We start from the raw sequence: 72,089 nt of genomic DNA on the forward strand, positions 1-72,089 counted from the left end.
TGAACAGAGGCTCCATTAGAGACCTCGGCCTTAATGACAAGTTGGATTTTAGTGTCTTTCTATAACAAAAGTACTTGTTTGTCTAAAGGAATTATTATTAGTGCAAAGATGTGTTGGTTTTAATATTTCAATGGTTTTAGGTGCACGCCCTTCTGCTGACGTGAATGCAGGTGTGGATATAACCTGTGACGCGACACCAGAGGGCGGAGTCTGACGAAGCGGGCTGAGTTCCCGTGAAACAGCTGTAACTACACCTCGTGTTCCCCGGCGTACCTGCCGACTGTCTGTCCTGTGTTCTCCGTTGACGTTCCAAGGAATAAAGATATTTGTCATTTACAAATCTGTTTAACTTTTTGGCACCAGTTGATAAAAAAAAAAAAAAATAAATAAAAGATTTCCAGGGGAGTACCCCTTTAAGGGGTTAAAGGAGACAAAGAAATACTGGTCCAGATTTATCAATCCGTCTAAAACCAAAATTTTCTATTTTTGCCCTTAGTAGCCAATCACAGCTCAGCTTTTAAATCTTAACGAGCTGTGGTAATATGAAAGCTGGACTGTGATTGGTTGCTAAGGGCAAAACTAGACTGTTTTGTCTTTAGACAGAATTCTAAATCTTGGCCAGTGTATAAAATTTAGCCTTCAATATAGTACAATATATTGCTTCTCAACATCAGTGTATTTACCATGTAGGAAGGATTCACATTACTTAATTTCTTAGCGGAGTTTCGCTTAAAATTTCCACTCAGAAATTCCATTTCAACATCCGAGTCCCATTGCTAGAGATGAGCGAACTTTTGAAAAATTCGATATGGCCGATTCGCCGAATTGTTTGAAAAAATTTGGTTCGATCCGAATTTATTTGCGGCAAATCTACAGGGTGGGCCATTTATATGGATACACCTAAATAAAATGGGAATGGTTGGTGATATTAACTTCCTGTTTGTGGCACATTAGTATATGTGAGGGGGAAACTTTTCAAGATGGGTGTTGACCATGGTGGCCATTTTGAAGTTGGCCATTTTGAATCCAACTTTTGTTTTTTCAATAGGTAGAGGGTCATGTGGCACACCAAACTTATTGGGAATTTCACAAGAAAAACAATGATGGTTTTAACGTAACTTTATTCTTTCATGAGTTATTTACAAGTTTCTGACCACTTATAAAATGTGTTCAATGTGCTGCCCATTGTGTTGGATTGTCAATGCAACCCTTTTCTCCCACTCTTCACACACTGATAGCAACACCGCAGGAGAAATGCTAGCACAGGCTTCCAGTATCCGTAGTTTCAGGTGCTGCACATCTCGTATCTTCACAGCATAGACAATTGCCTTCAGATGACCCCAAAGATAAAAGTCTAAAGGGGTCAGATCGGGAGACCTTGGGGGCCATTCAACTGGCCCACGATGACCAATCCACTTTCCAGGAAACTGTTCATCTAGGAATGCTCGGACCTGACACCCATAATGTGGTGATGCACCATCTTGCTGGAAAAACTCAGGGAACGTGCCAGCTTCAGTGCATAAAGAGGGAAACACATCATCATGTAGCAATTTCGCATATCCAGTGGCCTTGAGGTTTCCATTGATGAAGAATGGCCCCACTATCTTTGTACCCCATAAACCACACCATACCATACATTTTTGTGTTCCAACAGTCTTAGAGGGATCTATCCAATGTGGGTTAGTGTCAGACCAACAGCGGTGGTTTTGTTTTGTTTTTAACTTCACCATTCACATAAAAGTTTGCCTCATCATTGAACAAAATCTTCTGCGTTAGCTGAGGGTCCTGTTCCTATTTTTGTTTTGCCCATTCTGCAAATTCAGTGTGCCGATCTGGGTCATCCTCGTTGAGATGCTGAAGTAGCTGGAGTTTGTAAGGGTGCCATTTGTGAGTAGCTAATATCCGCAGAAGGGATATTTGACTAATTCCACTCTCCAGTGACATGCGGCGAGTGCTCTGCTGTGGGCTCTTGCTGAATGAAGCTAAGACAGCCACTGATGTTTCTTCATTAGTGACAGATTTCATGCGTTCCACATTTTGGCAAATCCAACACTGAACCAGTTTCACGAAACTTAGTTGAGTCGGTAGGCCAATAGGTACACAGGATGCTTTTTATTTCATTCGTACATAAAAAGTACAACTGGACAACGCGTTTTGGCGTGCTCTCACGCCTTCCTCAGGTCCACAATATAAACTGTAAAAATGTATAAGTATACACTTGGTATAAAAACAAGAGTATAAACGTGAATATCTGTACAATAGCCAATAGCAATGCTGAGATAAAAAATATACCATTGCAGGAGACCTTTTGTTATAAAGTGTTGGCTGGAATAAAATTGTCACAAAGTAGCCAGTAGAGAGATAAATATGCATAGTGGTATTGAGATAGAGATATATATATATATATATATATATATATATATATATATATATATAAATGTATCTTAGAGCAGGTAATTGCTTTGTACTTAGGTTATACTAAAGGCAGTTGTGATACCACTGCCCCCACTATACCTCCAGGCTGGGAATTACTATGTACTTAATGGTATAGTAAAGGCAGTATGGGTGGGACATAAAGATTGTGGGACAAGCTCTTCAGGGGGCTATGGTCTATATTGAAGGGGTAGAAGAAGGTAAGGGTAGCTTATGGGGTAAAGTAAAACCCATAGCTCCCTAAGACTTACTTTTGTGGCGTCCTGTGAATGGGTACCTGTGTCCTGGCGGCAACCTGAATGGATCGGCGTGCCGATGTTTTATCGGCACGCCGAAGTGCAATTACTTCCGGACATGCGCAATGGGGTGCACATGCCGGGAGCGCAGTGCTGTACATGCGTGGCATGGTGCGCCTGCGCATAGTATTGTTTACATGCGCGGCGTGGTGTGCCTGCACATGGAAGTGTTTCCACGTGTGCTTGGGTTAGATGTTGTTTACATGCGCGGCATGGTGCGCCAGCGCATAGCGGAGTTTACATGTGTCACGGGGAGCATATGCTTGTGTATACAAATGTGGAAAAAGAGGCTGCCTATGCTGCAACAGCATTACACATGGTAGAAAAACCTTCACCTCCCACAATATAGCCATGGAGTTTAACATCAAACGTAATATGCACTGTGGATCCTCCTATGTAATATATCTGATTGAATGTCGGTGCGGCCTCCACTATATTGATGGTATTGATGGTAGATAGTTGTAACAAGATTAATAGGTGATAGGGGAAATAAGGTGGGAAGTGGCAAATTGGGCAACATGGACAATGTTTGGATACGGGATAAAGGGGAAAAAACTATGGGAAAATGTTAAGATATGTGGACAGTAATCAATTTTTTGTGAAAAAGTGGTGGAGTGTACATAAAAAAAGAGGTATATATAACCATAAAAAATCATAAAATGTTCACAGATCAATGCATTCATTGAGTCTGTCTGGTACCAAACATTTCAATTTATATATCCAGATGGCTTCTCGCTTATTTAAAGCGGCTTGTCTATTATCTTGGTCCTTATTCCTGAATATGCTCAATTGGGGTGATGCTGATATATGAAAAGTCCTTGTTATGTTCCTCTAAAAGGTGTCGAGAGACACTGTGTTTCAAATAGCCGACAGTGCAATTGTGCCTATGTCCGTTCAATCTCTTCCTCAGTGTCTGGGCCGCCCTGCCAATATAGTGGAGGCCGCACCCACATTCAATCAGATATATTACATAGGAGGATCCACAGTGCATATTACTTTTGATGTTAAACTCCATGGCTATATTGTGGGAGGTGAAGGTTTTTCTACCATGTGTAATGCTGTTGCAGCATAGGCAGCCTCTTTTTCCACATTTGTAAACTCCTGGGGGGAGGGTGGAGGTATTTGCTGTTCTTGTTTTCCTCAAACGGCTTAGAGCTAAAATGTCTTTTGGCTTCTGAAAATCATCCCAGGTTTTTTTGGGATAAGTTTTTTGAGCACGGGATCCAAAAGCAATAGTCCCCAATGCCTTTACAGAGTGTTTCTGATGGAGTGGTGGTCCTGATTGTATGTAGTGATGAAGTTGTAAGAATATGTGGGATTGGTAATTTTTTCGACAGGTGAGTTAGTTGGCAGTAGACTGGTTTGTTCTACTGCTAAATTAGCAGTGGAGGCTTTTTTGAGGATGCTGGAGTTTTTTTTGTTGTTGGAATCTCTGTTGTAGTGTTTTTGATTGTTTTTGTAGTCCCCATTGTTAGTACAGTTCCTTTGGATCCTTCTGTACTGACTGAATGGGATATTTCTCAACCATTTTTTATGATGTGCACTCTGAAAGTCTAAAAAACTATTGGGATGCACTATTTTGAAATGTGTGGAGGTTATGATTTTCCCTAGGTTGTGACTGACAAGAAGGTCCAAAAAGGCTACTGATGTGGAGTCTAAGGTGAGTGAAAATTCCAATCCCCATGAGTTGTTGTTGAGATGGTGGACGAAGAGACGTGCTGTATTGATGTCCCCTTTCCAGATTAGGAACAGATCTTCAATGTACCTTTTATAGTACTTGATGTGAGGTGTGAAGAAGGCGGAGTTGAATATAAATTCTGTTTCGAATCCCCCCATAAATAAGTTAGCGTTGCTTGGGGCTACTCGAGTCCCCATAGCTGTCCCTTTCTTCTCATAGTAAACTGAGTCATTGTAGGTAAAGGCATTGTGTGTGAGGATAAATTCCACAACTCTCAATAGAAAGGAAATCTGTTCATCTTTAAATTTTTTGTAGCACGTAGATAGTGGGCTGTAGTGTTAAGGCCCAGATGGTGTGCAATGTTGGAATATAGGCTGGTCACGTCCAGAGTGAGAAAGAGGTAGTCTTGTTCCCATTTAAGATAGAGTAGATCTTTGATGAGGCTCGGAGAATCTTTCAAATAGGAAGGAAGCGTTGTAACAATCTCCTGGAGGTAGAGATCGATGAAATGTGATAACTGACTGGTGAGGGATCCTGTACCAGATATAATTGATCGCCCGGGTGGTTTTATCGTGCATTTATGAATTTTGGGTAGGTGGTAAAAAAAAATGCTGTTTGCAGTGAATTGGTAGTGAGAAATTGTTTTTCTTTTTTTATTGAGGATCCCCTCCATGTATGCTGAGTTGATGAGTTCCATGTATTCTTTGCTGTATGATGGAGAAGGGTCATTCGGTAGCAGATCGTAGTATGAGATGTCGAACAGGATACGGAGTGCTTCGTGCTGGTAGTCTGTCCGATCCTGTATGACAATCCCTCCGCCCTTATCTGCTCCCCTAATGACAATGCTCAAGTTTTCTTTGAGTGATCTCAATGCTTTTTTCTCGTTGGTTTTGAGGTTAGATTTCTTTTTCTTGCAGGTATGGTCGGTGTTAGTGAGCTGGAAGAAATCCTCCATGACCGCAGTGTAAAAGGTGTGGAGTTGGTGGCCTTTATGGTGATGGGGGTAGAAAGTACTTTTCGGTCTCACTTCCTGGTGTAGGTAGTCTGAAGGTAGTGTACCTGGTGGGGTTTCTGTGGTCTCATTATTTTTTTGTTTTTCTAGTTTGAAGCGCCTTTTCAGGGTGAGTTTTCTAGTAAATGTATTGAGATCCTGGAACAGGTTGAAATCGCCTGCCTTTTGTGTGGAGCAGAAAGATAACCCTTTTTTGAGGAGTGAGTCCTCATCTTCCGTTAGTTGATGAGATGACAGATTGAAGATTTTGATGGATTCTGTTTGTTCTTTTTCCTGTGGTTCATGTGATCTTGCGTTTCGTTTGTGGATACCTCTTCCTCCTCTGCAACCTCTGGTCTTTCTTTTCTTTTTTAGGGTGTTTTGTTGATGTGTACCTGCTGTTGTGGACATAAAGTACTTGGTGATTTTGTTCATCCGGGGGGTGTGTGGAACCTCTAGTAGTGAGGGGCTTCGGTATTGGGGAGTGGGGAACTCTTAAAAAGAAACATGGGAGATGCTGCACAGTGGTGAGTCGTGTGTACTGGGGAGTTCATCCACTGATTCTTCTTTATTCTCAATGGTAGATGATGGGATTATGGTGGTTTCTACGTGGCAGAAGGGGTCAGAAGGTGAGTTGCATAAATCAACAAAATCCTTTTGTATATAGGAGCAGATGGGAGAGTTGTATATGTTGAAGAGGTCTTAATGAATACGGGCACAGGTGGGAGTGTCGAGGTATGTTGAGAAGCAGGGGCAAGCCTGTGGTATCGGGCCCGGGGTTCCTGGGATGTTGGGTGGCTCATCCGGGTGTGGTATGGAGGTGGAGGGTGTGGGAGTGGTGTAACCTTGTGCATTGGGAATGGATGGGTCTGGAATGGCTCTTGGATCCTTGGTGTTATTGCTCTTGGGTGTGGTATGAGGATTCAAAGTTCTTTTGGAGTTAACAAAGGTCCTGCTGGTATGAGGTCCTCTTGTCGTATTTTTCCCATGGGGTTTGGGATGATGTGGGACCTTTGGACGATGGTCGGCAGATGGGAGGGCTGGTGGGTTTTTCAGTAGCCTTCTTTGTGATCTGTTGGTTAGTGCTTTTGGGGTTTCCTACTTTCTTGCAGTCTGCGGGGTGTAGGCATTTTGTAGCATAATCCGTCCTGTCCCTTTTGAGTTTCTGGGATTTTGTCTCGACCACTTCTTTTTCAAAGCTTTTTAACTTCTGGTTGACTCTGTTGTTTATCTTAGAGAAATCCGGGTGTAGGAGAGGGAACAGCATAGGACAAAGGCAATGGGAGGACAGGGACTACTCCCGGGCCATGCCAACTGAGGGTTGTGTCTGAGGAACCCACGAATTTTGACTGGGGGTGTCAGATGTCACTTGTGATGATATGGATGACCGTGTTAACGAATCGACGACGGCAGGTGGATTGCTGGTCGAGGCACGATCACTAGCTGATAATGGGAGCTCAGGCCTCTCACTGCGACACCTGCTGCCACTCGCTTCTAGTCTGCTGCAACATCTGCCTGAAGGATTTAGGCCTCTGCCACTCCTTTGTGCACATCCTGGCACTTCTCTGCCTTACATACTTAGTGCGTATATAAGGTGAGTACAATGCGCTTCACTACGCTTAAAACAGTATTTGTCTAGAACAGAAGCAGTTGTGCACTTTTGGCTGGCCTTTCACAGTATCTAGGTGCTTGACAGATTACCAGGAACAAAATAGTACACTATTTAGATGTAGGTATGTGGTATACACTGATGAGGGCAGAAAAATGCTCTACAGTACACTTAAAGAGTACAACATCGGCCAATGAGTACTTTTGCCTGGACTTTCACAGTATGTAGGCCCTTGAAAGATTAACAGGTACAAAATAGTACACTACTTCGTTGTACATATGCGGTATGCACTGATGAGGGCAGAAAAATACGCTACAATGCGCCTAAAAACTCTGTATTTTTTTATAACACCAGCCAGTGATAGCTTTTGGTTGTACTTTCACAGTATGTAGGCCCTTGACAGATTAACAGGTACAAAATAGTACACTACTTAGATGTACGTATGGGGTATGCACTGATGAAGACAGAAAAATGCGCTACAATACGCCTAAATACTCTGTATTTTTGTAAAACACCAGCCATTGATTACTTTTGACTGTCCTTTCACAGTAGGTAGGCGCTTGACAGATTAACAGGTACAGAATAGTACACTACAGCTGATGAGTACTTTTGCATGGACTTTCACAGTATATAGGCCCTTGACAGATTAACAGGTACAAAATAGTACACTAATTAGATGTACGTAGGCGGTATGTACTGATAAGGGCAGAAAAATGCGCTACAATACGCCTAAAATCTCTGTATTTTTGTAAAACACCAACTGGTGATTACTTTTGACTGTCCTTTCACAGTATGTAGGCCTTGACAGATTAACAGTTACAAAATAGTACACTACTATAGTACACAAAGCCGAATTTGTTACGAGTTTCAAGATTTATTCGATTCACAACGAATGCGAATATCGCCGCGATTCTATTGCGCAAATAGCTTCATTAAACTCCATTTTACAGCATTCCAGGACACCCAACATTGCAGATCCACATGTCAGTACATGGGGCAGGGGATACTGGGAAGGCAAGGCGAAGAAGGGAGGTACTAGGCGGGATGACCCTGAATCACATGCAGGATGCAGCCTATCAGCATTCATTGACGCCTGTGATGTCACAGCCCTATATAATCGGCAGCCATTTTGCGGCTGCTCATTTCTTGCCATACACTGCAGAGAGAGGACGGCTGCGTGTCTCTGTGTGTTACAGGCACGCTGTATTGATCATACCGGAGCGTTTCACTTACAACTGCTAGTAACATCAGCGTTGTGGACAGAGAGCAGTGCAGTGCTTTGCTTGTTCTCATTGAGAAGGATTTTTACGCTAATCATAACCTCCCAGTCACTTTATTCAGCATTTTATCAGAGAGGGGCAGATAGCTTTTCGTTGTCTCATACATATCAACAAGCTGCCTTAACTTCATGAACCGTATCACAGGAGGCAGCAATGATTTTTCAGCGCAATTCTGTGTATTTTTTCCACAAGAAATCATCTGCTGCTTATACTAGTCTGTAGATGACATAATAACCAGCAGTTCACACCATTCTTAATACAGTGGTCCCTCAACATACGATGGTAATTCGTTCCAAATGAACCATCGTTTGTTGAAACCATCGTATGTTAAGGGATCCGTTCAATGTAAAGAATAGGAAGTTGTACTCGCCTGTCCTCGCCGCTCCGGACCCGTAACTGCTGCCCTGGATGTCGCCGTCCATCGCTGTCGCCGCGTCCCCGTGGTGTCCCCGCCGTTTCGGAACGTCTCAGCTGCCCGGGATTGTCCCTCTCACGTCGCCGTCATCACGTCACTACGCACACCGCTCCTATTGGATGACGGGACGGAGTGCGCGGCGATGTGATGACGACGATGGAGAGCGCCGGCAATGCAGGGAATCCCGAAGAGGAGCTCCGGAGCCCAGAGGACAGGTAAGAGACCATCACCGCAGCACACGGGGCGGCAGCTGAAGTAGTCAGTGCTGCCGGATAGCTGTTTATGCAATGGACCAGACATATAAAAGCATCTTATGTTGATGCTGCCTTCAAAATGCGATGGCCTCTGAGAGGCCATTGCATGTTGAAATTATCGTAGGTCGTGGGATCACTGTACTCTGTGACAGAGTGCAATTATTATTATTTTTTTTTGGTACTGCACTGTTGTGTCCTGCTGCTGTGCAAAAATCCGTTTTTTTTCAGCGGACTATTCAGCAGAGCATTTTTCTTCCCTCATACATGCATACCACATACCTACATCTAGGTAGTGCACTTTTTTTTTACCTGTTAATCTGTAACAAGCCTACATACAGTTAAAGGCCAGGGAAAACTAATCACTGGCTGTTGTTTCATGAAAATACATTTTCCAAGTGTACTGTAGCGCATTTTTGTGCCCTTATACATGCAGACCACATACCTACATCTAAGTAGTGCACTTTTTTGTACATGTTAATCTGAAACAAGCCTATATACAGTGAAAGGCCAGGGAAAAGTATTCACTGGCTGTTGTTTTATGAAAATACGTTTTCCAAGTGTACTGTAGCGCATTTTTTTGCCCTCATACGTGAAAACCACATACAGTACAGACCAAAAGTTTGGACACACCTTCTCATTGAGAGTTTTCTTTATTTTCATGACAATGAAAATTGTAGATTCACACTGAAGGCATCAAAACTGTGAATTAACACATGCAGAATTATATACATAACAAAAAAGTGTGAAAATATGTCATATTCTAGGTTCTAGCCACCTTTTGCTTTGATTACTGCTTTGCACACTCTTGGCATTCTCTTGATGAGCTTCAAGAGGTAGTCACCAGAAATGGTCTTCCAACAGTCTTGAAGGAGTTCCCAGAGATGCTTAGCACTTGTTGACCCTTTTTGCCTTCACTCTGCGGTCCAACTCACCCCAAACCATCTCGATTTGGTTCAGGTCCGGTGACTGTGGAGGCCAGGTCATCTGGCGCATCACTCTCCGTCTTGGTCCAATAGCCCTTACACAGCCTGGAGGTGTGTTTGAGGTCATTGTCCTGTTGAAAAATAAATGATGGTCCAACTAAACGCAAACCGGATGCAATAGCATTCCGCTGCAAGATGCTGTGGTAGCCATGCTGGTTCAGTATGCCTTCAATTTTGAATAAATCCCCAACAGTGTCACCAGCAAAGCACCCCCAAACCATCACACCTCCTCCTTCACACCATCACACCTGTGAAGTGAAAACCATTTCTGGTGACTACTCCTTGAATCTCAATAAGAGAATACAAAGAGTGTGCAAAGCAATAATCAAAGGAAAAGGTGACTACTTTGAAGAACCTAGAATATGACATATTTTCAGTTGTTTCACACTTTTTTGTTATGTATTTAATTCCACATGTGTTAATTCATAGTTTTGATGCCTTCAATGTGAATCTACAATTTTCATAGTCATAAAAATAAAGAAAACTCTGAATGAGAAGGTATGTCCATACTTTTGGTCTGTACTGTAACTATATCTAAGGAGTGTACCATATTGTACCTGTTAATCTGTCAAGGGCCCACATACTGTGAAAGTCCAAGCAATAGTACTCACCGGCTGGTGTTTTAAAAAAAACCACAGAGTTTTTAATGCGTATTGTAGCGCATTTTTCTGCTCTCATCAGTGCATACCGCATATGTACATGTTAGTAGTGTACCATTTGGTACCTGTTAATCTGTCAAGGGCCTACATACTGTGAAAGTCGAAGCAATAGTACTCACCAGCTGGTGTTTTACAAAAATACAGAGTTTTTTGGCGTATTTTTCTGTCTTCATCAGTGCATACCGCAGAGATTCTGAGTACACTCCCCATCAGGATTTTAGTAAGTGCGCCTCTAATACTATTTGCAGTTTTTATTATAAGAGAGCCGATACACATTTATAAATATTGTATACAGCTCCATTTTTGGTGGTCTTAGCCGAGATCCACCTGTTGTATCTAGGCAGCTTGTACAGGATCTATTCAGTGCTGGTGTTATCTTTCCATTTTGTTATACAGTGCATACCGCATAAGTAGTGTACTATTTTGTACTTGTTAATCTGTCAAGAGCCTAGATACTGTGAAAGGACAGCCAATAGTACACACCTGCTGCTGTTCTAGACAAATACTGTTTTTAGTGTAGTGAAGCGTATTTTACTCCCCTCATATATGCAATAAATATGTCAGGAAGAGTATTGCCAGGGCATGCACAGAGGAGTGGCAGAGGCCTCAATTCATCAGGCGCAGGCAGAGGTCGCAGCAGAGCAGGGATGTGTGCCAGCCGGAGTCGCAGCGAGAGGTCTGATCTCCCAGTGTCAGCTAGCAGTCGTGTCGCGACTCAGTTGGCATGGCCCTCATGCTGCTGCTGTCACCTCCTTTCTCTGTCATTGTGACGCAATATGGTCTCATGCTGATGCTGCCACCTCCAGGCTCTCTCATTCTGCTGCTCTATGGTCTCCTCATGCTAATGTTACCACTTCCACGCTCTGTCATTGTGCCACCATATGGTCTCCTCATGCAGAGGCTTCCATCTCCAGACTTTGTCATTGTGCCGCCATATGGTCTCCTAACACTGATGCTACCACCTCCAGGCTCTGTCGTTGTGCCGCCATATGGTCTCCTCATGCTGATGCTACCACCTCCAGGCACTGTCATTTTGCCGCCATATGGTCTCCTCATGCTGATGCTGCCACCTCCAGGCTCTCTAATTGTGCTGCTCTATGGTCTCCTCATGCTGATGCTGCCACCTCCAGGCTCTATAGTTGTGCTGCTCTTTGGTCTCCTCATGCTGATGCTACCACCTCCAGGCTCTCTCATTGTGCTGCCATGGATACTGTAAAACATAATTAAGGTGCTGGTCCACAATTTCAGAAATTACTTGCATTAGGGTCACTTTCAGGACTCCTGATGCCACCTCCAGGCTGTGCCATTCCGCCACTATATTCTATCCTCATGCTTCAGCCACCTCCAGGCTGTGTCATTCAGCCACTATATGGTCTCCATATATCGACTGTGTATTGTTGGAAACGTGGCTATCCTTGACTTGCTCTCCCAGCATTATTGTCATGTTGATACCGGACAAGTAATAAATGGAATATTGCCAAGGACTATCAGAAACAGGGAACTATGGATACTGACCACCGGCTGTTGGAATTGACTGACTATCCCAGGTGGTAGATTTACCATTTTGAAGTTCCTCAGTTCCAGTAGGCTTTAAGTTGTTCATTCTTTGTTGTGGTTCTTCAGTTGCATAATTAAGTTGTATCACGTTTTCCTGTTCCTCCGATGAGCTAATGTCACTGGAACACACAATACTCATATTCTCATCTAATGAAGGATCCTTTTCTTCAGAGAACGTATCTATAATTTTATTATTTTGAATGTCAGGTGGTATTCTGACAATTTTTGTGAAGCTCTGGGGTCTCCTCATGCTTCAGCCAACTCCAGGCTGTGCCATTCAGACACTATATGGTCTCCTCCTACTGATGCCATCTCCAGGCTCTGTCATCGTGCAGACATGTGACATGGAACTCCTTGTTAGATTAGGTCCTTTGTCCTCACACGCCGGGGCCCGGGCCACTAAAACTTGGGAGTTAAAAGTTCCATTTCAAAATCCTAGATTTCTATTTAAAATTTTTGTATTTCAATGGTCTTCTCATGCTTCAGCCACCTTCAGGCTGTACCATTCAGACACTACATTGGCTCCTTATGCTTTCCCCACCTCCAGGCTGTGTAATATGTTCTGGTAGCCCTAGCTAACATAAATGCTTAATTGAGATTTCAAGATTGTTCTTTCAATGTAAGGGGTTATGAAACTCTCTGGTGTACTACTGATGCCTGCTCCTGACTGCTCCTGTGTCTTTCAGGAATTACTTGGCTTACTGATGCTTCTGGGCTTGGGCCTTACATTTTTGGATGTTTAGCATGAGCTAAAAACGTGCTTAATAGAAATTTCAACTTTGATCTTTCAATGTAAGGGGTTATGAAACCCTCTGGTATACTGCTGATGCCTGCTCCTGACTGTGTGTTTCAGGAACTACTTGGCTTACCGATGCTTCTGGGCTTGGGCCTTAAATTTTTTGATGTTTAGCACGAGCTAAATACATGCTTAATAGAAATATCAACATTGATCTTTCAATGTAAGGGGTTATGAAACCCTCGGGTGTACTGCTGATGCCTGCTCCTGACTGCTTCTGTGTCTTTCAGGAATTACTTGGCTTACTGATGCTTCTGGCCTTGAGCCTTACATTTTTGGATGGTAGCACTAGCTAACATGCATCTTCAATAGAAATTTCAACATTCACCTTTTAATGTTAGGTGTTGTGAATCCCTCTTGTGTACTCATGCTGCTGCCTGCTCCTGTATGTGTCATATAGCATCTAGATCAGTGGTTCTTAACCTTGTTGGTGGTACTGAACCCCACCAGTTTCTTATGCGCGTTCACCGAACCTTTCTTAATTGGAAAAATAAAGTATGATTTTTTCAAATTCAAAACATAGCTAGGTAGGCATAGGGTTAAAAAAGATTATAGGCACAGATAAACAAATATTGAATACAGGCAGTGGTGATTCAGTGTAAGGATAGGGTTAACTATGAACTAGACACAGTTAGCCAGGCATTAAGTGAACGCAGTGGTGGTTCAGTGTGTCTACCTGTTCCCACGGCATCCTTGCATCCAGGCTGTCCGCTTGTCAGAGGGACGGTCTGGCTGAGCCTGTTTAAGATGCCGCGGGACCGGAAGTGTGTCATAGGAGGCCGCGCACGAAGTGGTGAGTTCCAGCGTGGGACGCATGCAGGCGATCGCGTAGGAGCGGAGCCACAAAGGATAGGAGGCTTCCTTTACAGTAGGGTAAAACAGTACTCTGAGATCTGTTAGGTGGGACATGATTACCTGCAGCCAATGATGGACAAGCGGGGCGTGTCATCACGAATCATATCAGGGTGTGTGTCTCTTGACCTCCGCCGAACCCGCGAGACTGACTCGATCGAACCCAGGTTAAGAACCACTGATCTAGATGGTTTAGTGATGCTTCTGAGCCTAGGACATTACCTATAAATGTTTATGGTAGCACTAGGTACCATACATCTTCAATTGCAATCAAAATTCATCTTTTATTATTGGAGATTGTGAGGCCCTATTGTCTCCTCATCTGCCGCAAACTCCAGGCTGTGCCATTCAGACACTATATGGTCTCCTCATGCTTCAGCCTCATCCAAGCTGTGTCATCCAGCCACTATATTGTCTCCTCATGCTGCCACCACCTCTGCGCTGTGTCATTCAGCCACTATATGGTCTCCTCATGCTTCAGCCTCATCCAAGCTGTGTCATCCAGCCACTATATGGTCTCATCATGCTGCCCCCATCTCCGCGCTGTGTCATTCAGCCACTACATGGTCTCCTCATGCTGCCAACACCTTCACGCTGTGTCATTCAGCCACTGTATGGTCTCCTCATGCTGCCAAAACCTCCACGCTGTGTCATTCAGCCACTATAGACAGGCTCTGTCTTTGTGCCGCTCTGCGGCAGTGATTCTAAAAGCGATGTCAGTAATCTGCATGTTATTCTGAGTAACAGTATTATTTCACTACCACAGCACACTCCATATGCGTGTTAGAACACAGCAAAAAGTTTTCTATACCCCTATTGAAGCTCTCTGTAGGCCAGAAATAGCCGTTTTTAATATAGATTCGACGCAAATAAATTCGGATCGAAACAAATTTTTCTGAAAAATCTCTAGCACTGATGAAGGCAGAAAAATGCACTACAATACACCTAAAAACTATTTATTTTTGTAAAACACCAGCCGGTGATTACTTTTGTCTGTCCTTTCACAGTATGTAGTGCCTTGACAGATTAACTGGTACAAAATAGTACACTACTTAGATGTACCTATGCGGTATGCACTTATGAGGGCAGTAAAATACGCTACAGTACCCTTAAAAACAGGGCTGCAGCAAAAAAACAAAAGCTTTGTACTAAACACAAAATTGCACTTCTGTCAAAGACTATTAGGAATGGACTGCTGTGTATTATACCATCTATAGACAAGTATAACCAGCAGATGTTTTTTGGTGAAACAAAGACACTTAATTGCGCTGAAAAATTATTCCTGCTTTCTCTGCTAAGGTTTATGTAGTTGAAGCAGCTTGTTGAAATGTATGAGGCAACACACAGCTATCTGCTCCTCTCTGTAATACTATGCCGAAGAAAGTGACTGGGAGGTTAATGTCTGCAGCTTCAGTAAATATCCTTTTCAGTGAAAAAAACAATGCTCTCCATCCACGAGAACGCTGATGTGACTAGGAGGATGTTAAATGCTGCTGGACTGCGCTTTTTTCTGCTGTAACACACACAGGCTCTGCGTCCTATGATCCTTCTGCAGTGTATTGTATTGTAATGAAGTGACTGGCCGCAAGATGGCTGCCAATTATATAGGGCTGTGACATCACAGGGGTCACTGGCTGCTGATAGGCTGCATCCTGCATGTGATTCTGGGTCATCCCACCTATTTCACTTCCCGCCTTGTCTTCCAACCTTCCAAGTGTTCCTTGCCCCATGTACTGACACTGCAGTAAATAGAGTTTAATTAAGCGATTTGCGCAATAGAATCGCGGCAATATACGCATTTGTTGCTCATTTCTACTAATTGCTGTCAAGGGGATTCAGCTGCACCATGCTCCCAAAAGAAGTGGCAGATCTTTCCTTCACAGAAATTGGAGGGGCGTGATAGCTGTCACACCCCCTCCCATAGGCTTGCATTGAGGGGGCGTCCCCGTGATCGCCAGTAATCAGACTCGGAGCGAACACAATCCGGGGACTGATTCTAACGGGGTGCAGTGTGGAAGATCACGGGGGTCCCCAGCGGCGGGACCCCGCGATCAGGCATCTTATCTCCTATCCTTTGGATAGGGGATAAGATGTCTTAGCGCCGGAGTACCCCTTTAATAGTTTTAGTTTTGTGCCTACTTAGTGGCATTTTCTGTGTACAAAAGTGATGCATTTTTGGCGCACAAATGAGCATTTTGAAACAGCTAGAAATGTTTTTTTTTTTTTGTTTTTTTTGCTGCTTTGAAAAGTGTACAATGCATGTGGCAAATAAATTACAATGCGCAGCACTGGAAAAAAAGCTGACAGGAACAGCAATAAACATAAGCAGACTTTTAATTTATTCACCCCCATTGTATAGGAAAACATTGTTATTTCAATGTTAAAAGCTTTTTTTTTTATTTATTCAGTGTGTGCACTGACTATCGCTTTTGCATTCCTTTTAATAGAACACAGTATCAGATTTTCAAAATCCTGTTGTTTTTTTTAAATATAAATCTAATAAAACAATACATTCATTTAATTTATTCCGTAGACTACAGCAAAGTAAGAAATTATAATAATTAACAGCTACAAAATTGGCTTCATGGGTTTTATCTGAAACTTAATCCTGGATCAATTGTTTAGTGCAAAGAAATGAAAAATGCATAGCATTTATGAAAACACTTATCATCATAATGAACTTCTCCAACATGTTTCAGATTATACTTCAACAAACTGAACGTTTGATGACATTGGACCAAACCCTTCTGTCAACTAATTAAAGTGCATTTTATCATTTTCTAAATAGTTCACCAATATCCACAAACCTTGATTGTCATAGTAACAAACTCAGACAAAATAAACAAGGAAAAACAATGTGCAATCGTGGCAATGATATGTCCAGTTATATGGTCCATAAAAGTTATAATAAAAAATGAAAATCAGCTGCTGTTCTGCTGCTATTACAACACATTTTATTGTTACTTTTCCAGTACTCCCTTATTGCTAATGTTTTGTCATTAATGTACTGTCCTTTTACTCCACTTTACACTCTGGCAGAGAACAATAGCAGTGCAAGAAGGGCAAATGGGTATCGGAAGAGGCCCTGTTGCCTAGTTTCTACAGTTGTTTTTTTTTTTTTTACTTATTTCTAATCTCAGCCACTGGCAGCATGTCAGCCATTTCAGCCATCTTGACTGATGGAACTACTGCAAATGCTGTTTAATTCAGCTGCTAAACTTGCTGCTATTTAGTCTTTTCAAGACGATTTGAAGTGCAATAAGAATATTATGAAAAAGGAAAAATAAATCCGGAAGAATTTTCCAAAGAAACCATGAGTTATGACTTAATCTTTTACTCACTCTTATGATTACATATGGCGTCCGACCAGCATTTGTTTGCCCTATACACGTGTTTGATTGAAGCATTTTAGCCATAATCCACAGCTGGATTCAGTAGTGTATGGAGCGGGCTCAAATCCCAAACTATCACCATATATTCCCAGTGCACAACTACTGTGCATCAATGGGCAATGTAAAAAAAAAAAAAATCTAGAGAAGGGATAAAACATCAACTTAACTCGCAACTGTCACAAATTTGTACCCCATAACCTAATCGCTGGGTAACAGAGTTCTTTAGAATTTCTCTCCATGTATACCTTTTACAGCTTTCTAGCAGCTTTTATCAGGCTAAATTTTTTTTATAAGACAGTCAGCTACAGTCGGATAGGCGTGGCTATGGCCCGCGGCCGCTACGCCTATCTCCTGTATGTCAGCGCTGGGACCGTTATGTGATTGGTCCCAGCACATAGGCCCCTTTATTATTCTTATCTGTGGGGGTGAACATACAAATGTATAAGTAAAACAAGTGCCCGTGCTCCTATTCTCCTATTAGGTTACAGTGCCGTCACAGCGGGTTAGTTTGTATTGCAAGCGGCAGAGCATTATGCTGTGCACTGTGGCTGGGATGAAGCGCTTGCTATGAAAACTAGCCGCCCGCAGCGCCAGTGATGTAATCACAGCATACTGGGGCCATTAGGAGAGAGCACTTGCGGCCCGCAGCACCAGGAGAAAATTTTCTTCACATCACCGGTGCTGCGGGCGGCTAGTTTTCATAGCAGGTGCTTGCTCTTGGCCCCATTGCGCGATGTAATGTTCTGCCGCTTCCTATGCAAACTAACCTGCTGTGATGGTACTGTAACCTAAGAGAAGAATAGGAGAACGGTCACTGTAAACTGATAGAAGAATGGACAGTTGTTTTTGTGGTGAACCAGGAGAGTTGTGGTGTCTGGGGTTTTGCGGTGATGTAAGTGCAGGGTCTGGTGGTATTAACCCTTAGATGTCGTGAGGCCTGGGTGCGGTTTCCTTAGTGTTAATGGTCCTACTGCCAACCGTCCCAGAAACAGCAGGGAAAATAACGGAATGTCCTCAGCAGACTTTCTGAATAAACTGAAGAACTTTACTTGAAGATTTTATGCAACTGTCTTTATACATAACAGTCTCTTAAGAGGTAACCGGAATGCAGGTTCCTCACAGGTTTTACTGGGACTCTGAAGCAATGAGCTTTGATGCAGGCCACTATGCTACTAATTATAATATTTTAGCTGGTAGTAGTCACACAGGATTTGATAGATTGAGCTTGGTAACTCACGGTTTAGTGGCTGCAGGTTCTGTCAGGCTTTGGCCTAGATGAATTGAGATTTCTGCTGAGATGTTTGTGCTTGCTTGATAATCCGGAACTAAGAGAGAAATTGTAGTGGCTACAGCCCTTTTATATAATAAGGGGCTGGACTAAGCTCATTGGTCAGCAAACTTGGAAGTCCTGAACCCAGTGAACTCTGGGTACATCACATGACCCTGGAAGGTCCTTAAGCAATTATACTGTTAAGCGGAGCGCTCCGGGTCCCCGCTCCTCCCCGGAGTGCTCCCGGCGTTCACCTTCTCGCAGCGCCCCGGTCAGACCCGCTGACCGGGAGCGCTGCATTAATGTCACCGGCGGGGATGCGACCCGCGTAGCGGGACGCACCCGCTCGCGGCTCGCATCTCAGTCACCTCATCTGTCCTGTCCCCCGTCGGGTCAGTCCCGGCGTGCGCGGCCCTGCCCCCTAGGGCGCGCGCGCGCGCCGACTCTCTGCGATTTAAAGGGCCAGTGCGCTACTGATTGGCGCCTGGCTCAATCAGTGCTCACACCTGTGCCCTCATTATAAAACCTCACTTCCCCTTCCCAGCATCGCCGGATCTTGTTGCCCTTGAGCCAGTGAAAGCGTTCCTGTGTATGTCCCAAGCCAGTGTTCCAGACCCTCTGCCGTTGCCCCTGACTACGATCCTTGCTGCCTGCCCTGACCTTCTGCTACGTCCGACCTTTCTCTTGCCTAATCCCTTGTACCGCGCCTATCTCAGCCGTCAGTTGGGGTTGAACTGGTGAAAACCAGTAACCCCTTAGACTCCGTTCCCCTGGTACGGCCCACGTCATCACCCCACTGACACAGAGGATCCACCACCAGTATCCTCACAGTATCCGGATCCTGACATATACATTGCAACTGTATATCACGTGACCCGGGAAAGGTCCTATACATATATATTTCCTATACGTTTATATTATCTTTATATATTAAACAATATACAATTTATATGAGGCGACCAGGGGAAAGCCCTGCAGGAGAGCCCTATGGGAATGAAGGGACTCTATTTGAGGGGACCCCAGACAGGGACAGGACCACAAACCCCCTTACTTGAGAAAAGTCATCCTCGTCGTAGGTCCCCTAAGGTAGATGGCCAGGATGCAGTCCTGAGCATTAATACAAATGTCCATATTCAGGCGTTTGATGAATAAGTGCAGAAAAAATATATACAGTCTCTGTGCATGTAAGAAACATCCATACAGGCTCTAAAATTAATATACAAACAGGATTGTTGGGGATTGGATCACGAACAGGATAGTATGAATTTATCTAGATACCCTTTTGGTATCTCCATTTTACTTAACCTTATTATGCACCTATTGACTATGCATGAAATTTTATAAAAATAACATTTGACTGACATTTGATTTTTTTTTCTTCTTGACTGACAAATAGACCAATACATGACTAGAAGTATGTATAATGACTTTGATGTTTCTACATACCGTAATAAATCTCACTATCAATTTTTTCTATTTGACATACCTTAGATATTATACCACACATTATTATACCACCTATTATTTTCTAGAGTTATACACTGGTTGCGGATTGGGTTGCCTGAGGTTTTCTGCCCAATGCCTTAGCTACTAGGGTCTATTTTTGGTTAGCTACAGGAATACCTTCTGGCCAGGAAGAGCATCCTGAACACGTAAAAGACAAAAGAACATATTAGTGCATGACGTTAGTGCATAACAGTGGTACGGACTGAGACATGTTACAGTCACTAAGACTTATTTTGGGGATTTGTGAGATATATATATTTTTTTCTGAGTTATGTGTACTGAATTCTGAATGTACACTAATGAAGTTTATGTAAACTATATTTATGAATGTTGTCAGTCTTGATACCTTATTGGTATGTTTTGGTAGGCGTTAGTGAAGGGTGGCATTATTGTTAATCCCAGAGGAGCTAGGAGGGCACCTTTAAGTAAACACTAGAACACCTGGAAAAAATATGTACTTTGTGTGCAGGGATTGGATATTTCTGTACAATAACCACTTACATTTGTTTGACATTTTATGTCAACAGACATTTCATTTATTAGAACACAAGGGCTACTTGATAGCAGCACATCGTTTGATGCATTCAGGTAACATTTACCTGCTTTAGGGTGCAACATTTTATGCAAAAAAATAGATTACTAGGAGGATATTTACAATAACAGACACGGAAGGATCAGCAGTCCACCTTCGTTATGAGTCCAAAAACATCACGGCTGTTACCGGAGCCGGGCATAAACTTACAAGGATCTCCTCAAGCAAGGGCCTGGCACAAGCTTAGGAAAGTGGTTACATTGCTGAACAGGTGAACTTCTTGACATAGTCCTGCCAGGCACTTCTTCTTGAACAGGTTACCACACGAAGAATCTGTAGAAAATAAAGGTACTGGAGTACCAACAGTTAATGGCAAGCAGAGAAGAAAAATTACTTAGAATGAGAACTCCCTCTACTCCCAACCTCGCCTATCAGCGTGCTTCCGGCTCTGAGATATGTAGCGAGGAGCACAAGGTTGGGACTCTCTCATAGGATTAATAGCAGTGTCCTATGAGACATTGGTGAGTCAAGACTGCAACACTGAGGGGTTAACGCCCACCACAAAATTGATAGCAGCCGCTGAGGCCACTGGTACTACCATTGGTGCCGGTTGGTCCGGCCTCCCCTCCTTAAGTCGAGTAGGCCGCGGCACTTCCATTGGTGCCTGCTGGTCAGGCCACACCTCCGGGCATGGAGTAGGCCTAGGCACATCTGTTGGTGCCCGTTGCTTAGTCCTCACTTCCTCAGAGGGAGTAGGCCTGGGCACATTCTCTGCTAGAGCTGCTGCAGAAAAATAGGACCTCTGCATATACTTGGGGTCCATGACGGGTGCTCTGTACTCCTCTTCACAGGCTGTTTTAGGCAGCCTTATCAGCCTGATTCCGTGGAGATCTGCATCCCAGTCGTCCGAAGGGAAGTACGTGAAGGGAATTTGTGTCAGGTTTGGTCTTGCCACAGCTGCAGCCCATTCACCCCGCTGACTTTTGACTGGGATGTATTCAACAATCTCCCCTCGCTCCAGGGAGTGATAACTTATGGGCAGATTGTCCCGTTGCACGCCCCTTCTGTTGACTAAGATTATACCACCATGTCGGCAGTCCAGGAGGGTCCCGAATCCTCTGGCCTTGTCAAACTTGACCACCGTGGTGCGTTGGCGCTCTAAGGGTGCTTCACCCTCTCGGGGGTAGTCCAACATGCGGATATACAGCGCTTCTAGTTTCTTTGTGTCCCTCTGCTGTTCCACGTGGGCTTCATACGGGAGGTGTTTCGGGCCATATCTCTCCCTGTGCTCGGCCTTTAGTTTTTTGATCACTTCGGAGATTTCAGCCTCCTTGCGGGCCCTTTCTGCCGCTGCTGTGGGGACCGGTGGATGAGTCTTCCCCGGCAGGGGAAGGAAGTGGTCCCACATATACTGAATTAGTGTAGGCTCATCGCCGAACACCCATTTTGGGAGTGGGGATGATCGCGGGCATGCACTGGGCAGAGTTACTTAGGACAAGGGGACCTCTCTCTCTCTGGACTGGATGATGAAGAAAAGGTGGCTTCAGCTGTAGTACTCATGTCCGATTCTTCAGTCGAAATCTTGGCCCAGGATCCCCTTGTGCGGTGGTGAGGGGACAGTCACACCGGTGATGCCATTCCGGATGTCCCGGGGGATGCCCCTTTCGGGGTAGCCGGCCAGTCGTCACCCTCTGGTAGCAGGGGTAGGTTGTAGGCCTTCTTGGCCCCAAGGGACAACTGCTGCAAGCGGTCGGCAAGATCTTGAAAAAGTTGCGCCGCGGCAACTTTCCTCTGACTTGGCGCCATCTTAGGACTCTCTTCATGTGTTGTGGTGGGCTCCGCCATCTCTGTACACCTCACTTCCATCTCGAGACTGTAGGGGTCTGGCCCCGTGGCTTCTTATACATGGGGCTCCAATAAAATGGCTGCCAGCCGGAAGGACGTCATCGGTGCAGCTCCAACTTCCTGTCCCCCGGCAAAGACAAGCAAAAGATTACAGTTCCACTTCGGCATTGGAACGTGTACTTGGTGGCCACGCCCAGGGGTGGGTCGCGGATCAGCGCAGGACTTTTTTGCGTGCTTTTCTGGTAAATCTTTAACCCTTTCAGGTTTTCAGGTTTTGTTGTAGCGGAAAGCGCAGCATGGCTTTGCTGCAAATTTCAATTAGACCAAAAGGGGACTAAAGAGGCCAAGAGACCAACAAATTACCTAACCCCAAGGCCGTAGCCTGGGGTATAATACACCTCTAAATAGTACCCCCTAAAACATAGCTTTTATTGTATATCCAGATAAAATACGAATTTATTTAGTTTTTATTTATAAACCCAGTGAAATCAATATAAAAACTGAATGTCAGGTAGGTTAGTGTCTGTGGAATCTGAGCAACATTGCTCCACTATAAGGGGTTCTGCAGCAACCCAATATGCCTACACTGACATTAACTAAAAACTAGATTGCCGCCTCTACATGTTTCGCCGTCCCCACGGCGTTCTCAAGAGGCAAACCAGTGGCAACAACACTTCAAAATGGCGGCAGGGGCTATTTATAGACAATGCCCCAAACATCATCAATTGGCGACAGCGTCCTGTGACCTATCATATGCGCCCTTAGATTGCTCCAATCGCTCTCGAGGATCCACAATCATATCCTAGGTCATATCCTCTAGGATCACCAATGGGAATACTAAACATATACTGACCTCATCTCCCTACGTCCTTCGGGAGCGCTACGTCATACTGTGGAGCCTGCCGTTTAACATCGTACCGCGCTTGCGCACTGGGGTTTACTTAACATCGCGATTGTCTATCTCCCGCAGGTTAACCGGCGCATGCGCCCGCACTTGCATTCAGTATCGCTACAGCTCTCCTTAGTGCGCATGCCCACACCCTTATACAATGATTCAGAAGCCTATTCTAACTGCGCTTGCGTGGGAAGATATAATCAACACCAAGGTTTTAATATATACATATTTAAAAGAGAGTAGTGTACAGTTCCTCATATGTATTCTGTATCCATTATTACCTATCAAAGTATATGAAAATAGTGCATAAATGTGTAAGACACTCAAATGTAATGCATCAATATAATATATATATAAAAAATATATATATAGAATACCCCAAATTTACTAATATAATATAATATACAATAAAAATACTAGATGTGATAGACATCCAACAATTAAACAAAAAATAAAATAAATAAACAAAATACATTGTGAATAAATAAGATAAATAAAATAAATAAAATAAAAGTGTAATAACATGACATACAATTGATACAGTAATACCAAATCCTATATCCCAAAGTAGAGAAGAATTGAACAGCCTACCCTAACTAGTCCTAGATGTGTTCACCAGCAGGTAAGTATTTGTTTTTTAATAATAAATGCATAATCAGTGTCATATTCTACATAGCAGATGAACATTAACACCAGAAACTCCACAGTATATGTAGAATTAAACAATTAATCATATCCCAAGGGGGGGTCAGTAAATATGAGAAAACACATAAAAAACTGAAGGGCAAAAAATGTCAATCTAACCAGGGTGAACTTCCCTTAATTCGCTCTACTCGTGTCCATTAGACAATAATCCGCCACCTATTTGTGTGTTAAAAACAACACTGGGAAAACTAAAAATATTGTGATTAAGTTAGTGGATTGTAAGATCTTAAAGAAATGCTGCATACGAAAATCCTTCGTTCAGGCCATTAGGTGCCTGACTATGGAGTCTCCAAATCCATTTGGCTTCTTCACGTAGGAGAAGGTTATCAATGTCACCTTTCCGTGGGCCCAATTTCAGTTGACTGAGTCCTATGAATCGTAATTCTCTGATCCGTCCTCCATGTACCGCTCTCATATGTCTCGAGATTGGTGTGTCCTTCTCTGTTCTGATAGAACTGAGGTGCTGAGAGATGCGTTTACGAAATTCTTGTGTAGTTTTGCCCACGTACCACTTAGGACAAGGGCATTGAGCAATATAGATAATATTGTGAGAGCTGCAGTTGATAAACTGTCTAATCTCATAGTGGCATCCATCCACAGGATTCCTCACTGTTTTGGTCTTGTTTATCTGTTGACAAAAGCTGCAATGCCCACAGGGATAGCAACCAGTAGTGGTATTTCTCAACCAGCACTCTTTTCTACCTCCAGTTGCCAGATGACTATGGACTAATTGATCTTTAATACTGGGGCCTTTCCTAAATGTAATGCTGGGAGATTTTCCAATAACCTGAGCCAGGTCTTGATCCCGTGTAAGTAGATGCCAATGCCTCCGCATTATTGCCATCACTTGGTCGGTGTGACCGTCAAATGTTCCAATACACCTTACTTTCTTGGAGGTGTCGGTCGTTCTCATAGTTGTTAACAGTGTGTTCCTATCTGAACTACATGCCCTCTTGTATGCTGTTTTTAGATGTTTACGAGGGTAGCCCCTCTGTCTAAACCTCTCATAAAGATTCTTGCTCTCCTTCTGAAAGTTTTCCTCCTCAGAGCAATTCCTCCTCGCTCTGAGGTACTGGCCAACCGGGATGCTCCTCTTATTTTATGGTCGATACATAGATGATATTCTTATGTTGTGGGACGGGCCTGTAGAACTATATCAGGAATTCATCAATAAGTTGAATAATAATGAGATCGGGATGGTCTTTACCTCTGAGATAGGTGGGAGATCTATCCAATTTTTAGATCTGAGGATCTACATTGATGAGAACAATCATCTACAAACGGATATTTTCCGTAAGCCTACCTCTACCAATTCACTCCTCCACTGGGGTAGCTGGCACCCGGGATCCCTCAAGAGGAGCATCCCGGTTGGCCAGTACCTCAGAGCGAGGAGGAATTGCTCTGAGGAGGAAAACTTTCAGAAGGAGAGCAAGAATCTTTATGAGAGGTTTAGACAGAGGGGCTACCCTCGTAAACATCTAAAAACAGCATACAAGAGGGCATGTAGTTCAGATAGGAACACACTGTTAACAACTATGAGAACGACCGACACCTCCAAGAAAGTAAGGTGTATTGGAACATTTGACGGTCACACCGACCAAGTGATGGCAATAATGCGGAGGCATTGGCATCTACTTACACGGGATCAAGACCTGGCTCAGGTTATTGGAAAATCTCCCAGCATTACATTTAGGAAAGGCCCCAGTATTAAAGATCAATTAGTCCATAGTCATCTGGCAACTGGAGGTAGAAAAGAGTGCTGGTTGAGAAATACCACTACTGGTTGCTATCCCTGTGGGCATTGCAGCTTTTGTCAACAGATAAACAAGACCAAAACAGTGAGGAATCCTGTGGATGGATGCCACTATGAGATTAGACAGTTTATCAACTGCAGCTCTCACAATATTATCTATATTGCTCAATGCCCTTGTCCTAAGTGGTACGTGGGCAAAACTACACAAGAATTTCGTAAACGCATCTCTCAGCACCTCAGTTCTATCAGAACAGAGAAGGACACACCAATCTCGAGACATATGAGAGCGGTACATGGAGGACGGATCAGAGAATTACGATTCATAGGACTCAGTCAACTGAAATTGGGCCCACGGAAAGGTGACATTGATAACCTTCTCCTACGTGAAGAAGCCAAATGGATTTGGAGACTCCATAGTCAGGCACCTAATGGCCTGAACGAAGGATTTTCGTATGCAGCATTTCTTTAAGATCTTACAATCCACTAACTTAATCACAATATTTTTAGTTTTCCCAGTGTTGTTTTTAACACACAAATAGGTGGCGGATTATTGTCTAATGGACACGAGTAGAGCGAATTAAGGGAAGTTCACCCTGGTTAGATTGACATTTTTTGCCCTTCAGTTTTTTATGTGTTTTCTCATATTTACTGACCCCCCCTTGGGATATGATTAATTGTTTAATTCTACATATACTGTGGAGTTTCTGGTGTTAATGTTCATCTGCTATGTAGAATATGACACTGATTATGCATTTATTATTAAAAAACAAATACTTACCTGCTGGTGAACACATCTAGGACTAGTTAGGGTAGGCTGTTCAATTCTTCTCTACTTTGGGATATAGGATTTGGTATTACTGTATCAATTGTATGTCATGTTATTACACTTTTATTTTATTTATTTTATTTATCTTATTTATTCACAATGTATTTTGTTTATTTATTTTATTTTTTGTTTAATTGTTGGATGTCTATCACATCTAGTATTTTTATTGTATATTATATTATATTAGTAAATTTGGGGTATTCTATATATATATTTTTTATATATATATTATATTGATGCATTACATTTGAGTGTCTTACACATTTATGCACTATTTTCATATACTTTGATAGGTAATAATGGATACAGAATACATATGAGGAACTGTACACTACTCTCTTTTAAATATGTATATATTAAAACCTTGGTGTTGATTATATCTTCCCACGCAAGCGCAGTTAGAATAGGCTTCTGAATCATTGTATAAGGGTGTGGGCATGCGCACTAAGGAGAGCTGTAGCGATACTGAATGCAAGTGCGGGCGCATGCGCCGGTTAACCTGCGGGAGATAGACAATCGCGATGTTAAGTAAACCCCAGTGCGCAAGCGCGGTACGATGTTAAACGGCAGGCTCCACAGTATGACGTAGCGCTCCCGAAGGACGTAGGGAGATGAGGTCAGTATATGTTTAGTATTCCCATTGGTGATCCTAGAGGATATGACCTAGGATATGATTGTGGATCCTCGAGAGCGATTGGAGCAATCTAAGGGCGCATATGATAGGTCACAGGACGCTGTCGCCAATTGATGATGTTTGGGGCATTGTCTATAAATAGCCCCTGCCGCCATTTTGAAGTGTTGTTGCCACTGGTTTGCCTCTTGAGAACGCCGTGGGGACGGCGAAACATGTAGAGGCGGCAATCTAGTTTTTAGTTAATGTCAGTGTAGGCATATTGGGTTGCTGCAGAACCCCTTATAGTGGAGCAATGTTGCTCAGATTCCACAGACACTAACCTACCTGACATTCAGTTTTTATATTGATTTCACTGGGTTTATAAATAAAAACTAAATAAATTCGTATTTTATCTGGATATACAATAAAAGCTATGTTTTAGGGGGTACTATTTAGAGGTGTATTATACCCCAGGCTACGGCCTTGGGGTTAGGTAATTTGTTGCTGCAAATTTGTCACATGGCCACAGAAAGACAATCTTCACCTACCCCCATACTTTTTCTTGTGCCCCTGCTAAGCACATTCTCAAACGTAAAGTCCCATACACTTCTGGGCACAATTGTATTTGCTACATTCCGGACAGTTCACAAAGCACATCTCTGAATAGGGGGAGGACTATGGCTTTTGTCAGGGTAGCAAAATTATTTAAGGCACACACCCGTATCCTGTTCGTAAGACACCAAAAGAGTTGTGGTGAACGAGGAGAGTTGTGGTGTCTGGGGTGTTGCGGTGATGTAATTGCAGGGTCCGGTGGTATTAACCCTTAGATATCGTGACGCCTGGGTGCGGTTTCCTTAGTGTTAATGGTCCTACCGCCAACCGTCCCAGATACGGCAGGGAAAATAACGGAATGTCCTCAGCAGACTTTATGAATAAACTGAAGAACTTTACTTGAATATTTTATGCAACTGTCTTTATACATAACAGTCTCTTAAGAGGTAACCGGAATGCAGGTTCCTCACAGGTTTTGCTGGGGCTTTGATGCAGGCTACTAATTTGAATATTTTAGCTGGTAGTAGTCACACAGGATTTGATAGATTGAGCTTGGTATTCACGGTTTAGTGCAGGTTCTTTCAGTCTTTGGCCTAGATGAATTGAGATTTCTGCTGAGATGTTTGTGCTTGCTTGAAAATCTGGAACTAAGAGAGAAAATTTAGTGGCTACATCCCGTTTATATAATAAGGGGCTGGACTAAGCTCATTGGTCAGCAAACCGGTAAGTCCTGAACCCAGTGAACTCTGGGTACATCACATGACCCTGGAAGGTCCTTAAGCAATTATACATTACAACTGTATATCACGTGACCCGGGAAAGGTCCTATACATATATATTTCCTATACATTTATATTATCTTTATATATTAAACAATATACAATTTATATGAGGCGACCAGGGGTAAGCCCTGCAGGAGAGCCCTATGGGAATGAAGGGACTCTGGCTGAGGGGACCCTAGACAGAGACAGGACCAGGTCCTGTACCGGAACACACATTTTACTTATACATTTGTATGTTCGCCACCACAGATAAGGATAATAAAGGGCCTATTTTCTGGGACCAATCACACAGCGGTCCTAGCGCTGACATACAGGAGTTAGGCATGGAAGCTGCGGGCCATAGCCTATCCGACTGTTGCTGACTGTCTAATAAAGCATTTTTTAGCCTGATAAAAGCTGCTAGAAAGCAGAAAAAGGGATACCTGGAGAGTAATTCTAAAGAACTTTGTTACCCTGCGATTAGTTTATGGGGGTACAAATTCGTGACAGTTGCGCTTTAACAAGCATGGTGCCAACTGGTGTGGAGAGGAGAGGAGAAATAGGGACAGGTAGTGTGTGTGTGTGTGTGTGTGTGTGTGTGTGTGTGTGTGTGTGTGTGTGTGAGAACAAGATTCAATCCTATTCACCAAAACAGCACATAAAGGGACATGCTAATCACAGCCTCTGAAGGGCTCATCTTTTGCTACCACAAATCCACAGCCTTTTTCATGGCTTATACATATACCTCAATTGAATAGTGTTCCTGAACCAGCTCCAGAGAGGTGCATTTAACTGTGCCACCCACCCACAAAGCGTATTTGAGTGACTCCTAAATACCTATAGGGCATATCAACACAATAATGAATATACAGTAATAGATTTCCGACAAACACCTTCAGTTCTCATTGTGCTGTCTTCTCTGCCACCCAAAAAGCATGTTTAAGTTACATGTATCTATGCTGTAGTGTTATACAGTTCTGGTGCATTTAATATTGTTCTGCAAGCACCTTAAGTACTCCTTGTGCTGTCTTCTCTGCCACCCAAAAAGCATAAGGACCAGGGGTTTTTCTGTTTTTGCACTTTCTTTTTTTCCTCCTTACCTTTAAAAAATCATAACTCATTCAATTTTGCTCCTAAAAATCCATATGATGGCTTATTTTTTCATCACCAATTCTTCTTAGTAATGACATCAGTAATTTTACCCAAAAATCTACGAAGAAACAGAGAAAAAATCATTGTGCGACAAAATTGAAGAAAAAACACCATTTTTTAACTTTTGGGGGCTTTCGTTTCTACGCAGTAAATTTTTCGGTAAAAATTACTGTTTATCTTTATTCTATCGGTCCATAAGATTAAAATGATACCCTACTTATATAGGTTTGATTTTGTCGTACTTCTGGAAAAAATCATAACTACATTCAGGAAAATGTATACGTTTAAAATTGTCATCTTCTGACCCCTATAACTTTATTTTTTTTCGCGTACGGGGGGGTATGAGGGCAAATTTTTTGCGCCGTTTTTCTATTGATTTGACTTTTTGATAGCTTTTTATTCATTTTTTCATTATATAAAAAGTGACCAAAAATACACTATTTTGGACTTTTAGAATTGATTTGCGCATACGCCATTGACCGTGCGGTTTAATTAACAATATATTTTTATAATTCGGACATGTTTATTTTTATTTACACAGGTTTTTTTAAATGGGATAAGGGGGGCGATTCAAACTTTTATTAGGGAAGGGGTTAAATGATTTTTATTCAATTTTTTTCACTTTTTTTTGCAATGTTATAGCTCCCATAAGGGGCTATAACACTGCACACACTGATATTTTACATTGATCAATGATTTCTCATAGGAAACCATTTATCAATGATTCAGCCGCTTGACTGCTCATGCCTGGATCTCAGGCCCTGAGCAGTCATTCGGCGATCGGACAACAGGAGGCAGGTAAGGAGACCCTCCTGCTGTCCTATAGCAATCCGGGATGCCGCAATTTCACCGCAGCGATCCCGAACAGCTCCCTGAGCTAATCGGCATTGGTTTACTTTCACTTTAGACGGGGCGTTCAACTTTCAAACACCCTGCGGCCAGCCAGGGCTGCTGGCACAATTTTTTTTTGAAAGCCTGCTACTTTCAGGCAGGCCTTGGCTGCCTGGCTGGCTGGGGCCAAATTCAAATTGGTTTTCTCATCCTGCTGTAGTATGCAGGCTACTGCAACTTCCTCTAGTAAACCACTCTAACATGCTGAAGGTTGCTATTGCAACCTCCCTGCCACCAGGTTTCTTAACCTGCTGCTTTACGCAGACTACTACAACTTCCTCCAGTATACCACTATGACATATTCTTCTGGTAGTTTCAGCCAGGTCTATGCATACACAACCCAGGCATGTCAGCATCACCAGTCCAGGAACCATAGAATTGAATTTTTATTTCAAAACTTAAAAACTTCATTGAAACATTTTCAAGTTTTATTTAAAAACCACTACCTTCCTGCTACTACCAGTCTGCCATCTCCTGCTGTACGCTATTGACATAAGTCCGCCATCTCATGCTGTATGCTAGTAACATCATCAGCCACCACCTGCTGTACTCTGGATACTACTAGTAAAACACAAATCCACCATCACCCTACTTCCAGCTAGTCCTACACGTATACAACCCATCATCCAAAAAAAAAAAAGGGATAATTGTTGGCACTGTGTCTTCCTATGCCTATAGGCCTAAAAATGGGCTAGCTGTATTAGATACCATGGGTTTCCACATGTCGCCATAACTGAGCCTTTAGAACACTTTAAAACTACCTAAACACATTACTAACACTGTTAGACAGGGGTTTAGAGGTGTAAGGCAGTGTTATAAACGTGGTTAGGGGATCTACAGTCAGGTCCATAAATATTGGGACATCGACAGAATTCTAACATTTTTGGCTCTATACACAACCACAATGGATTTAAAATGAAACAAACAAGATGGGCTTTAACTCCCGATGGTCAGATTTAATTTGAGGGTATTTACATCCAAATCAGGTGAACGGTGTAGGAATTACAACAGTGTGCATATGTGACTCCCGCTTGCTGAGGGACCAAAAGTAATAGGACAATTAGCTTCTTAGCTGTTCCATGTCCAGGTGTGTGTTATTCCCTCATTATCCCAATTACAATGAGCGGATAAAAGGTCCAGAGTTCATTTCAAGTGAACTATTTGCATTTGGATTATGTTGCTGTCAACTCTTGGCAAGATCAAGAACGCTATCCAGGAGGTAGGTGTATGTGTGTCAAAGTCAACAATTGAGAGAAGACTTCACCAGAGTGAATACAGAGGGTTCGCCACAAGATGGAAACCATTGGTGAGCCTCAAAAACAGGAAGGCCAGATTAAAGTTTGCCAAACGATATGTAAAAAAGCCTTCACAGTTCTGGAACAACATCCTATGGACAGATGAGACCAAGATAAACTTGTACCAGAGTGATGGGAAGAGAAGAGTATGGAGAAGGAAAGGAACTGCTCATGATCCTAAGCATACCACCTCATCAGTAAAGCATGGTGGTGGTAGTGTCATGGCGTGGGCATGTATGGCTGCCAATGGAACTGGTTCTCTTGTATTTTTTGATGATGTGACTGCTGACAAAAGCAGCAGGATGAATTCTGAAGTGTTTCGGGCAATATTATCTGCTCATATTCAGCCAAATGCTTCAGAACTCATTGGACGGCGCTTCACAGTGCATATGGACAATGACCCAAAGCATACTGCAAAAGCAACCAAACAGTTTTTTTTTTTTAGGGAAATAAGTGCAATATTATGTAATGGCCAAGTCAATCACCTGACTTAATCCGAATGAGCAGGCGTTTCATTTTCTGAAGACAAAACTGAAGGGATAATGCCTCAAAAACAAGCAGGAACTGAAGACAGGGCCAGATGGATTGCACCCAAGAGTTCTTAGAGAGGTAAGTTCAGTAATATCTGTACCCCTGTTCATGATATTTAGAGATTCACTGGTGTCTGGTATTGTGCCAAGGGACTGGCGCAAGGCGAATGTGGTGCCAATCTTCAAAAAAGGGCTCTAGGTCTTCCCCAGGAAACTATAGACCGGTTTAACGTGCATTATGGGTAAATTGTTTGAAGGACTTATAAGGGATTGCATACAGGAATACATATGGGATAATCGTATTATAAGTGATAGCCAGCATGGGTTTACTAAGGATAGAAGTTGTCAAACCAATCTAATTTGCTTTTATGAAGAGGTGAGTAGAAGCCTTGACAGAGGAATGGCTGTGGATATAGTGTTTCTGGATTTTGCTAAAGCGTTTGATACTGTCCCTCATAGACGCCTGACAGGTAAGTTAAGGTCTTTGGGTTTGGAAATTTTAGTTTGTAACTGGATTGAACACTGGCTCATCGATCGTACCCAGAGAGTGGTGGTAAATGATTCGTACTCTGATTGGTCTCCGGTTATTAGTGGTGTACCCCAAGGTTCTGTACTGGGACCGCTGTTGTTTAATTTATTTATCAATGATGTAGAGGATGGCATTAACAGCTCTGTTTCTATCTTCGCAGATGACACCAAGCTTTGTAGCACGGTACAGTCTATAGAGGATGTGTATAGGTTACAAGATGACTTGGATAGACTAAGTGTCTGGGCATCCACTTGGCAAATGAGGTTCAATGTGGATAAATGTAAAGTTATGCATCTGGGTATTAATAACCTGCATGCATCGTATGTCTTAGGGGGGGATTAAACTGGCAGAGTCACTGGTAGAGAAGGATCTGGGTGTACTTGTAGATTACAGACTACAGAATAGCATGCAATGTCAGGCTGCTGCTTCCAAGGCCGGCAGGATATTGTCATGTATAAAAAGAGGCATGGACTCGAGGGACAGGGACATAATACTCCCCCTTTGTAAAGCATTGGTACGGCCTCATCTGGAATATGCTGTTCAGTTTTGGGCACCAGTCCATAAAAGGGACACTGTGGAGCTGGAGAGGGTGCAGAGACGTGCGACTAAACTAATATGGGGCATGGAACATCTTAGCTATGAGGAGCGATTAAAGGAGTTACAATTGTTTAGTCTTGAGAATATACTTAGTATATAAGTATATTAATGGCCCATACAAAAAATATGGAGAAAAACTGTTCCAGGTTAAACCCCCCCAAAGGACGAGGGGGCACTCCCTCCGTCTGGAGAAGAAAAAGTTTAGTCTCAAGGGGCGACACGCCTTCTTTACCATGAGAACTGTGAACTTATAGAACAGTCTACCTGAGGAACTGGTCACAGCAGGAAAAATTAACAGCTTTAAAACAGGATTAGATACATTCCTGGAACAAAATAACATTAATGCTTATGAAGAAATATAAAATCCCATCCCTTCCCCAATATCGCGCCACACCCCTACCCTTCAATTCCCTGGTTGAACTTGATGGACGTATGTCTTTTTTCAACCGTACTAACTATGTAACTATGTAAAGTATAGGATGTAATACTCACCTGTCCCTGCCGTTCCGGACCCATCACCGCTGCCCTTGATGTCGCCATCCATCACTGTCGTGGCGTCCCCGTGGTGTCCCCGACGCTCCGGACGTTTCTGCTTCCCGAGGATCCTCGCTCTCCGTCGCCGCCTTCACCTCACTACGCACGCCACTCCTATTGGATGACGGGACAACGTGCGCGGAGACGTGATGGCGACAAAGGAGAGCGCCGGCGATGAAGGGGATCCCCGAGCACATGGGGCACCGTAAACGTCTATCCGGCGGCAGCTGAAGCAGTCTGCGCTGCCGGATAACCGTTTATGCGATGGCCCCGACATACAAAAGCATCGTATGTTGATGCTGCCTTCAGCATGCGATGGCCTCTGAGAGGCCATTGCATGTTGAAATTATCGTTTGTCGGGGCCATCATAGGTCGGGAGGTCACTGTATTAAAAATTGAAAGTTTGATTTATGATTATTATTCTGTCCCATTACTTTTGGTCCCTTAACAAGTGGGATGCAAACTGTTGTAATTCCTACACCGTTCACCTGATTTGGATGTAAATACCCTGAAATTAAAGCTGACAATCTGCAGTTAAAGGGGTACTCCCATGGAAAACTTTTTTTTTTTAAATCAATTGGTGCCAGAAAGTTAAACAGATTTGTAAATCACTTCTATTAAAAAATCTTGATCCTTCCAGTACTTTTTAGGGGCTGTATATTAACCCTTTAACGACGCAGGATGTATATTTATGTCCTGCGCCGGCTCCCGCGATATGAAGCGGGGTCGCGCTGCGACCCCGCATCACAACGCGTCGGTCCCGGCGCTCATGAACGGCCGGGACCCACGGCTAATACCACACATCGCCGATCGCGGTGACGTGCGGTATTAACCCTTAAGAAGCGGCGGTCAAAGCTGACCGCCGCTTCTTAAGCGAAAGTGAAAGTATCCCGGCTAGTCAGTCGGGCTGTTCGGGACCGCCGCGGTGAAATCGCGGCGTCCCGAATAGCTTGCAGGACACCGGGAGGGCCCTTACCTGCCTCCTCTGTGTCCGATCGATGAATGACTACTCCGTGCCTGAGATCCAGGCAGGAGCAGTCAAGCGCCGATAACACTGATCACAGGCGTGTTAATACACACCTGTGATCAGGATGAGGGATCAGTGTGAGCAGTGTTATAGGTCCATATGGAACCTATAACACTGCAAAAAAAAAAAAGTGTTAATAAAGGCCATTTAACCCCTTCCCTAATAAAAGTTTGAATCACCCCCCTTTTCCCATAAAAAAAAATAAAACAGTGTAAATAAAAATAAATAAACATATGTGGTATCGCCGCGTGCATAAATGTCCGAACTATAAATATATATCATTAATTAAACCGCACGGTCAATGGCGTACGCGCAAAAAAATTCCAAAGTCCAAAAAAGCGTATTTTGGTCACTTTTTATACCATTAAAAAATGAATAAAAAGTGATCAAAAAGTCTGATCAAAACAAAAATCATACCGATAAAAACTTCAGAACACGGCGCAAAAAATTAGCCCTCATACCGCCCTGTACGTGGAAAAATAAAAAAAGTTATAGGGGTCAGAAGAGGACATTTTTAAACGTATAAATTTTCCTGCATGTAGTTATGATTTTTTCCAGAAGTACGACGAAATCAAACCTATATAAGTAGGGTATCATTTTAACCGTATGGACCTACAGAATAATGATAAGGTGTCATTTTTACCGAAATATGCAATAGGCTTCCGTTTCTAAGCAGTGCATATTTTGGTAAAAATGACACCTTATCTTTATTCTGTAGGTCCATACGGTTAAAATGATACCCTACTTATATACCGTATTTATTGGGGTATACCATGCACCGGCCTATAACACGCACCCTCATTTTACCAAGGATATTTGGGTAAAAAAAGTTTTTTACCCAAATATCCATGGTAAAATGAGGGTGCGTGTGTGCGCGTGTATACCCTGATACACCCCCAGAAAAGGCTGGGGGAGAGAGGCCGTCGCTGCCCGCTTCTCTCCCCCTGCCTTTCCTGGGATCTAGAGCCCTGCTGCCGGCCCTTCTCTCCCCCTGGCTATCGGCGCCGCTGCCCGTTCTGTCTCCCTGACTATCGGTGCCGGCGCTCCATTGCCGGCGCCGATAGCCAGGGGGAGAGAAGGGGCAGCGGCACCCATTGCCGGCGCCGCTGCCCCGTTGCCTCCCCCCATCCCCGGTGGCATAATTACCTGTTGCCGGGTTCGGGTCCGCGCTGCTGCAGGCCTCCGGCGTGCGTCCCCTGCGTCATTGCTATGCGCCGCGCCGTGCATAGCAATGACGCAGGGGACGCACGCCGGAGGCCTGCAGCAGTGCGGACCCGACCCCGGCAACAGGTAATTATGCCACCGGGGATGGGGGGAGGCAACGGGGCAGCGGCGCAGGCAATGGGTGCCGCTGCCCCTTCTCTCCCCCTGGCTGTCGGCGCCGCTTCTCTCCCCCTGGCTGTCGGCGCCGGCACCGATAGTCAGGGGGACAGAACGGGCAGCGGCGCCGATAGCCAGGGGGAGAGAAGGGCCGGCAGCAGGGCTCTAGACCCCAGGAAAGGCAGGGGGAGAGAAGCGGGCAGCGACGGCCTCTCTCCCCCTGCCTTTCCTGGGGGTGTATCGGTGTATAACACGCACATAGACTTTAGGCTAAAAATTTTTGCCTAAAAAGTGTGTGTTATACGCCGATAAATACGGTAGGTTTGATTTTGTCGTACTTCTGGAAAAAATCATAACTACATGCAGGAAAATTATATGTTTAAATATGTCACCTTCTGACCCCTATAACTTTTTTATTTTTCCACGTACAGGGCGGTATGAGGAATGTTTTTTTGTGCCATTATCTGAAGTTTTTATCGGTACGATTTTTGTTTTGATCTGACTTTTTGATCACTTTTTATTCATTTTTTAATGGTATAAAAAGTGACCAAAAATACGCTTTTTTGGACTTTAAAATTTATTTGCACGTGCGCCATTGACCGTGCGGTTTAATTAATGATATATTTTTATAGTTCGGACATTTACGCACGTGGTGATACCACAGATGTTTTTTTTTTTTATTCACACTGTTTTATTTTTTTTATGGGAAAAGTGGGCCGATTCAAACTTTTATTAGGGAAGGGGTTAAATGACCTTTATTAACACTTTTTTAAACTTTTTTTTTTGCAGTGTTATAGGTCCCATAGGGACCTATAACACTGCACACACTGATATCTCATGCTGATCACTGGCGTGTATTAACACGCCTGTGATCAGTGTTATCGGCGCTGACTAGCCAGGATAGTTTCACTTTACTAAAGGGTTAATACCGCACATTGCCGCGATCGGCATTACCGCGCAGCGCAACCCCGCTTCGTATCGCGGGAGCCGGCGCAGGACGTAAATATACGTCCTGCGCCGTTAAGGGGTTAAAGGGGTTATCCACCATAAGGGGATTTTAGTACGTACCTGGCAGACAGTAATGGACATGCTTAGGAAGGATCTGCTCTTGTCTTCGGGCTAAATGTCATGAGATTACCATTACACTGTGGCTAGCTTTTTGTGGACTTGTATTTCCTGTTTGACTTTTCTTTTTTGACTACAAATCCCACAATTCCATTGTCCTCCCTCCCACACATCAGCCACCCCACCCGTTGAAACATAAATTAGCTGTATCCATCAAAAGACCTGTGGTTTTCAATCAGGGTGCCTACAGCTGTTGCATTAGTTGCAGATTGATCCATCTCCCACCAAGCGATCCCTCCACCCACTGAAGCAGACAGGCTCCCTGTCATCAGCTGACTAGTGAGTCAGATCTCAGCCGCATTGCAAGCTGGGAAAAATCCAAGACAACAGTCATTTTGTATGCTGTTAAAAATAAATAGTGGGGTGAAAATCACAGAAGAATTGTGAGAAAACCGTCACACACAGGTACAGACACTATTATTAACTACACTAACTTTACAGCCCCTTTAGCATAGTCAAATAAAAAAAATTCCTGGAATAATCCTTTAACCCTGTAGTGTGATATCACTGTGTATATTAACCCTGCACTGTGACATCATTGTGCATATTAACCCTTTACTGTAATGTCACTGTGCATACAGTATTAACCATCACAGTACAGGGTAAAAAATGCACAGTGATGTCAAAGTACAGGTTAATATGAACACAGTGATGTCACAGTACAGGGATAATACACAGTGATGTTACAATACAGGGATAATACACACAGTGACCCTGATTTACTAAGAGGGGAGTGTAGTTTTCTGTTTGACTTTTCTTTTTTGACTACAAATCCCACAATTCCATTGTCCTCCCTCCCACACATCAGCCACCCCACCCATTGAAACATAAATTAGCTGTATCCATCAAAAGACCTGTGGTTTTCAATCAGGGTGTCTACAGCTGTTGCATTAGTTGCAGATTGATCCCTCTCCCACCAAGCGATCCCTCCACCCACTGAAGCAGACAGGCTCCCTGTCATCAGCTGACTAGTGAGTCAGATCTCAGCCGCATTGCAAGCTGGGAAAAATCCAAGACAACAGTCATTTTGTATGCTGTTAAAAATAAATAGTGGGGTGAAAATCACAGAAGAATTGTGAGAAAACCGTCACACACAGGTACAGACACTATTATTAACTACACTAACTTTACAGCCCCTGTAGCATAGTCAAATAAAAAAAAATTCCTGGAATAATCCTTTAACCCTGTACTGTGATATCACTGTGTATATTAACCCTGCACTGTGACATCATTGTGCATATTAACCCTTTACTGTAATGTCACTGTGCATACAGTATTAACCATCACAGTACAGGGTAAAAAATGCACAGTAATGTCAAAGTACAGGTTAATATGAACACAGTGATGTCACCGTACAGGGATAATACACAGTGATGTTACAATACAGGGATAATACACACAGTGACCCTGATTTACTAAGAGGGGAGTGTAGTTTTCTTTGTGGGTTTTGATTCCCAACAGGTATTTTTCCACATTATTTACTAATTTTTCCCTATGTTTTGCAATTTTCCCTTTGTTTTGTTTTTTTACACATGCTCTGAGCTGTGGGGTTTTTCAGAGCTCAAATCCATCACATTTTCTGTGGAAGCAATAGTAAATATGTTGGGATTTATTTTTAAATGTCAGGGACATGCCCCCCTTTTGTTTTTTTTTATAATACAGGGGCACAGTTATACCACAGAACAGGGATATAACACACAGTGATCTCAGAGTACAGGTGTAATGTGCACAGTGACATCACAGGCTTAACCCCTTAAGGACCGTTTTTTTTCTGTTTTTGCATTTTCGTTTTTTTCTCCTTGCCTTTAAAAAATCATAACTCTTTAAATTTTGCACCTAAAAATCCATATGATTGCTTATTTTTTGCGCCACCAATTCTACTTTGTAATGACATCAGTCATTTTGCCCAAAAATCTACGGTGAAACGGAAAAAAAAATCATTGTGCGACAAAATTGAAAAAACAAAACGCTGTTTTGTAACTTTTGGGGGCTTCCGTTTCTACGTAGTACATTTTTCGGTAAAAATGACACCTTATCTTTATTCTGTAGGTCCATACGATTAAAATGATATCCTACTTATATAGGTTTGATTTTGTCTTACTTCTAGAAAAAAAATCATAACTACATGCAGGAAACTTAATACGTTTAAAATTGTCATTTTCTGACCCCTATAACTTTTTTATTTTTCCGTGTATGTGGCGGTATAAGGGCTCATTTTTTGCGCCGTGATCTGAAGTTTTTAACGGTACCATTTTTGCATTGATAGGACTTATTGATCGCTTTTTATTCATTTATAAATGATATAAAAAGTTACCAAAAATGCACTATTTTTGACTTTTGAATTTTTTTGCGCGTACGCCATTGACCGAGCGGTTTAATTAACGATATATTTTTATAATTCGGACATTTCCGCACGCGGTGATACCATATATGTTTATTTTTATTTACACTGTGTTTTTTTTTTTATGGGAAAAGTGGGGTGATTCAAACTTTTAATAGGGGAGGGGTTAAATGATCTTTATTCACTTTTTTTTTCCACTTTTTTTTTGCAGTTATAGCTCCCATAGGGACCTATAACACTGCACACACTGATCTTTATCATTGATCACTGGTTTCTCATAGGAAACCAGTGATCAATGATTCTGCCGCTTGACTGCTCATGCCTGGATCTCAGGCACTGAGCAGTCATTCGGCGATCGAACAGTGAGGAGGCAGGTAGGGACCCTCCCGCTGTCCTGTAAGCTGTTCGGGATGCCGCGATTTCACCGCGGCTATCCCGAACAGCCCACTGAGTTAACCGGCAGTTTTTACTTTCACTTTTAGCCGCATGGCTCAGCTCTGAGCGTGCGGCTAAAGGGTTAATAGCGCGGCGCCGCGGTCGACGCTGCGTGCTATTAGCGGCGGGTCCCGGCTTCACTATGACGCCGGGCCCGCCATCATATGATGCGGGGTTATCGTGTAACCCCGCGTTATATCACGGGAGCAGGACCAAGGACGTACCGGTACGTCCTTTGTCCTTAAGGGGTTAAAGGGGTTATCCAGCATGAGGTGATTTTAGTACGTACCTGGCCGACAGTAATGGACATGCTTATGAAGGATCTGCGCTTGTCTTGGGGCTAAATGGCTATGTTGTGAGTTTACCACAGCTGTTTGTGAACTAGTATTTCCTCTTTGACTTTTCTTTTTTTTCACAAAAAATCCCACAATTCCATCTTCCTCCCTCCCACACATCAGCCACCCACCCATTGAAACATAAATGAGCTGCATACATTCAGTGTGGGTTTTCAATCAGGGTGCCTACAGCTGTTGCATTAGTTGCAGATTGATCCCTCCACCCATTGAAGCAGACAGGCTCCCTGTCATCAGCTGACTAGTGAGTCAGGTCTCGGCCGCATTGCAAGCTGGGAAAAATCTGAGACAACAGTCATTTTGTATGCTGGTAAAAATAAATATTGGAGTGAAAATCACAGAAGAATTGTGAGAAAACCGTCACCAACAGGTACAGACACTATATTATGAACTACACTAACTTTACAGCCCCTGTAGCATAGTCAAAAAAAAAAAATCCTGGAATACCCCTTTAAGGATACTATACTAAGTTTTTCTGTTTATGGTTCCTTTTTATTACTGTTTGCTTATCTTGTGTTCGTATGGGTCTCATGTTCGAGTTTTACCTAAGGCCGCACAAAGTCTAGATTGCTTCTAACAATTTGTTTAAAGGGGTACTCCGGTGGAAATTTTTAATTTTTTTTTTAAAAGAACTGGTGCCAGAAAGTTAACCCCTTAAGGACCAGGGGTTTTTCCGTTTTTGCACTTTCATTTTTTCCTCCTTACCTTAACCCCTTAAGGACCAAGGACGTACAGGTACGTCCTTGGTCCTGCTCTCCTGATATAACGCGGGGTTACACAGTAACCCCGCATCATATCACGGCGGGCCCGGCGTCATAGTGAAGCCGGGAGTCGCCTCTAATAGTGTGCAGCGACGATCGCGGCGCCGCGCGCTATTAACCCTTTAGCCGCGCGGCTAAAACCGAAAGCGAAAGTTGCCGGCTAGCTCAGTGGGCTGTTCGGGATAGCCGCGGCGAAATCGCGGCATCCCGAACAGCTTACAGGACAGCGGGAGGGCCCCTACCTGCCTCCTCGCTGTCCGATCGCCGAATGACTGCTCAGTGCCTGAGATCCAGGCATGAGCAGTCATGCGGCAGAATCGTCGATCACTGGTTTCCTATGAGAAACCAGTGATCAATGATGAAGATCAGTGTGTGCAGTGTTATAAGTGAATAAAGATCATTTAACTCCCCTATTAAAATAAAAAAAAAACTTTTCCAATAAAAAAAAAACTGTGTAAATAAAAATAAACATATATGGTATCACCGCGTGCGGAAATGTCCGAATTATAAAAATATATCATTAATTAAACCGCTCGGTCAATGGCGTGCGGGCAAAAAAATTCCAAAGTCCAAAATAGTTCATTTTTGGTCACTTTTTATATCATTTAAAAAATGAATAAAAATCAATCAATCAATAAGTCCTATCAATGCAAAAATGGTACCGTTAAAAACTTCAGATCACGGTGCAAAAAATGACCCCTCATAGCGCCCCATACACGGAAAAATAAAAAAGTTATAGGGGTCAGAAGATGACAATTTTAAACGTATTAATTTTCCTGCATGTAGTTATGATTTTTTCCAGAAGTCCGACAAAATCAAACCTATATAAGTAGGGTATCATTTTAATCGTATGGACCTACGGAATAAAGATAAGGTGTCATTTTTACCGAAAAATGTACTACGTAGAAACGGAAGCCACCAAAAGTTACAAAATGGCGTTTTTTTTTTCAATTTTGTCGCACAATGATTTTTTTTTCCGTTTCACTGTAGATTTTTGGGCAAAATGACTGACGTCATTACATTTTTAGGTGCAAAATTTAAAGAGTTATGATTTTTTAAAGGCAAGGAGCAAAAAATGAAAATGCAAAAATGGAAAAAACCCCGGTCCTTAAGGGGTTAAAAAAATCATTACTCTTTCAATTTAGCACCTAAAAATCCATATGATGGGTTATTTTTTGTGCCACCAATTCTACTTTGTATTGACATCAGTCATTTTGCCCAAAAATCTACAGCGAAACAGGAAAAAAAATCATTGTGAGACAAAATTGAAAAAAAAAAAACGCCATTTTGTAATTTTTTTCAGTAAAAATGACACCTTATCTTTATTCTGTAGGTCCATACAGTTAAAATGATACCCTACTTTCATAGATTTGATTTTGTCGTACTTCTGAAAAAAATCATAACTACATGCAGGAAAATGTATACGTTTAAAATTGTCATCTTCTGACCCCTATAACTTTGTTTTTTATTTTTCCGCATATGGGGCAGTATGAGGGCTAATTTTTTGCGCCGTGATCTGAAGTTTTTAGCGGTACCATTTTTGTATTGATCGGACTTGTTGATCACTTTTTATTTATTTTTTCATGATATAAAAAGTGACCAAAAATACACTATTTTTTTGCGTGTACGCCATTGACTGTATGGTTTAATTATATATTTTTATAATTCGGACATTTCCACATGCGGCGATACCACATATGTTTATTTTTATTTACACTGGGTTTTTTTTTAAATGGGAAAAGGGGAGTGATTCAAACTTTTATTAGGGAAGGGGTTAAATGACCTTTATTAACACTTTTTTAAACTTTTTTTTTGCAGTGTTATAGGTCCCATAGGGACCTAGAACACTGCACACACTGATCTCTCATGCTGATCACTGGCGTGTATTAACACGCCTGTAATCAGTGTTATCGGCGCTGACTAGCCAGGATAGTTGATGATCTTCTCTTTTTTTTCCACTTTTTTTTTGCAATGTTATAGCTCCCATAGGGGGCTATAACACTGCACACACTGATCTTTTACATTGATCACTGGTTTCTCATAAGAAACCAGTGATCAATGATTCTGCCGCTTGACTGTTCATGCCTGTATCTCAGGCACTGAGCAGTCATTCGGCGATTGGACACCAGGAGGCAAGGTAGGGGCCCTCCTCGTGTCCCACAGCTGTTCGGGATGCCGCAATTTCACTGCGGACATCCCGATCAGCCCCCTGAGCTAACCAGCAGTGATTTACTTTCACTTTAGACGCAGCAATCAACTTTGAACGCCGCGTCTAAAGGGTTAAGGGCACCTAGATCATTGCTGCGCGCTATTAGCCACGGGGCCCGGCCGTTGTTAGAGGCGTTGTGGCCCCACGTTATAGAAAGGGAAAGGACTCAGGACATACCGGTACGTCCTTTGTCCTTAAGTGGTTAAACAGATTTGTAAATTACTTCTATTAAAAAATCTTAATCCTTTCAGTACTTAGCTGCTGAATTCTACAGAGGAAATTATTTTCTTTTTGGAACACAGTGCTCTCTGCAGAATCACGAGCATAGTGCTCTCTGCTGACATCTCTGTCCATTTTAAGAACTGTCCAGAGCAGCATATGTTTGCTATGGGGATTTTCTCCTACTCTTGACAGTTCTTAAAATGGACAGAGATGTCAGCAGAGAGCACTGTGCTCGTGATATCAGCAGAGAGCTCTGTGTTCCAAAAAGAAAAGACATTCTTCTGTAGTATTCAGTAACTAATAAGTACTGGAAGGATTAAGATTTTTTAATAGAAGTAATTTACAAATCTGTTTTAACTTTCTGGAACCAGTTGATTTAAAAAAGAAAAAAAAGTTTTCCACCGGAGTGCCCTCAACTAGAGGAGATAAAACCAAACAGGGTTTTGTCCGAACCTTGTTGAAAGTTTGGTTTTTGCACGAACTTGGGGAAAAATCTGCAAAAATAGAAAGAGTGCTGTTGATCCATTCTTCTATTTGATGAATAAATAAACTACCTAATAAACTAGTAACTATATTGCTCAAGCAGTGTGTGTCAGATAGAGCTGCCTTAAATACCATATGACTGCTGGTGAATGGGTGTGGAAGAATTTGGGTGTGTGTACTGAATGCTCCCTATGCCCTCATTGCTCTCAGACTGCTCCATAAGCTCTCCTATTTTATGCAGACTACTCTCACTCCCATCTCACACAGACACATCCACAGGCCTTCTCAACATAAACTGCTCCTTATGCCACTCTCTGACCTTGGTTGCTTTCCATACAGCCCATCTCTCACAGACTGCTCCCATGCACCTTCATTGTTAGACTGCTCCCTATTTCCCCCTCTTGGACAGACTGCTCTCCTATTGACCCTTACCTTCCATTCCTATGGCAAAAAGTTGAATCTTGATGGTTCAGCTTTCTTATTGCTCCTTGCACAGAAGAAAGAGATGAGTTCAAGGAGAGGATTGTGCAGCTGTAAGGCTAAGTTTCCACTTTTATGGCTGTTTTTCCACCTGAAAAAATCTGCAAAAAATCACCATAAAAACTGCCACTGTTTTTTTGTAGTGTTTTTGCATTTTTTTTTTCCAGGCGTTTTTACTGGTATTTTTCCTTTTTTTGCGGAAATGCCATTTTTTGATCTTGTGGCACTTTTTGGCACTATTGATTGTGCTCCCGTTGTCTGCGTGCGCCTCAGTGCGCCTGCGCAGTTCTAGAGGCAGGAAGCGAGCTCACTGCCTATAGTGAAAGCAGAAGCAGCGCGTCTCCGGCACCATGAGAAGAAAGAAGAGGAGTACGGGCACTGTATATCATATAACATAAAGGTGCACATTATATGTATAGGCTCAGTGGAGGCCCGCACATCATGGACATCGGGGGGTGGGGACGTGTGTGTCAATCACACAGTGGTCCAGCACTCACTTACAGGGGATAGGCATGGCGGAGGTGGGGCATTACGATCCCCAGCCACGCCTATCCGACTGTTGCTGACCGCACGATAAAACTATTTTCCTGTTGATAAAGAGTGATAAACAGCAGCCAAAAGTACAGTTGCATTACACGTATCATTATCTATACTATCATGGTATTAGTCTGGGGGGTATAATTTCCATGACAGTTGCGCTTTAAGACCATACGGTTACAGGGATACCCAATTTATGTAGGTTTTATTTATGTTACTATTTTTAAAAAAATGATAACTACTACATGCACCAAAATTTGTATGTTTAAAATTGTCATCTTCTGGCCCATATAACTTTTTTTTTTTCCATGTATGGGGCTATATGGTATATGAAGTGACCAAAACTTTACTATTTTGGACTTTGGTATTTTTTGTACATGTATGCCATCGACCGTGCGGTTTAGCTTACCTTACGTATTTATCGGCGTATAACACGCACCCCCATTTTAACAGGGAAATTTAAGTAAAAAAAATAAAATGTAAAATAAATGACTTGGACTAAATGCCACATCATTCCCCCAACTTCGTTTTCTTCTGCACCACAGTTTGGTCCTGTCCCCTCCAGTGCCACATGATTCCTTCCCTTTTATCAGTCCCTGTGTCACATTTACCCCTCTCATCGCCACCCCCCATGTCTCATCATCCCCCCATGTCTCATCATTTCCCCCTGTCATAGACCACCACTAGCCATACAGACATTAAGCATTTAGTGCCTCCCCCCACCATTATTTCCCCCTGTCTCATCATCCCCCCACCCTGTCTCATCATGCCCCCATCATTCCCCCCTCATCATCCCCCACCCTGTCTCATCATGCCCCCCATCATTCCCCCTCATCATTTCCCCCTGTCTCATCATCCCCCACCCTGTCTCATCATGTCCCTCATCATCCCCCCATCATTCCCCCTGTCTCATCATCCCCCACCCTGTCTCATCATGTCCCCCCCATCATTCCCCCTCATCATCCCCCACCCTGTCTCTTCATGCCCCCCATCATTCCTCCCCCCTCATTATTTCCGTCTCATCATGTCCCCCATCATTATAACCCACCCTGTCTCATCATGTCCCCATCATTCCCCCCTCATCATCCCCCACCCTGTCTTACACCCCCCCTCATTCCCCCCTCATGATTTCCCCCTGACTCATCCCCCCCATCATTCCCCCCCCCCCTCATCATTTACCGTCTCATCATCCCCCCAGTGGTCTTCAACCTGCTGACCTCCAGATGTTGCAAAACTACAACTCCCAGCATGCCCGGACAGCCAACTGCTGTCCGGGCATGCTGGGAGTTGTAGTTTTGCAACATCTGGAGGTCCACAGGTTGGAGACCACTCTTCCCCTTTCCTTACCTGTCTGCACTTCGGCAGGTCAGGTCAGGTGGGGGGGGGGTCTTGCAGGCTGCGGTCAGTGAAGCTGATGAGTGACTTCCTCTGCTGGCTTCTCTGCGCGCCATCACAGATCTCACTTTTCGGCGGCGACTACAGGAAATTAAAAGTGAGATCCCTGATGCCGCGCAGAGAAACCGGCAGGCAGAGGAAGTCACTCATCTGCTTCACTGACCGCAGCCTGCAAGTCGTCCCCCCCCCCCCCCCCCCCGCCTGACCTGACCTGCCGAAGCGCAGACAGGTAAGGAAAATAAACAAATCTATAAAAAGCAGGGAAAGGGGGAATGATGAGGGAGGGGGGAGGTAGGGAAAAGGGGGAATGAAAAGTGAAACTCACTTGTTTTCTCCTGCAGTATCCGCAGGTACTGGTGGATAGTGCGGGAGATGTTGATTAAAAGGTAGCGCAGATCTGGACAAGGTAGGGCTCAGCGTCTCCCGCACTATCCACCACACCAGTACCTGTGGATAATGCGGGAGAAAACAAGTGACAGTGCGGGGAGGAGACGCCACTGGTCACTAATTTAAAGGTGCCGCGGCCGCGCTGTTAATACTTAACAAGCAGCCGCTGCTGCGGCCGCTTTAAATCAGTGACCAGAAGTCTTATCGGCGTATAACACGAAGGCAGACTTTTTGCCTTAAATTAAAGTTTTAAAAGTGTGTGTTATACGCCGATAAATACGGTATTTTAATAGTTCGGACATTTATGCACGAGGCGGTACCACATATGATTGTTTTTTTTATTGCATTATTTTATTTAAAAAATCGGAAAAAGGGATTTAAACTTTTATTAGGGGGGGGGGCTTATTCACATGTATTCTCTTTATTTTTTTTACCACTTTTTACTTTTTTTTTTAATTAGCCCCCTTAGGAGGCTATACCATGCAATCTTCTGATTGCATACACTGTTCAATGCTATGCCATATGCATAGCATTGATCGGTGTTACCAGCGCCTCGCTGCTCTAGCCTGCTTTAGGCATGGAGCAGTAGATCGCCGATTGGAAGACGAGGAGGCAGGTGAGGACTCTCCCGTCGTCCAGTAAGCTAATCAGGACATTGCAATTCTGTTGCAATAGTCCTGATCAGCTTCGTTGAGCTGCCGGAATAGTTTTACATTCAGTTAAGACGCCGTGATCAACTTTGATCATGGCATCTAAAGGGTTAATGACGGGCATCGGCCCGATCGGCGGTGCGCGGCATTAGTCGTGGGTCCTGGCCTAGCAACCGGGACCCACAGGGTTTAACCCGTTCTCCACTTGTGAGAACGGTTTAAATCCAATTCGCAGAACACAGGACGTACAGGTACAGTCCTTAAAGGGGTACTCTGCCCCTAGCATCTTATCCCCTATCCAAAGGATAGGGGATAAGTTGTCAGACCCCCGGGATCTCTGCTGCAGCACCCCACTATCATTACTGCACAGAGCAACCTCGCTCTGTGCGTAATGACCGGCGATACAGGGGCCGGGGCATTGTGACGTCACGGCTCCGCCCCCTTGTGCTGTCACGGCATACCCCCTTAATGCAAGTCTAAAGGTTGCTCTGTGCAGTAATGATAGTGGGGTGTTGCAGCAGAGATCCCGGGGGTTTCCAGCGGCGGGACCCCCGCAATCTTTGGAAAGGGGATAAGATGCTAGGGGCGGAGTACCACTTTAAGGACTCGGGAATGAGGGCTTACACGTATGCCCTGCGTCCTTAAGGGGTTAAAGTTGGCATTTGTATTAGTGCCAGATACATAGAAACAACTTGAAGCTTAAATTAGCTTTCAAAATGTATACTTTTTTTATTTTATTTTATCAAGGAGCAACTGAATTTAATTAGAAACAGACATTAGTTAAGTTGCAAAATTCTATACTCATTAAAAGAAGGGATATCATATTATTTACAACTTCCAAGCCTTATGTCAGCAAACAATTCCAGCTTTTTGCTGTTAAAGCTGAGAGGAACCGCAAGTGGCTGGACTTTCCTCCTGCCCAGGACCACCCTTTATGACATCCATGTGTTCTAATAGGGCATATAAATACGACAACCCCTCTAATACTGTTTAAATCTTAATTAGTTATTATAGAACCTTTTTACAATTGAAATCCTATCATCCTGTTCAATAAATCAAGTAAATTGCCTTTTATTTTGGAGGTATATAGTTTACCCACCCATACCCATTACATTGGTCCGATTAATCTTTATTGCTACTTAAACACAAATTCATACGTGTTGCACTTATTTATCCCCAAGAAGGCATTAATAATTCATATTTTAAAGGATATATGTCACAAAGAAATACCCAAATCAGAACGCAAGGGATTTAGTAGAACAGGAAATCCACAACTTTTTCTGGCCCGGAACCACACTTTCAGATTATTTTAAGAGCTGCAAGAAAACATAAATGGGGTATTCCTAGGTAAGACATAAATGGCATATCCATTTAAGAAATTAGGTTAGTTTATGGGAGATACAGAAACAGCTTAGCATTTTTAGATCACATAAACAACAATAGAAAGCTCTATTCCTCTATGACCACATTTTAGCCCAAGATGCTTCTATGTAAAGTGCCAAATCTATTAGAAATCCAGAAAAATTAAATACCAGTCATGATAGCAGTTATGGTATGTACTACATATATCACAGTAACATTTTGTCTGGATTGTTTGTTTAAGTAACACAACTCCGCTCCTTTAGTGTGTCACCTGATCGATGTAAGTAATAAAAAGCCATCAGAACACATAAAATGTACTTATTGTTGGGGGAGGCACAGAATATATACATTAGTGTGTCACAGCTTGAGCCCCCCTGGGTTATCGTCTGGTACTCCAGTGAGACAGTCAAACTCTGGACATTACTGATGCCAAATACAAAGTACCCAGACGAGTTGCTTATCACACACAGCTTCTTACTTCAGAGAATTTCCCTATTCAAACTAATTCTGGTAATAGAGTTAACATTTTTGTAATGCCAATAGTTGGTATATGGTAGACCCTTACATGGGAATTAATAGTTAAACCCATCAATACATTAAGATAACTGTCAGGGTTGGAACAGCCAGGGTTGGAACAGTGGTAGTGGCTGGAGGCTAGGAGTCCCGACACACATATACAGGGTGGGCCATTTATTTGGATACACCTTAATAAAATGGGAATGGTTGATGATATTAACTTCCTGTTTGTGGCACATTAGTATATGTGTGGGGGGCTTTTCAAGATGGGTGGTGACCATGTTGGCCATTTTGAATCCAATTTTAGTTTTTTCAAAAGGAAGAGGGTCATGTGACACATCAAACTTATTGGGAATTTCACAAGAAAAACAATGATGTGCTTGGTTTTAATGTAACTTTATTATTTCATGAGTTATTTTCTGACCCCTTATAAAATGTGTTCAATGTGCTGCCCATTGTGTTGGATTGTCAATGCAACCCTCTTCTCCCACACTTCACACACTGATAGCAACACCACAGGAGAAATGCTAGCACAGACTTCCAGTATCCTTAATTTCAGGTGCTGCACATCTCGTATCTTCACATCATAGACCATTGCCTTCAGATGACCCCAGAGATAAAAGTCTAAGGGGGTCTGATCGGGAGACCTTGGGGGCCATTCAACTGGCCCATGACAACCAATCCAACTGAGGAAACTGTTCATCTAGGAATGCTCGGACCTGACACCCATAATGTGGTGGTGCATCATCTTGCTGGAAAAACTCAGGGAACATGCCAGCTTCAGTGCCTAAAGAGGGAAACACATCATGTAGCAATTTCGCATATCCAGTGGCCTTGAGGTTTCCATTGATGAAGAATGGCCCCACTATCTTTGTACCCCATATACCACACCATACCATCAATTTTTGTGTTCCAACAGTCTTGGAGGGATCTATCCAATGTGGGTTAGTGTCAGACCACTGGCTGTGGTTTTGTTTGTTAACTTCACCATTCACATAAAAGTTTGCCTCATCACTGAACAAAATCTTCTGCATAAACTGAGGTTCCTGTTCCAATTTTTGTTTTGCCCATTCTGCAAATTCAGTGCACCGATCTGGGTCATACTTGTTGAGATGCTGCAGTAGCTGGAGTGTGTAAGGGTGCCATTTGTGAGTAGCTAATATCCGCCGAAGGGATATTCTACTAATGCCACTCTCCAGTGACATGCGGCGAGTGCTACGTTGTGGGCTCTTGCTGAACGAAGCTAGGACAGCCACTGATGTTTCTTCATTAGTGACAGATTTCATGCGTCCACATTTTGGCAAATCCAACACTGAGCTAGTTTCATGAAACTTAGCAAGCAGTTTGCTAACTGTAGCATGGGAGATGGGTGGTCTCATAGGGTGTCTTGCATTGAAATCTGCTGCAATGACCCGGTTACTGCGTTCACCAGACATCAACACAATTTCTATCTGCTCCTCACGTTTAACCTCGACAACATGTCAATGGCTGTAAACATAGAGAAACTTATAAATAACTCATGAAAGAATAAAGTTAAGTTAAAACCAAGCACACCAGTGTTTTTCTTGTGAAATTCCCAATGTTTCATGTGTCACATGACCCTCTTTCTATTGAAAAAACTAAAGTTGGTTTCAAAATGGCCGCCATGGTCACCACCCATCTTGAAAAGTTTCCCTTCTTACATATACAGATGTGCCACAAACAGGAAGTAAATATCACCAACCATTCCCATTTTATTAAGGTGTATCCATATAAATGGCCCACCCTGTAGATCAGTCAGTGTGTCAGCCTGCGAACTCAGAACCTGTGCACCGCAGCTACAGAAGCACACACAGGTCCCGAGATTGACAGGCTGACACAATGACCAGAGTTCCAGAGGCTACAGAGTCTGTACTACAAACTGTACAGACAGGACGCTCACTGCTGCCTCTATGGTCTACCTTCTCCTCACTGGTTCTGGCTCCTCCTGCTGACGGCACACAGGAACAGAAGCTGCTCAGGGTAAGATCTGCTACACTGGGTAAGAGGAGAACCTGATCTTATTACTATGTGAGGAAGGGGGGCTGAGAGTCCTGCTATGTGTGAGGGGGTACTGGACAGGGGGCCTCTTATGGGGAGGGGGGCTTAGAGTCCTGCTATTTTTGAGGGGGGAACTGAATAGGGGGGCTCTTATGTGGAGGGGAGGGTTGCTTAGAGTCCTGTTATGTGTGAGGTGGGGACTGAATAGGGGGGCTCTTATGGGGAGGGGAGGGGGGCTGAGAGGCCTGCTGTGTGTGAGTGGGGGGGGGGCTGGAGACGGGAGATCTGTTATATGGGGGGAGGGGTCTTGGGAGTGAAGATCTGCTGTTACTACTGTGCGAAGGAGGGGGCACTTGGTTTCTCTTTTTTTTTTGCAATTCAAGTTGTTCATTGTCTTTTAATTAAGTATATTTTAATTAAGTTAATTACAGTTAAAGGGAACCTGTAATCAGTTTTTTGCTGCCAAAACCACGGCCAGTATAAAACAGGCTTTAAGCTCTGTAGTTTACAGGATTTGGTCAGTAACAGTATGATGGTAATATGTATGGTGATATTTCCTCTTTCCTTCCTTCCTCATTGAACTCACGGGGCTCTTTTTTTTATGGATGATGGGGAAGATGGCAGTTGTGCCCTGGGGGTGGCTACAAGAGGTTGGGAGATAGGGGCCCAGGCTTAGAGCTTTGTAAAGGGCCCCAAAATTTCTGATGGCAGCCCTGAAACTCTGTATGACCAGCTTACCAAAACAGCAGAATCTTTGCATGGTCAATAGTTACCCAGAATAAACTACTGTATATTTTGGTAGCGAAGTCTACTATGACTACTGATGACCATTAAAAAACATAAAGAAACAGGAGCACTTCCATGTGGAGGAGCATCAAGCAAAAGAAAAGTTTTGAGGTGGGTGAGTAATGTGCTTACCTTGTATGGTTGTGCAGACAAAGGCACAACACTCAAGCGGGTAGAATGGAGATCGCACTATTGAAGTGCTGGCTGGCTGCTGCAGGTATCCCACGCCGGGCTGGCGTATCAAGGAAAATGGATCACACACACTGTATTTTTGGGAATTGTTCCTGCGCTGCTACATCTCCCAACAGGATGAAGTGAAGGTCAGAAATAGAATCTTTTTCAAACTTCATTAAACATGCAACGCGTTTCAGGACCGGGATGGCCCTTTCACCAGGCATGTAGTATACATAAAAATGCCGGTATATGTATTTTCTTTTTTTTTTTTAAGAATTAAAAGAAAAAATTACATATGTATATTAAAAGTGTCTCTTCACAGTTCTCTCAATCGACTCATTTAACCCCTCAGGAACCAAAGTATTAATTTTAAAAATCAAGAAGGATTCCCGATTTATCAACTGTTGTAACCGATTCGGGACATCCTCAGGTATCAGATCTATAACGCATAGAGATAAACCCTGTGTATCACCCCCATGTGCAATAGTTACATGGCGCAATAGACTATGAAGCATAAATTTATTATTAATGTTGTAACGGTGCTTATTCATCCTTGCTCGCAAGGTCTGTATAGTGCGGCCGACATACTGAATACCGCACTTACATGTAATTAAATATACTGCATATGAGGATGAACAATTGGCAGCTGTTTTAAGGGTAAATTTTTCATTTGTGGACTTAGATAAAAAGTCTTTTTTTCCCTCCCATGGTATCCAGGAGCAACACAAGCACCTTGCATTATTACATGCAAAAGTGCCTGTGGTTGGTTGATCTCCAGGGGAAGCACCCTGTGTTTTATTCTTAAATTTTCTCATATGACTGGGTACCAAATGGTTACATAGAGTTTTGGCACAACGAAACGTAAGTGCTGTTTTTTTCGGGATCACTCCCTTTAAAACCGAATCCAAAAGTAAAACCGGTCAATGTTTAGCCATAATATTGCGGATATTAGCAGTGACAGTTAAAAGTCTGTTACAAAACAATTTTCTTCCTTTCAACCTTGGGGCTTTAGCTTTTATCTTGCTTCATCACAAGAGGCCTTCAGTATGATTGACAGTATATGTTAAGGAAAAGTCAAGTAGGGTTTTAGAACATGAACAACATTCTATTAGAAGAACTTCAGTTGAAGGAGAAGGCTAGCCTTTCTTTCCTAGAGCTCATCATAGACCACCTCCATAGACTTCTCTAACAATCCACCAATAATTTTGAGCTATGAAACTCATTAGATTTTTTCCTTACGTGTAATTTATTAGATAGTAAGAATAACTACATTTCAAGAGGCACCCCCCCCCCTGCACATTTGGTAGATCTGTGATATATCTGCCCCATTTGTCACCTTTTTTTTCATAATAAACAAGGCATCTGCAACTACAGCTTGTTTCTTGGTGATGCTTAGAAGGTCAGACTTATCCATAGAGTGGCAAAGATCATGCAACTTTCTAATTCTTTCACACATGGGCGTTGCTAGGCCTCCAAAAGATCCGGGGCATGGGCCATGGGCATGGCCGAGGGTGGAGCCAAAAAAGGAGGGGCAATGGAATGGGGCCGCTCAGTGGGTGGGGCCACTCTGGAGTATAATACAGGATATAACTCAGGATCAGTACAGGATAAGTAATGTAATGTATGTACACAGTGACCTCACCAGCAGAATAGTGAGTACATCTCTGGAGTATTATACAGGATATAACTCAGGATCAGTACAGGATAAGTAATGTAATGTATGTACACAGCGATCTTAAAGCAGAATAGTGAGTACAGCTCTGGAGTATAATACAGGATATAACTCAGGATCAGTACAGGATAAGTAATGTAATGTATGTACACAGTGACCTCACCAGCAGAGTAGTGAGTACAGCTCTGGAGTGCTGACCAATTAGTTGCGGGTGTGGTCGTGCTTCAGCTGTGCTGTGTGTGTCTGCTGTGTCTCCTGAGCTCCAGGGATTTCCATCTGTTCCACCTGGGGCCTGCTTCCTCCTCCCCAGGGAGGGAGTGGGTTTCCAGGCATGAGTGAGGGAGGCGAGGCCCAGGCTTCTGCTCCTCGGACTAGGCCGCAGGGGAGCAGTAGAAGCCAGCAAGCGGACTGTACATCGGAGGATTTGGGGGTGAGGCGTTCTACTAGGAGTCGCAGCAATGCTGCTCCAACTCCCCCCACAGAGGTGAGAAGCTGCAAGGCTGGATCCTCCTCGGAAAAGCTGGGTGCAGCCAGCGGAAAGCTGGGTTTGTCTGGAAGAAGGCAGAGTGCTCACGGAGGTGAAGCCGACCTCAGTGAGGAAGGCTGGGGAGTGCTGAGGACCCGGGAGTCTATTTCCACCTATACCTCCCAGGTAAAAAGTCACCTCCGTGAGTATGAAGACGCCTGTAAGGCCATCAGGAGGCTCCGAGAGGAACTGCGCTGTGCCCGTGCCAAGGCCAAGATTACTCCAAAAAGGAAAAAGACAGAGATCCAGGGGCAGATAAAGGGACTCATGTCTGAAATACAAGTTTTGGAGGAGAGGAGAGCCGAATTATTGGAGAAGAGTGGTCCATTTAAAGAGAAACTGGAAAATGAGGAGCGCTTCAGGGTGAAAGAAGAAGATAAAAATAAAAGGTTGATGGGGCTGCAACCTGACAGCCAGGTGGATGATGTGGAGGAGATGGAGGAAGAACAACAGCCAGATCCACCTGGTGGCCTGCGGCAACAGCAGCAGGCCCCGTACAGTGGGCCCCCTGCACAGCAACCAGCAGTATTACCTGCCGACTCAGGGGAGGACAGTGACAGCAGCTACCAGGGAGGGGCGCTAATGGCCCAGATCCGCATGCTGGAATCCCCAGTGTGTCCTCAGAACCTGATGTTTGGAGATGAGCTCCCAAATGAGGCACCTGGGGGTAAGAAGAAAAAGAAGACCAAGCCAAAGCAGCAAGAAGTGGTGAGTTACATCTACACCCCCCTCCCTGTATACCCTGAGTCGGCCGCAGGGTCAGCTCATTGTGCAAGCCCCGTTACCCAGCCCAGCCCGTGTTCTGTGGTGGACTCGGTACAAAGGTGCGGGGAGAGTACAGATACTAAAAGGGCGCAGAGTCTATGCCTGTTTGCAGTAGCAGGGATGGAGCAGAGAAGGCATCGGCCGAAAGGCCGTACAGTGAGGGCGGCCCAGCGGTGGTTAGAGAGGCAGACTCCGGTGCTGTAGTTCGCTCCCCTGTGGGAGAGGGGGGTGACTCAGTGCCGGAGGTAGTAAAGGGCATAACGGACACTCCCAAAAGTGAAGAAAAACGTTTATTTTGTATTGGTGCCGCTGATCCCATTGATCAGCGGCGCCATGAAAAGACTGGAGATGATGCTGATGAGGCGGAGGGCACTAATAAGAACAGGGCTGGGGCCTCCTCTAGACCGGGCAAGCATGCTGCCCGGTCCCTTAAAGGGCCAGCGGAGGTTGTCCCAGCCCTAGTGCCCCGTGATGCTGAGGCAAAACGGGAAAAAATGTCATCATCGTCATCGTTTGCCGGATTATCTGTTTCTGGTCCAGCCAGTGTGAATGAGAAGGTAAATGGGGGTACGGGGTGTATGACTGGGGAGCGGATGGAGGTTAATGTTATTGGAGAAGGTGATTTTGCTGTTGCTGAAATTAGGGCTGGTGATGGGACTACAGATGATGTTATTGGAAACAATGTTGTTGGGGGAAGTGCTAATGTTGTTATTGAGGGTGGTGGGGATGTTGTCATTAGAAGTGGTGTAGGTGTAGGGTCTGGTCCGGTTGCCCCCCCAGTGGTGACAGATCATAGGAGTTATGCCAATGTCACTGCTGGGGGAAGTAGAATACTTTCCTCGTCTCCTGACTCTAGGGACGGTTTATTGCAGCGACGTCTCCTGGAAGCTCTGAAAAAGGGGGAAAGGTCGATTAATGTAGAGGGTAGAGCAGTTGATCTGTCCTTCTGGATAGAGAGACACGGTCTCTCTGCCTTCCGAGAGGAAAGAGGGGGCGATACTGTGTGGTCCCTCCCAACAGCCGGGGCAGGTAGTAACAGTAGGAATGTGGCCCGTCTTCGGTGGCAGGGCGAAGAAATGTGTCCTTCAAGGACCAAAGTGGTTGAGCTCTTGCTAAAGATGGGCTTCAAGGCAGTTGATATCTTTGCCTTGATACATCCCTACGGTGCTCCTGAATTCGATATCAGTTTTGTTCGGCCAGAGGGGCTTGAGCTTTTCTGGTCGAATTATGAATTGGTAAAGAATGAGCCCGGCTGGCGAGACTTTGCCGTACAGGCATTGTCTCGTCAAAACGAAATCAAGAGAGTGACCGTTTTGACCCGTAACGAATCACTCTCTTGTGTTGACATCATCACCTGGTTAGGACGGTATGGCGAGGTAATGGGGGTCCCGCAGAAGAACAGGGACGAGTTTGGCATCTGGTCAGGAGCCTGGACGTTTTTGGTAAAACTTAAACGTTCAGGAAATACAGTTACCCATATTCCATCCTCTGCCTTTCTCGGCCGGGATCGTATCCAGATTTTCTACCGGGGTCAGCCGAAGCTCTGTCACAGATGTGGTGACCCCACACACTTCAGTGCAAACTGTACGGTGCAGAAATGTGCCTTGTGTGGGGGTGTAGGCCATCTTGCCACATCTTGTGCAGAGATTAGGTGTCACCTGTGTGGTGACTTAGGTCACCCATTCAGTCGTTGCCCTCGTTCTTTCGCTAATGCAGTCTTGTCCCCAGCGGGTGAAGATCACGAGCCGGAATCTGCTGGGGAGGGGACTAGCAGGGGTGGAGGAACTGAGGGGTCAGTGAGGAACAGCAAGAGAAAGACACCAGCCCAACTAAGACGTCTTGATAAACGCCAAAGGGATAGGGTGATGGGGAAAGCCCGGGTTACTGGGACGACCTCTCATTCTGTCCCAGAGGCCAACCTTGCTGCTGAGACCCTGAGGGATGGCGAGCTGAATGAGGAGGTCAGGAGGATCCAGAATGAGGAAGGTGCCATCTCCTCAGATAGCGTGGAGGAGGATGATATGGGATGGCAGAAGGAGACACGAAAGCGGGGTACAAGTAAAAAAAAAAGGGAGATTTGAGGTCCAGGTGCCAAAGGAAGGCAAAACTGACTCCCCTCTGGTTGGCCTTTCCAATCGATTCCGACCCCTCAGGGACATCTCCTCCTCTTTTTCGGAAGGGGAGGATGAGGGGGAGGTGGCAGAGGGGCTTCCAGGGGGCGCCGAGTCCTCTTCCCCTGGGGAGGTTATGTCCTCGGGGGAAGGGACTGGCCTAGAATCCGGAGACGAGGAAAGTAAAACGACGTCTGGTGAGATGGACACTTCCATTTCTCTAAAGAGGGTGAAGAGTTTTTCTGATGTGGAGGGTGAGAAGGGGAGTGGGAAAAAGAAAGCTGTCTAACTCAATCACCCTTGATGGCGGCACCCTCTCCGTTGACTCTGGCATCCATTAATGTTGCCAGCATTAAGTCAGATACAGCTCGATTTGCGGCCTATGATTTTTTTGCCCATATTAATGCTGATATTTTATTTTTGCAGGAGACCAGGCTAACAGATATGTCATCTATCTACAAGGCTAAAAGAGAGTGGAGGAATGGGCCCTCCTACTGGTCTCTTGGGGCCGAGCCGTATAGCGGAGTGGCGGTCCTTTTTACCGCAGCGGTAGAATGCCGACGGGTTATCGAGTTAGAAATGGGGAGGTGCCTGATCTTAGATGTCCTCATGAGGGGACAAGAACTTCGCCTTATTAACATCTACGGCCCACAGTCTAAGTGGGACCGGAAGTGCCTCTTTATGAGGATCAAGCCCTATCTTTTTACAAGTCGGCAGGTGGTCTTTGGAGGGGACTTTAATGCTGTCACGAGGCCCCAAGACAGGGGAGGTGCCAGAGACAAGCTGACTTATGATAGCGTCGCCCTTAATAGCATAGCGAGTGAGGCTCGCCTGGTGGATGTCCACATCCGGCACACCCCAGGCCACGCGGGATTCACCTATCATAGGGGTAGTTGTAGGTCTAGGATAGACAGGTTTTATTTAAAGGAGGAAGCCGTCTCTTCAGCAGTGTCTGTTGTAGAGGTGGAGTTCTCCGATCACTGTTTAATTTTGTTTTCTCTGAATGTCACAGAGACCCCCCGGATGGGCAGAGGCTATTGGAAGCTGAATTCGTCTCTCTTGGAAGAAGCGGAGATAAGACAGTCCTTTGAGGATTTTCTTCAGAGCCAGGTACCATTGCTGGGCCTTTGTAACAGTAAGTCAGAGTGGTGGGAGATCTTCAAGGAAAGGGTTGCGAGATTCTTCCGCCAGCTCTCGGGCCTCAGAAGCCTAAATAGGTACCGCTTGTACCAGGGCCTGAGGAAGAAACTTGAGAACCTTGTCTCGACTGGAGGTAGCCGAGAGGATATCTCCAGAGTGAAGTCCTTGCTGATGAAGTGCCAGTACGATAGGCACGCATCTTTGGTTTTTGAGAGGGATTACGGGAAGTACCGCTCGCCCGACCCTTACAGAAACTGCAAGATGTCAGTGAATAGTAAAATAGTCTCAGGACTGATTGATAGTACGGGATCCTTGAAAAGGTCCAGATCAGGGATCCTGGAGGTCGTCAGATCCTTCTACTCGCACCTCTTGGGAAGGAAGGATCTAGATCGAGATAAGGTATCAGCTTTCTTGGCTGAAACCATCCCTGAACCAGGAGTAGACCCCTCTCTTGACGTTTTGACAGAGATGATCCGGGAAGAGGAAGTCAGGATGGCTATTGATGGGCTTGCCCTCAAGAAGTCACCCGGTCCGGATGGCTTAACATCTGAGTTCTATAAGACCTTTAAGGACACTTTGGTTCCCCTCTTGACTGCGGTTTTTAATGAGTGTCTATCCTCGGGCACTCTGCCAAAGTCAATGAGGAGGTCAGCGCTGATCATCCTGTCAAAGGGTAAAGACCCGTCCCACATTGAGAATTGGCGTCCCATAGCACTTCTCAATGCGGACAGAAAGATTCTGGCAAAAGTGCTGTTTAACCGGCTGGTGGAGTTTGCACCCCGGCTCCTTTCGGGGGCTCAGCATTGCTCTGTTCCGGGCCGCAGTTCATTCAGTGCTGTGCTCAGTGTCCGAGAGGCTGTGGAGCAGGGTAGGGCTGGCCACTGGAAGGGGTACTTGCTGTCCTTGGATCAGGCAAAAGCGTTTGATCGGGTTAACCATGAGTACCTCTGGTCTGTCCTTCTGAGATATGGCCTGCCAGGGGGTTTTGTTGATTGGCTTAAGACCTTGTATGTAGGGGCAGAGAGTTTCCCGCTTGTGAATGGTTGGATTGGCCGCTCTTTTGAGGTTGGGTCTGGTGTCCGTCAGGGTTGTCCTTTGAGCCCTTTGCTGTACGTGTTTGCAATCGATCCTTTCCTTAGAAGGATTGGTTGTGGACCGTTGGCGGGGGTGAGAATGGACCTGGCGGTGCCGGATTCGGCTCTGAGGGTGGTAGCGTACGCTGATGACATCACCGTGTTTGTCTCCTCACAAGAGGAGGGCAGATGGTTGATGTCAGAGGTGGACCGCTACTCGGAGGTATCCGGGTCCAAGATCAATCAGGATAAGTGTGAGAGTCTCTGGCTGGGAGGGGGAGATCCTGATTTTAATCTCCCGGACGCCCTTCCAGAGCCCCAGGAATCCGCAAAAGTCCTCGGCATCGAATTTGGTCAAGGGGATTACCCCAAACAAAACTGGGACAGCAGGCTTAAGATCGCCGCTCAGAAGGTGGATCAGTGGAAGGGTTGGTCTTTGACCCTCCGGGAAAGGGTTAACCTGATGAAAACTTTCCTGCTCCCTTTGCTGATATATCTGGGCAGTGTATGCATGTTGCCAGAACCTCTTTGGACCCGGGTCTACAGTGTGTTCTTCCAAATGTTATGGGGGAATAGACTGAACCTAGTGAAGAGGGAGGTTACTTACCGTACGAGGAGACTAGGGGGGTTGTGTATGGTCAACCCTGTGGTGTTCCTAGTGAATACCTTTCTTAAGACCAATATAGCAAACCTCTGGTCAGAGAGGGCTCCTCCGTGGGTATCCTCCTGTAGGGGATGGTTTCGGCCTTTCTTCCAGGAATGGGAGACAGGAGGGCAAGTGAAGGATCTTCGCACACCACACGGGCATCTCCCGGCTTACGCTACCCCGGCTCTGAAGGTTATTCGTCGGTGGGGTCTGGGGATGTGGGAGATTAGGACTCTGTCGAGGAAATTCCTTGACAAGAGGGTCCTGTCTTCTCATTTCCAGAGGCCATTGGCGCTCAAGGACTGCCCAAGTCGGGATCTGGAGGTGGGTTTAGAGCTTTTGAATTCTATAAGGATCCCCTTGAAGTTTTGGGACTTGACTTGGCGCTGCTTCCATGGGAAACTGTGTGTGAGGGACAATCTGAAGTGCAGGAGCTCTGATGACCGGGGATGTCCCCGCGAAGAGTGTGGAGGCATGCTGGAAAGCATGGAGCATTTTCTGCTTCATTGTCCCTTTAACACAGAGGTTTACAACAGGGTGGGCGCTTCCATTGGTTGGCCTCGGCTGGCCAGTCTCTCCTATGCGGAATGGGCCTATGGGGCATTCAGAAACCTTGGAGGCTGGGACCAGTGCACTTTATTCCTAGTCAGCTCAGTGGTCAGGTATTACACGTGGAACGCACGGTGTTTAGTGTCGACGCAGCGTAAAATCCTCCCTGTGGGTGAGGTGGTTAGGAACATTCTTGGTGACCTGGTGAAGGTGCGTTCTCTGGAGTACGAGAGGCTGGGTGCTGGCAGGGCCTCTCGTCTGTGGAGGGGCTCTGCCTTTAAAGTGCCTTAGCCTGTTGTCTCCCCCTGGTGGTGGGCTGATGCTGGCACATTAGTCTTTTTGTTTTGTGCTGTAGATATATGGTGATATAGGGCTTGCAGGCACTGAACTTGAGCTTTAGGGGTTTGTGTGATTGAAAAGCCTTATTGTTGTTTGGTTTGTATAGTTTGTATTATTTTGTATATATTTGTTTTGTTTGTACATTTATGTATATGTGTATATATGTATATATATTGTTTTTTTTCTAGGGGTTGTGTTGTGTTGGGGTTTAGTGTTAGGTTGGGTGGTGGGTAGATGGGGGGAGGGGGGTTTCTGTGTGGGACCTTTTATTAAAAAAAAAAAAAATCCTGGACTGGTTAATGGACGTCTGTTATCATGTACTGGGGGGCATGGGATGCGGGACCAGCTCAGGGCCAAAAAAAAAAAAAAAACATTGTATATTCTGTTTTTCTGTTTGCGGTGTTTGTTGGTGGTTTGACACATATTTATTATATTTATTATTTTGGGTGGGGAAATGCAACCGGACCAGTTTTTAGTTATTATTGTTGTTATTATTATTACTGTAAGTATTATTATTATTGTAGAGTGTTTAGTAGTTGTTGTTATTATAGCGGTGTGTTTGGTGAGAATGAGGCTGGACCAGAAGATACTTGGTTGGACATTTTTGGACTAATATGGACTCATTTTTGTATATATTATACAGGTGTATGTTGTTTGTATTATTGTTATGGTGATGTTCGTTCTTTTTGTAATGTTTTTTATTTTTTAATAAAAGATCTACAGGATATAACTTAGGATCAGTACAAGATAAGTAATGTAATGTATGTACTCAGTGACCTCACTAGCAGAATAGTGAGTATAGTGATTGGAGTCACTGTATGAAATTACATTACTTACTCTGTACATGGGTTTACATTATTAGTGTCTATACTGTATACCAGTATTTCCTAACTAAAGTGCTTCCAGCTGTTGAAAAACTACTACTTTTGCAACAGCTGGAGGCACCCTGGTTGCCCCCTCTTTATATTGTATCAGTGCCCCTATTATACAGTAGCCCCCCCCCCCATATTACATACACTTTGTACAGATACACACTCACACACATGCACTTTATATATTCATACACAAGCACATTACATAGACACACAGATATACAGATATACACACATACATATATATCTACACACACATGCTCACACACATATATACATGTAGGGACACTTGCTTTAAAAAAAATAAAAATAAAAAATCCTCTATTCAGTCACCATCTTCTTTGTAGATCTTTCCCCTGTGCACAGTCACGGTTAGCCAGGGCCAGACTGGGACCAAAAATAGACCCGGGCATACTAGAATATGCAGCCCATTTATTTTTTGGTGGGGGTCCCAGCAGTCAGACCCACACCAAAATAAAATGGGCTGCATAGTCTAAAACCTCCAGGTTGATCTCCAGCTGTTGTAAAGCTACAACTCCCATAATGTCTGGAGCCTCAGGCATTGTGGGAGTTGTAGTTTTGTATCAGCTGGAGAGCACAGATTGGAGTACAGTGTCGCCCATCATCACTGCAGGACTTAAAAGTGACTACAGCAGTGTTGGGACAGTTAGGAGAATACACAAGGATATCACTGACCTGAGTGACGTCTTCTCTGTTGGTCCAGATATCAGGTCTTCTTCCAGCTCCATCTTCTCTGTAGAGTCTGACGCCCGGACATCATTGGTTCCTTACTATGTCAGCAGATCTACATCCTCTTTATGAAGACAATGATTATTATAATAGTATAATAATACTGCCAACCACTGTACCCCTGAATAATATACAGCTAACCACTGTACCCCTGAATATAATACAGCCAACCACTGTACCCCTGAATATAATACTGCCAACCACTGTACCCCTGATTATAAAACTGCCAACCACTGTACCCCTGAATAATATACAGCCCACTACTGTACCCCTGAATATAATACAGCCCACCACTGTACTCCTGAATAATATACAGCCAACCACTGAACCCCTGAATATAATACTGCCAACCACTGTAACCCCTGAATAATATTCAGCCAACCACTGTACCCCTGAATATAATACAGCCAACCACTGTACCCCTGAATATAATACTGCCAACCACTCTACCCCTGAATAATATACAGCCAACCATTGTACCATTGAGTAATATACAGTCAACCACTGTACCCCTGAATATAATACTGCCAACCACTGTACCCCTGAATAATATACAGCCAACCACTGTACCCCTGAATACAGCCCACCACTGTACCCCTGAATAATATACAGCCAACCACTGTACCCCTGAATATAATACTGCCAACCACTGTACCCCTGAATGTAACACGACCAACCACTATACCTCTGAATATAATACTGCCAACCACGGTACCCCTGAATATAATACAGCCAACCACTGTACCCCTGAATGTAATACGACCAACCACTGTACCCCTAAATTTAATATGACCACACATTGTACCCCTAAATATAATACTGCCAACCACTTTACCCCTGAATATAATACGGCCACACACTAGACCCATGAACATAATATGGCAACACACTGTTTCTTCTGTATGGCAGAATCCCCCCTGAACTTTCCTCACCCAGACGCCAAAGTCCCCCAAGACCCATCTTTCCCCTCCTCCTTCAGACCCCTAAGGGTTCGTCCACACTGCGGACATTCAACCAGTGAAATGTCTGCTTTCTGCAGGCGCTGCTGGCAATGCATTCTGGGTGAGTTCTGCCCACAGAATTAACATTCTAATGGTTGGACGTCCATTCCAATGGCAGAATTGCCCTGTAGCAATTCCGCAATGTGCACAATGCCATAGTATCCCGGAATTTCGCTGGCAGAATGTCCACAGTGTGGATGAGCCCTAAGTCCCCCCCAGACCCATATCTACCCTCTTCTTTCAGACACTTAAATCCCCCCAGACACATCTGCCTCCTCCAGACCCCTAAGTCCTCATTTAGACCCCTCTGCTCTCCAGACCCCTAAGTCCCCCTTTAGAAAAGGGTTGCCACCTTTCTTGCAAAAAAATACCAGCCATACTGATTAGCATAATTAATTTTATATGCGTGACATCGCAGGATACACATCTGCAGGGAAATTTCGTCCTATTCTGACCCCTATAACTTTTTTGTTTCTCCTTATACGTCCTGTATAAGGTAATTTTTTTGCACCCCGATCTGTAGTTTTTAACGGTTCCATTTTTGTTTTGATGTGGCCTTTTGATCGCCTTCTTTTGTCTTTTTGATTCAATTCTGGAGTTGCAGTTAGTTACTAACTACAATCCCCAGCATGCCCTGATACAGCCTGTGGCTCAGCAGCTGCCCCAAACAAAAACTACAACTCCCAGCATGTTGGACTATATAGTAGAATACAGTATGGGTCAGTGTTTCCCAACTAGGTGTGCCTCCAGCTGTTGCAAAACTACAACTCCCAGCATGCCCAGACAGTCAACAGCTGGTATATGGTGCAACATGCAGGGAGTTATAGGATTGGTTGGATAAATGCCGGCCAGATGGCAAGCCTACTTTAGACCCCTAAGTTCCCCCCAGACCCCTCTGCTCCCTGCCCCCTCCTCCTGTACATTCCTTTGCCCCTTCCTAGACCTCTTTGTCACCACTCCTTTGCACTGTTCTGTCCCTCCACAGACCCCCTTCTTCACAATCTTTTGACCCCTGACCCCTCTGTTTTAACCTCCCCCCCCCCCCCCCCGCTTACCTTTCTGGGCTGCAGGTGACACAAGGCAGGCTGTATATCATGTCGGGGCGGGCTGCTGGTCACGCCTGGCTGCTCCTGTAGTGATTACAGCTCCAAGCTTCCGTCCTGCTCGGAGCGAACAGCCGGGGCAGGGAGCACGCCTGCGCACAGACTTCTGCTACTCTTAAAGTAGCAGTGTCCCGACTCCCTGCCCCGGCCTAATAAACTTGGGACCGGAGGACGGGCCCTGAGCCAGGTCCCCTTCTGCGTGCCTGCGAAGGGGACCTTGCAGAGGACAGATCGGCCCCACTGTTTAATAAATATATATATTTAAAAAATGTAAAGATAAAAAAAAAAAAAAGTCCAGGGCAGCTGACATTTGGGGCCTGTGTGCCCCGGCCCCGGATGAAATGACCTAGTGATGCCCCTGCTTTCAAACTAATGTCATGCAACATTTTTTCTTCCGCTACTCCTGACAAAAAAAAACAACAGCGCCCGACGGACCCCAAAAAATCAAATGGGGTCTTTCAAGGCCTGTTGTTTCCCATCAAAAATAACGTCCGTTAAGGCACAAAAAAAATTTGTCTGACGGACGTTTGCCAACGGGGCACAAAGGCAGTGTGAAAGGGGCCTTTCATGTTTCTTGATGTTTTATGCTTTTATCTTGTTCAGACATAAAACTAAAATACTGTTTAGATTGTAACCATAGAGATTACCCACAGGGCAGAAATAATAAGCAGTTAAAGTAAATGATTGTAAATTACCATCTCCAGAGTAATGATTAAAATTTATGTTTGACTTTTTTAGATATTGTTAGAAAGTCAGCATGTTAATACATGGGAAGCAGTGGAATACAAAGAAAATGTTTAATCCGGACAAGTGTGTAGGAAGGCTCTTAATTGTATCTGAGATTTAAAGTGTTGTAACAATGCCGTCTTACATGGGCTGTAGAAAATGCTTCCTCTAAAATACCTTATGAAAAGATATACACATAAACATAACAAAATTTGGTTATAAGGTTTGTGGTTTACCAAATGTTATTTTACATGAACTGTAGCTGTATAGTGCTGCTATACAAAGGGACAATAGTATTAGGCATGCCTGGGGCCGCCTGATGACCACCTGATGTTTGACCTTCAAAAAATAAGGGTTTCCCATGATACACAAAAAAGGGGTCCCTTATGCCCTTTATTAATAAAGTGATGCTGGAGCACATACAATGCTGTTTCGTTCACTTACTATGGCACTTTAGAAGATAGCCAAGTAGGTTTTCTTAAGCAGCCCCATAGCAAGCAAAGCAAGCAACAATGAGAATGTTCTATCACAGATCCAGTTATTGATGTGGGAGCCCCTTGATAAATGGAACTCTCTTTCTTCTGATCCTAGGGTCAGATTAATATCTATAGTGATTTATTGTGGTAAAGCTGTTATTAGTAATGGGTGGTGGTCTGTAGTGAGTGTCTCTTGTTTCTGAATGTCTGGAGTAGGTTTGACATCTAATTTTATGATTCAGGGTTATATTGCGCTATGTGTGACCCTATCTACTAGTAAAAATAAAAAATAAAAACTACTGATGGGAAAAGGGCAATAATATTTATGCAGTTTATTCATATGTTCTGTAAGTATTTCCAAGAACACAAGAAATCTCTGTTAGGAGTTTTATGTCATTGATATATGCCCTGTTTCCATGTTTGTTTGTTTTAATCCACAGAACTAGCTATTCTTGTGACATTTTGAAGAGGTATTACATGCACTCATTGTACAATAGATTATCATGATAATCCCTTTGCAATGTAGTAGTATAGCACAATAATCTTATTACAGTAGAACAGTTAGGGATGTGGTTTACTGTCATTCATTGTGTCTGACATATGAATCTTTTAACTTAAGGTAATTAAAGAGACATACCAGTGATTTTTCTTCTATATATTTTATCTTCCAAAAATATTATATATATTTTTTTGCATTATTTTTTTCTCCTTTTTTGGCCTATGCCTTTTTACAGAACCCACCATATTTAAAATGCAGTTAAAACTACTTGCAACATGTTTTAGAGCAAGAAATGCTGAGCAGATTGATTTATGGTTTGTGGGAAAATATTTAGTTTAACAGTTTCAGATTCAGTTTGTGGGGAAAGATTCAGTTTTGTGTTTTATGTATTCAAACCCCTGCTCATTTTGGGCTTAGTAGTCCAGTGGGTGGTCCTATCAGTGGCTGACAACCTTCCGAGTTTAATGTGCATTCAGATACAGCTGCCAGTCACTAAGTAGGACCACTCATGAGTCATTGAAAAGTTCTTGAACTGTACCTCTTTTTTTCTCTACAACATGGTGCTTTCACTTAGGATTGCATTTTCAATTAACCTGTCAGCAGATTTTACCTTATATAACTGTTGGCAACATGTTATATAGGGTAAAATCAGTGTTCTTACCATGTCTGTATGTCCTGAATTGATTTCCTCCAAGTAGTCCCCAGCCATGAAGCACAAAATTTGAATGTGTAGAGTGAGCAAAGGAATGATGTTGCAGAGGCCTGGGCTGTCAGCTATGCTCGAGTAGGCATGAATACAGCCCAAAGCAGCAGTGACTACCAGTGGATGTACCATGCCGGGGACTACTTTGGGGTCATTAACATAGGGCGTGAGACATTTTTAATGTCCAATGGCTGTCCTGTGGCTTTGCACTGTCTCGGGCGGCTTGGCAGCACAAGGTGTTGGGCCCAACGGAAGTTTCACAGTTAAATTAATTATGCGTGTATTATAATGTCAGATAATATATTTTCTTAAAATAATTTGAATATTGTTATGTGTATATATGTTTTTCCCATGTTACTGTACCTTTAATTGAGAGCAGTGAAACCCATGTGACCCTGCCTGCCAATGGGAACCCCTAAAGTCTCCCCTGTATAGTGTAGTGCAGTGCAGGGGTTAGTCAGTTCACTCTAGTGTGGCTTCTGAGCAACAACTTAACTCGTGTGCTGTGTGTCGTGTGCTCTGAGGAGAGGCCTACTTCAAGTGGTCATACTGCAAGGAGGACATTCATGCGCCTGCGGAAAAGTCTTCAGTATCCCTAGCTGCCAGGATTCAACCTTCTGTCTCACAAGCCAGTATTAATCAGTTATCCGTAACCTGACGCCGGGGTCTTCATTTACTTCCCATGTCTGGCCCAGGAGAAGCTGTCCCCAACCTCCCACCATGTATATTATAATGGTGACCTGGCATCACAAAGTGACTATTCCTATTAACACCCTGTGGACACCACAGCTTAATACAGCAAGAGACCTAGTAGCCTCCCTGACTTTAGGGCCCTAAGCTACAAGGGAATGGCCTTGTGAAAATACCAGGGAGCCACCCATACCACCCCTTTTTTATAATCCACCACTGCATACAGAGAACAGGTAGAGAAGTTAAAACATACCTGATGTCTTGGCTATGCAGATAGCATGACCAAATGAAGCATCTTGTTGCAAGTGCTCAGGAGGCAGACTTTTTGTTCTAATTGACTAAAGCTCTGTGCACACCCGAGTGCTCCTTGGGCCTTTCATCCCAGCAGCACCATATTTGCCATTAGGCACCTGTGGGCATGTCTTTAGGGCAGCAGTGTTGAAAGGAGCAGGGGTACTCCGGTGGAATCAACTGGTTCCAGAAAGTTGAACACATTTGTAAATTACTTCTGTTAAAAATCTTAATCCTTCCAGTACTTATCAGCTGCTGCATGCTCCAGAGGAAGTTGAGTTGTTCTTTTCAGTCTGACCACAGTGCTCTCTGCTGACACCTCTGTCTGTGTAAGGAACTGACCAGAGCAAATCCCCAAAGGAAACCTCTCTTGCTCCGGACAGTTCCTGACACGGACAGAGGTGTCAGCAGAGAGCACTGTGGTCAAACTGAAAAGAACTACTCAACTTCCTCTGGAGCATACAGCAGCTGATAAATACAGGAAGGATTAAGATTTTTTTAATAGAAGTAGTTTGCAGATCTGTTAAACTTTCTTGCACCAGTTGGTCTGAATTTTTTTTCCCCACTGGAGTACCCCTATATGTGAGTTTAAAAAAATAAATACATTAATGAATTAATAAATACTTTTGAATTAGCTGCTGTCTGGAGAAAAATAATACATTTCCCCCCTTTGATTGAATCCACATGGGTCAGAACTGCTGTGAATTTCACCTGCCGATAACTGTAGCCGCTCATTATGTTGAGGATTTGTGATTGACTTCACCACTTTCTGTGTATAGGCAGTGAGTTTAATAATAAATCTGCATTCAAATCAGAGGTGGCTCTACTACCATTAGGCAATTTAGGCATTTGCCTAAGCCCTTGCACTCGAGGGGGCCTAGTGGCCGCTTAACTCTCCCCCCTCCCAAGTATCTAAAGTGTTTGCAGTTCCATCAGTAAAGGTGGGCTACTGGGGCGAGTCATCTTTGCAGGGTGGCACTTCAGCAAGAGCTGCAGTCTGAGACACTCTGACAGGCTCCCTGCTCTGGCTGGCACATTAATATCGGGTCTGCCTGAGGAACCCACCGGAGCGTCACACAGACTGAAATCCTCAAGGGGCACTGAGCGGCATTGTGGGAGCAAGAGGGCTAGGAACATATTTGTTTTATTTTTATTACACATACACTTCAAGGAGCATGGAGGGCAATGAGGGGGTCATATTACTATATGTGGGCCAATGAGTGGACATTATTACTAAGTGTGGGGCAATAAGGTATTAGTTACTAGTCTATAGAAAGAAATGATAGCACGGCACTCAACCTTTTCCAGTTTTATTTTCGATCACGGTGCGGTACATGCAAAGATCACGCCAGTACAGTGGGAGCGGGGAGAGACAGGAAAGTGGGCTCAGCGGAGCCCGTGCAGCAACGTTTCGCGGTAAAACCTGCTTGGTCACGCCGTCACGCCTAGGTGGGACCAAGCGGTTTTTACCGCAAAACGTTGCTGCATGGGCTCCGCTGAGCCCACTTTCCTGTCTCTCCCCGCTCCCACTGTACTGGCGTGATCTTTGCATGTACCGCACCGTGATCGAAAATAAAACTGGAAAAGGGTGAGTGCCGTGCTATCATTTCTTTCTATACAGTAGCTATATCTCTGGCTAAGCGCTGAGCACCACACACAGTAACAGTACAGGATTCCCGATTAATGCTACCAGCCTGCAACACCCAGTGCCGAACACTATCCTCTCTGTAGTCTATACGTATTAGTTACTAGGTTACTAAGTGTAAGGCAATAATGGGCCATATTACTAAGTGTTGGGCAATGATGGGACTATATTACTATACAGAGGGCAATGCCGAGGCCATATTACTAAGTGCGGGGAAATGAGGGGGCTATATTACTATATGTGGGCCAATGAGGGGGCCATCTAACTAAGTGTTGGGCAATTAAAAGGGCCACTTTACTATATATGAGGTAATAGGTGGGCACAATTAGTAAGTGTGGGGCAATGAGGGGGCATACTACTAGTTATGGGGAAACAAAGGGTTCATATTACTAAGTGTGGGGCAATGAGGGGGCATTTGGCATCAGCCTTATAAGGGTTTTTTGCCTTTCTTTGGATCAACTCAGTAGGGACACAATAGAAATATAGGTTTAACTTAATGGACTCTGGTCTTTTCCCTAAGTGTGATGTTTTTGTGTGATGGTAAGTGTGGAGCAATGAGGGGGTATATAACTAAATATGGGGCAATGTGGGGCATTATCATTAAGTGCTGGGCAAAGAGGGGGCATTATAAAGTAGGTGTGGGGCAATGAAGGGGCCTACCATATAGAGGGGATTTTTACGTACTTACCCACCTGCTGTGAGCTTTTACCTAATAGGGTAGGGGGGTTCCCTACCTACCTGCTGGGTGATTCTACCTAATAGGGGGTGTTTCCTTTCTAACTATCTATTGGGGTTTTTACCTAATTGGGGAATTTCCTACTTACCTATTGGGGGCTTCTACCTAAAAGGGGGGATTACCTACTCATGGTGGCTTCTACCTAATAGGGGGAATTACCTATTTATTGGGGGGAACTACTTAATGGGGGAATTACTTACCCACCACCTTCCAATCCCCTTAATCTTCACTCAGCACACCTACATACTCACTCATACTATGCTGGGCACCAAGGGGGAGTTGTTTGAGGCACTATGGGTGGAGAAAAGTTGAGGAATGTGTTTTAAAAGTCCATAGCCTAACATGTTTTTTCTGGCAGATACTTTGGAGACAATTTATGGGTGGAAGAAGTAATTTAAGAAGTCAGAGAATGATTCCAAGATGTCCCCCTGTGAGTCACTAGAATTTAACTGCACTGTAATCACTTATATGGTCTGCAGCACCTGTGTATGGGCACTAATTTGGGGGATACTAGTCTGTGTACAGTGGTTTTTATTAGGTATTAGTATGGTGATATTATCCACTTTCTCCGTGGTAGTAAAGGTAGGGATCATAATGTCAAAAAAGAAATTCTCACACACTGTTATAACTGCAAAAGATTTTTTCCTTTATATGAAAATATTCTTTAAAAATTACAAAAAGGCAAGAAAAGCAGTAAATAATCACCCAGGTGGATATAGAAAGTCCGCAACATGTATGCTGGAGAAATCGTCGGCTTCTTTAAGATTTCGACATGCAGCTCCACTGCTGTGTTTCTCCGGCCGTCTCCATGCAAACAAAGGACAGGTGAACTGAGTTGCAACGTTTCAGAGGCTACGCCTCCTTTGTCAAGCATAGTGAGCACTCCCATCACCAAAATACATAGTGTCAAACTCTCGCGAGATATCAACTCTACAAGAATACAAAACATGTTACTGTTAAAAATTACTATATAATCATAGAAAATATCCTAAAAAAAAATTAAAATTACAATTTTCATTAAATCCCATGGGGTTTTAACGTACATAATCTTTGTATCCACCATACCTCCCTTTTTAATAATTTCGTCTTGATCTGTTCCATATTATCTCCTTCGATGTTTTCTAATACTTGCCACCTCAATTAGTTGATATTATGCCCCTTTTCGAAAAAGTGTCTTGCTACACTGGTCTCATACTTGTTTTTTATTATCTTC

Source organism: Hyla sarda, chromosome 4, assembly GCF_029499605.1.
Source record: "Hyla sarda isolate aHylSar1 chromosome 4, aHylSar1.hap1, whole genome shotgun sequence".
Lineage (NCBI taxonomy): Eukaryota > Metazoa > Chordata > Amphibia > Anura > Hylidae > Hyla > Hyla sarda.